At 44.2% G+C, this 72,089-nt stretch overlaps 1 protein-coding gene across 1 annotated transcript; it reads left to right on the forward strand.

Annotated features, from left to right (window-relative positions):
• Positions 1–44,816: 44,816 nt before the first annotated feature.
• Positions 44,817–45,906, forward strand: LOC127338729 (transcription factor LAX PANICLE 1-like). The gene has a single exon (XM_051364732.2). The coding sequence runs from the start codon at positions 44,902–44,904 to the stop codon at positions 45,550–45,552; it is 651 nt and encodes a 216-aa protein (XP_051220692.1). The 5' UTR covers positions 44,817–44,901; the 3' UTR covers positions 45,553–45,906.
• Positions 45,907–72,089: the final 26,183 nt, after the last annotated feature.

A 72,089-nucleotide genomic window follows, 5' to 3' on the forward strand; every position in this document is an offset into this window, starting at 1 on the left:
CTCTCTAAGGTCTAGATAATTTCTAGTATTGAGTTTGAACAACAAGGAAGACGGTGTAGAGTCTTATAATGTTTACAATATGTCTTTTATGTGAGTTTTGCTGCACCGGTTCATCCTTGTGTTTGTTTCAAATAGCCTTGCTAGCCTAAACCTTGTATCGAGAGGGATTACTTCTCATGCATCCAAAATCCTTGAGCCAACCACTATGCCATTTGTGTCCACCATATCTACCTACTACATGGTATTTCTCCGCCATTCCAAAGTAAATTGCTTGAGTGCTACCTTTAAAATTCCATCATTCACCTTTGCAATATATAGCTCATGGGACAAATAGCTTAAAAACTATTGTGGTATTGAATATGTACTTATGCACTTTATCTCTTATTAAGTTGCTTGTTGTGCGATAACCATGTTCACTGGGGACGCCATCAACTACTCTTTGTTGATTTCATGTGAGTTGCTATGCATGTTCGTCTTGTCTGAAGTAAGAGCGATCTACCACCTTATGGTTAAGCATGCATATTGTTAGAGAAGAACATTGGGCCGCTAACTAAAGCCATGATTCATGGTGGAAGTTTCAGTTTTGGACATATATCCTCAATCTCATATGAGAAAATTATTAATTGTTGTTACATGCTTATGCATAAAAGAGGAGTCCATTATCTGTTGTCTATGTTGTCCCGGTATGGATGTCTAAGTTGAGAATAATCAATAGCGAGAAATCCGATGCGAGCTTTCTCCTTAGACCTTTGTACAGGCGGCATGGAGGTACCCCTTTGTGACACTTGGTTAAAACATGTGCATTGCGATGATCCGGTAGTCCAAGCTAATTAGGACAAGGTGCGGGCACTATTAGTATACTATGCATGAGGCTTGCAACTTGTAAGATATAATTTACATGATACATATGCTTTATTACTACCGTTGATAAAATTGTTTCATGTTTTCAAAATAAAAGCTCTAGAACAAATATAGCAATCGATGCTTTTCCTCTATGGAGGACCATTCTTTTACTTTTATTGTTGAGTCAGTTCACCTATTTCTCTCTACCTCAAGAAGCAAACACTTGTGTGAACTGTGCATTGATTCTTACGTACTTGCTTATTGCACTTGTTATATCGCTTTGCATTGACAACTATCCATAAGATATACATGTTACAAGTTGAAAGCAACCGCTGAAACTTAATCTTCCATTGTGTTGCTTCAATGTCTTTACTAAGAATTTATTGCTTTATGAGTAACTCTTATGCAAGACTCATTGATGCTTGTCTTGAAAGTACTATTCATGAAAAGTCTTTGCTATATGATTAATTGTTTACTCATTGCATTAACATTGCTTCGAATCGCTGCATTCATCTCATATGATTTACAATAGTATGATCAAGATTATGTTGGTAGCATGTCACTTCAGAAATTATCTTTTTATCGTTTACCTACTCGAGGACGAGTAGGAACTAAGCTTGGGGATGCTGATACGTCTCCAACGTATCTATAATTTCTGATGTTCCATGCTTGTTTTATGACAATACCTACATGTTTTGCTTGCACTTTATATCATATTATGGCATTTATTGGACTAACCTATTAACAAGATGCCACAGTGCCAGTTTCTGTTTATTATGTCTGTTTATTGCAGAAAAGGCCCAAAAACCAAAGTGCTCGGAAAAATCCAGAAAAATTACAGAAATTCTATTTCGCTGGAAGACTCGCGGAGCCAGAAGGGCAAGCCAGGGGGAGGCCCAGGGCCTCCTCACCATAGGCCAGCGCGGCCTGGAGGGTGGTCACCCCACCCTATGGTGTCGTCGCCTCGGGACTCTTCCGACTCCGACTCTTCGCCTATTTAAGCCGTCGTGACCTAAAACTTCGACACCGCTTGACGAAACTCCAGAAAGACTCCAGGGGCGCCGCCACATCGCGAAACTCCAATTCGGGGGACAGAAGTCTCTGTTCCGGCACCCTGCCGGGACGGGGAATTGCCCCCGGAGCCATCTCCACCGCCGTCTTCACCGCCATCTTCACCGCCATCGCTGCCTCCATGATGAGGAGGGAGTAATCCACCCCCGAGGCTGAGGGCTCCGCTGTAGCTATGTGGTTCATCTCTCTCCCATGTACCTCAATACAATAATCTCATGAGCTGCTTTACATGATTGAGATTCATATGAGTTTTGTATCACTACTATTCTATGTGCTACTTTAGTGATGTTATTAAAGTAGTTTTATTCCTCCTGCACGGTGTAATGGTGACAGTGTGTGCATCCGTGTTAGTACTTGGCGTATGCTATGATTATAATCTCTTGTAGATTATGAAGTTAACTATTGCTATGATGGTATTGATGTGATCTATTCCTCCTACATAGTGTGAAGGTGACAGTGTGCATGCTATGTTAGTACTTGGTTTAGTCGTGTTGATCTTTCATGCACTCTAAGGTTATTTAAATATGAACATTGAATTGTGGAGCTTGTTAACTCCGGCATTGAGGGTTCGTGTAATCCTACGCAATGGTGTTCATCATCCAACAAAAGAGTGTAGAGTATGCATTTATCTATTCTGTTATGTGATCAATGTTGAGAGTGTCCACTAGTGAAAGTATGATCCCTAGGCCTTGTTCCTAAATACTGCTATCACTGCTTGTTTACTGTTTTACTGCGTTACTACTGCTGCGTTACTACTGCTTGTTTACTGTCCTGGGCAAAGCACTTTTCTGGTGCCGTTGCTACTTATTCATACCACCTGTATTTCACTATCTCTTCGCCGAACTAGTGCACCTATTAGGTGTGTTGGGGACACAAGAGACTTCTTGCTTTGTGGTTGCAGGGTTGCATGAGAGGGATATCTTTGACCTCTTCCTCCCTGAGTTCGATAAACCTTGGGTGATCCACTTAAGGGAAAACTTGCTGCTGTTCTACAAACCTCTGCTCTTGGAGGCCCAACACTGTCTACAGGAAAAGGAGGGGGCGTAGACATCACGAGCTCGTTGAGCTCGTCGAGCTTGCTATTGACCAGTGCCATGGCAATGGCCGCCTCCTCACTAATGTCCGGCGGCTGGGTCTCCGGATCCCACGGCGGCCCGCTGTCATCGTGGTTGTTGTCTCCGCGCTCAGCCTCGGAGGAATATTCGTCCTCGTCATCGACGTCCTCGTCGTTGTTCTCCTCTTCTTCCATCGCGATCTCGCGGTCGAAGTAGTCGAGGTCGCCGAGGTATCCAGTTGTAGGAATTGAGCGCATACGCCAGATCTTCTCGGAGATCGGCCAACAAGATAGCTTGGCAGCGGCGCACCTCGTCACGGCACTCTCGGCCCTCACATAGCACGGGGGGACCGACACACGCCTGGAGGTTAGGTATCAACCTCCTCCAGGCAGGTTTGCGTCCGACCATGGCACCAGCCGGTTTTCCTCCGAGAGGCTGCGCGCGAACTCGATGCGGATGTACCGCCCGACCCGCGGCTTCTTGCCGGACCGCGAGCCGATAGACTCGTGGTTGTTCTCGATTTTGAGGAACGGCCAACATTTCTTCCCCATGGCATCGAACGGGTGGATACGATGGATTCTGGCAATGATGTGGTCGGGAAAATGGGCGCCAGTGAACCTTAAAAGGCTCAAACGCCATCTCGCCTTCAATGTCCTGCCACTGCGACACCTCCCACCAGCGCATGCTCGCGGAAGCTGAGACGCACCATTATTGCGGCCCTAAAAAGCTGCGGTGCGCCACCCATAAGTTAGGCTGTGCCGCCGCCAGGAGGGCCCGTGCGAGGACCATGCGGACGACCATTGCATCCACGCAGCGTCCGCATAGACGCAAACATGCCGCATTTTTGGGTCGTGTTTGCGTCACTGCGGACGGCCCGATCATTATGCGTCGACCCGCTGGAACGGGGTGCAAACGTATTTTTGGTCCGTGCGGTCGCAAACAGACACTTCCCGTCCGTTTGCGTACGCCCGGTTGGACATGCCCTTAAGGCATCTCCAACGGGGCGATGCATTTTGGACACCCAAATTGTCCGCGAGCATCTATTTGCGTTGCCTGGCAGACGCGAAAATGACCGCGAGGCGCAAATTGTCCGTTTGCGTCAGGGGTACCCCCAGCGGTCTAACGAATTTTGGACATCCTACTGCTTCTTCTTTTCCTTTTGTTGAAGAACTCTCCAATTTCTACATCGGTTGAAGTTGTACTTAACGAATCTTTGAAAGAGCAAGTTCAAACGCAAAAATATGTTGTACTGATTATAAACTAATTTTCCAATCGAATAATTTCAAACATACTTAACATACTGATACATCTCAAACGTATCTATAATTTTTGATGCTCTATGCTTATTTTACACCAATTCATATGTGTTTTATTTACACTTCCTTGTACTTTTACATGATTTCCGGCACTAACCTATTAGCAAGATGCCAAGTGCCAGGTCCCCGTTTTCTGCTGTTTTTGTATTTCAGAAAAGTTGTACAGGAAATATTCTCGGAATTGGACGAATCAAAAGCCGAAGTCAATATTTTACCGAAACTAAGACGAGGTCCGGAGGGGGGATGAAGAGGCGCACCAGGGCGCCCACACCTGACCTTGGCGCGGACTAGGGCTGGCCCGCGCCAAGGCATGGTGTGGGCCCCCTGGGCACCCCACCGACCCGAATCATCCGCCTATTTATACATCTTCTCGGGAAAACCCTGGAGACCCGAGCCAAAATCCATGAAAAGTTCCGTCGCGACTGGTCGAACCCATCTCGGGGGTTTTGAAGCTCTTCCCGGCACCCTGTCGGATGGGAAAATCATCATCAGAGGCATCTACATCGCCATGTCCGCCTCCGAAGTGATGCGTGAGTAGTTCATCCCTGAACTATGGGTCCATAGCAGTAGCTAGAGGTTGTCTTCTCCACTTTGTGCTTCATGTATCGATATTTTGAGCTGCCCTATATGATCAAGATCATCTTTACGTAATCCTCTACGTTTGGTTTGCTGGGATCCGATGAATATTGTGTACTATGTTAAGATTGATTATATATTCATGTCATATATTATTTGTGATCTTGCATGCTCGATAGTAGGTTCATGTCTCTAGTTTACTGGAGAGTGGCTTTATAACTTCTAAGGTTGTAGATGTGTTGTTGCTACTAGGGATAACCCAACAATATTTTATCTGAGGGTAACTCTATTGTTTACTTTATACACATTGCTTAATGTGATAGTCTATTGCTTGCAACTTTATACTTGAAGGGGTGCGGACGTTAACCTGAAGGTGGATTATTAGTCATAGATGTAGTTGGATTACAGTCTATGTATTATGTTGTAATGCCCAATACCAAATTATCATAGTAATCAATTTTCATGTATCGATCGATATTCTCTCAATCGTCCAGCTGTAATTTGTTCACCCAACATGCTATTTTCTTTATGGAGAGACACCTCTAACGAATTGTGGACCCCTGTCCTATTTCCTTTATTGATAAATTCAAATGCAATCCTGTTCTGTTTACTTTCTGCAAACATCTCCTTCCATTCGATACGTCTAATCCTTTGTGTTCAGCAAACCGGTGAGATTGACAATCTCAATGTAAGTTGGGGCAAATTACTTTGGTTGTGTTGTGTGAAGGTTCCACGTTATTGCTGACGTCGGTAGTGTGTCTTGCCACTAGTCAGCCAGCAACACCTTTAGAGGTCACATCTTTCTCCTACCGGTCGATTAAACCTTGGTTAAGTACAGAGGGAAAACTTGCTGTTGTGCTCATCACACCTTCCTTTTAGGATTCCCCAATAGCGTGTCCGCATACGTCGAGTACACGCCATCAAGTTTATTTTCTGGCACCGTTGCCAGGGACCTGAAGGAAAGTTACACCACAGAGATTTCTAACTCCCACGTCAACTGCACGCCAGCAAAATATGTTCTGGCGCCGTTGCCGGTGAGAAAGAGGATTTCTGCAAGGGGAGTCTCTCATCTCCAATCTATCTCTTTACTTTGTTATATTTTCCTTAGTTTACTTTATTTTGTTTTGTTTTCTTTATTATATCAAAAACACAAAAAATTAGTTTCCTTTTATAGTTGTCTTTATATAAAAAAAACACAAAAAAATTAATTTCTATTATAGTTGTTATTTCGGTTGCTTAGTTTATTCCATGCTTACTTTTCATTATGATGTTTCTTGTTTTTTGTTTTCACTAGTTAGGCTTAATGGAAAACAACAACAAAATTAGAGAGCTTTATAGTATTTATCTTGAATTAGGACATGCAGTGTTCGAAGAGAAAATTAAAAAACCAATAGAATTTTATTTGCATGCTAATGGCAATGTTATTAATACGAATTCTTTGAACACCATTATTGTTGATGCTATGGAAAAGTCTAAGCTTGGGAAAGCTAGTTTTCATGATCTTTTTTACTTCCCCCGCTTTAGAGGAGAAAATTTGCTATGATGATTACAATGATGAAACTGATATTTTCAGTCCACATACTATTGAGGAGAAAATTAATTATGATTACAATATATCTCCTATATCTGATGATTATGGTGATGAGAATAATAATGATAGATATTTTGTTGAATTTGCTCCCACTACAATTAATAAGAATGACTATGCTTATGTGGGGAGTAATAATTATTTTATGCATGTGACTCATGATAAGAATGTTTTATGTGATAGTTATATTGTTGAGTTTATTCATGATGCTACTGAAAGTTTTTATGAGAGAGGAAAATATGGTTGTAGAAGTTTTCATGGTACTAAAACACCTCTCTATATGCTGATGTTTTGTTGCTCTTGTTTTATCTTCCTATTCTTGTCACTTTGTTCTTTGTGAATTTATTTGTGTACAAGATTTCTATGCATATGAAGTGGGTTAGACTTAAATGTGTTTTGAATTTGATTTTTTATGCTCTCTTTTATTCCAATGCATATTTCTTATGTGAACATCTTCTCAAACTACTGAGCCTAGTTGAAAGGCGTTAAAGAAAAACACTTATGGGAGACAACCCATATTTTATTTACAGGAATTTTTCTTTTTTTTGAGTCTTGGAAGTTATTACTACTGTAATGACTGCTCATTATCACTTTTATTTCATGTTTGTGCCAAGAATAGTATCTAATAGGAAGAAAGTAATGTTTGGGGAAGTTGCTGTCCTGAAAATAGATTCTGTGCTGTTACCATAAAAATTCGTAAAAATAGCCAGAGCGTAATTTTGAGCTGTCGTTTTTTTATAAATATGCCCCAGGTTATTATATAACTTTTTTTAGTTTACCACTTTTCTAAATAAGCAATATAGCATTTTCCAAAATTTCGATCTTTACCTGCGGTCCTTTTTTGACAGATTTCTACACTATTTGCATTTGCCTATTAAATCTCTTTTTTTAGTTCTTTTGATCAAAGAGATTTTTGAAAGGTTTTTACAGTATATTATGCTTTAATAGATGTTTGATATATGTTAGTACTGAACACAAGTTGATTTGTTTATTTTGATTGTACTAATGCTGCTAATGAAGAATTGTGTGAAGTTTTTGTATGAAGGAAGTTTTCACATGTTGGGAGAGAAGAATGATGTGATGGGATGAAGAATGGACAAAGCTTAAGCTTGGAGATGCCCCTGCACCCCAAGACATATTCAAGAGGTACAAGCGTCAAAGCTTGGGGATGCCCAAGGCACCTCCTCTTCATCAACAAAGCAACATGTCATCTCTCTATACGCTATATTTTTATTACTTCATACGCTATGTGTTGTTCTTGGAGCGTCTTTACTTTTGTTTTGTTTATTTTTGCAGAAAGACCCGCTCCTTTTTAATTGCATAGAACGCTCTACTTTTCACTATTATTGCTCTGCTAGTGTTCTAGTTTTCTAGTACTGCATTTAGCTCTTGTTCTTTCACTTGAATTTTGTTCAGAGCATGTTAATATTCTGTGGTGACCCTGCATACCACTGCATGTTGTAGTATGCCAGTCGTTGATATAACATTCACGAAGTACAAATCCGCAAATATTACATCCCTCAGAGTAGTACAACAGAACATAGTAGGTCCATAACTCATTCATTTATTATTACAAGCAACATGTACATATCATCACGGAGCTCCTCTTGGGTCCTAAGAGGGATACTCCTGGGTTCGAGGCGAACCCAACTTAACTTACAATATAAGAGTCTTACTAGGTTATACATTTATTCTCCTCGAGCAGTTAAGTACTAAGAGTTCGTACTGCTCGGATACTACTACTACTCGGTAGGTCTAAACTTGCTCTCCTCCGGAACCCTCCCCGGTTCCGTAGACTATGAGGTAGTCTACACCTTCAAAACCTCCAGAGAGGTATGGTTCTTCATAGCCGATGACTTCGGCTCCTTCAGGGTCGTCGTTGTTCTCCTCCAGTCGATTCAGACAATCTAAGCAGAGGATTTAAGAGTGGTATGAGTACGAGCGTACTCAACAAGTTCATTATAGAAAAGAGGTGTTTAATGCACTATCTATGATACCAGACCAGAAAGTCTAATACCAATGCAGGTTTTGATAAACATTTCTTCAAGAGGTTGCTTTTATTCAGAAGAACTATGTCCGTCAGCCTTCACCGGTTTACTAGAACTTCATGGAATTCCTTTCTGGCAGCATTCGCAGTTCCATATCCCCGAACAGGGAGTGACATGTCACGATTCATTACACTCTGCAGAGGTGTGTTGCTTTACCCATAAGAGATCTTAACCTTGGTACCCGCCGGGCAGCTTTCCCGTCCACACTTCCTTCGGTGTGAGGCCCGGTATAAGGTCATAGCCAATCATATTCCTCCGCTACCTCGCACACCCACCCTTTGTTGCATACCCCGACCCTGGGTCCTCGCCGGTCCTCTTATACCAATTAAGGATGGACCCTGACCGCGACAACAGTTCTGGGCTCTACCATAAACTCCTTTGCCGGTAGCTGCAACCCATCATAGACCGCATTACCGTGGGGAATTAGAATGGGATCCCCACCCTCCGGTTGTTCTCGTAAGATACAACTGCTACGGCAAGCGCATCCATTGATGTACAAGAGGTGGAAATACGATTGACTATTCCGTCTCACTCCAGATCTTATGGTTAACACAGGTATTACGGCACAAGAATCACTGGACGACATTTGTTGTTTAATCCTAGATGGATATAAACCCTTGCAATGGAACCTCCACCATATCAACACAATCCATGGTTCCATTGCCCACCACTTAGTCATATTCATAGTTATGAAAGTAGTGGTTTTGCTTTTTATGCAATAGTGATAAACATAGTACTTTGCAAGTAATTTGGTAAAAATACTCAAATGACATGAGCAAGTGATGAACTTGCCTGAACACTGCAAAGTGTTCTAGTTGGATGGTGTGGACAGACCATTATCCTCTGTTGCTGAAAAATAGCATCATTGTCCGATAAGGGCAATGGTTAAAGAAGCAATTATGCATGATTCAGCTTTTAGGGTTGTTTCCCCCTTCCGGTGTTTTTATCATTTCATGTAAGAGGTTAATAATAAGAATGATTTAGGGATACTCTGTTTAGGGTAAAATACAACCTTGAAATGTTGTCAAGGTGTTTTTAAAGTCCAAAGGCATTTATGGACTTATTTTCATTATTGAAAATATAAGGTGTGATTTAAATGATTATTTTAATCATCAAATTTGGACTTAATCTTGTTTGTCTTCAAAAATTCCTTTCATATTTTATTATGATAGAGAATTTTATTCTGAGTAGTTTTCATATTTTTAATTATTTTTTAGAGCTATTTATCATTTTCTATGCATTTTCAAAGTTTCAGGGTTAAATGAAATTGTGAAATGTCTAAAATGCCCCTGGGCCCACTTGTCAGGGTGGCCCAACGGGTTGAGTCTAACCCGAGCCACCCCAACCGGCTCGGTCGGACTCAGTCGCTCTCTTCCTCTCCCCTCTCGCGAAACCCTAGCCCTTCGGGCTCTGGCGACTCCCGCGTTGCCGCCGCCTTCGCCGGTTTTCTCCGGCCAACTCCGGCCATCGCCGGCGGTGAGATGTGGCGCATTTGAACCGCCGTTCGACGGCGCTTCAGATCCACCGCGTCGATCTGTTCTTCTTCGCCTCCTCGTTTCGCCCCCAACTCCTCTGCTCGCCTGGCCGTGGTGATCCGCGGCGATTCGTCGCCGCCGACGTTCCTGGCGCCGTGGCGCGGCCGTGTGCCTCGCCGTGGTGGTGCTGGCGTTCCGACGAGGTGGTGCCTGGCTCGGCTTGGACTGGCGCCGCCGTTCGCCCGGCGTGTTCCGCCGTGCCGCCATGTCCGAGCTTCTCTCCGCTTCACCTGTAAGTTCTCTCCTCCTCCTTCCTCCTCTGCTACCTGTTCTACCTCTTCTCCTTCCTCTGGATGCCCTGGCATCCGTCTGATTGTGCTGTTGCTGCTCCTGCGCCTATGTGCTCTGCGCTGTGCTTGCTGTGGATGCGCGTATGCTGCTGTGCTCTATGCTGTGGCCATGGATTTTAGCTGATGTGTTGTGCTGTTGCTATGCTTATGCTGCTGATGTGCATCTACTGCTTCTGTGTGTGCTGCTCTTCTCTATATCTTGTTGTTGTAACTCATGAGCTCTTGCTCATGAGCATACTGTGATGCTTATGTTCACTTAAATTGTTCCTGCTGTTGCTATGTGTATCCTACCTGTCCTGTGAGTGCATTTCCTTGCCCCTGGCTTGATGACTGTGTGTCATCCTTGCAATTAGCAAGAGCCAGTGCTCCTGAGGTGCTATTCCTTGTGCTATAATTCCTGGAAATGCCCATTGGGCATTGTTGTTGGCTAGGCAGCACCACCAAGTGATGGTGTGCTTCTGGATACAATTATATTTAGCTCATTTGCTTATTTGTGATACATTTGTTCATGTCATGTGGCTAATTTAATTATCTGGTCCTTGTGTTGATGCTAGAATTGATTCTAGCAGGCTTTAGCATGCTTTAGCAAGCTCTGGTGATCAAGTGATCATCAACTGCTTGTTTATTGCTTGCTTAACTTACTGCCTGTGACTGTCTGGTGCTTGTCCTGGTGATTGTGTATCACCATGCCTTGTGCTGGTGCAGGCTTTGCCTGATCAAGTGTCTGATGTTGCTTGCAGTGATCCTCTAGGTCATTTGCAAGTGTCTAAACCAGTGGTTGCTTGTGTATTTCAATTATCTATCTAGTTTGGCTTGATCACATGGATAATTGATGTGAACTGCCCTGCAGTAATGATCATTTTAATTGAATTTGGCAGGGCTAGATGGATGCCAACACTTGGTTGTGTACCCTAGCCCTCCTTTTGAACCCATCTGGGTGATGATAACTGTGCATGGCTTATTGTTTGGGCTGGTTCAGTGGTTTGAGGTGACCTTGACAGCATTACTTTGCTGTTTAGGTAGCTCTCACCCTTGTTGGCTTGCTGTGGCTCACTAGATGCTCTCTAGGTGATCCTTTTGTTGGATTGCCAGTAGCTTTTGATGTTGACAAACAAAAATAGACACAATTTGTCTATCTGTCTGATGGTGTAGTGGTCATAGGTGCTAAGTAATTCTGGCTAGCTATATAGGATCATTTCCTTGCTAGATATCTTTGATTATGCCACTGGTTTGGCATAACCAATGTTCCCAGGGTGACTTCCTATTGGTTTCTCTCTTTTTTACTTGCACCAATTGGCTGTTAGCCATATGATGACTCTCACAGGCTACTCAACCCTATTGCTTGTGTGTGTTTGATGCACATGCTTATTTATGAGCAAAACAGATGTTTGCCCATGATTTCTTGTGTATACCTCACTCCAGCTCCTAGAATTATTTGTTGGTGTAGAGGATTGCTTCTGTGATGTGCTTGTGCTTGCCCTGCTCCTCCTTGCAAGCTGATGCTACTTGATTTGTTTCAGTGGTTTGCTGGAATAGGTGGAGCAGCTCTAGCTGTTCACCTGTTCTTGTTGTTCTAGCTGTGTTCTTACCAGTTGAGTTGCTGCCGATGAAATGGCTAGGGTTTGGGCTGTGAAAAGTTTATGTATGCCCTCCCCTTGCCTCTCTGGTCGACAACAAGGCCTGGCATCCTTTGGTGACTCCCCTGGCCGTGTGTATGTGATGTTGTGCATGCACAATCCATGGCTTGCTGTTGCACATGCACTCAAGCTGTGTGAGCAGCTTGTGTGTGTGTGTGTGTGTGGCTTGTGCAGCTGAGTGGATCAGCTCGGCTGGTTCCTGTCATATCCACTCAATTCTACTTTCTTTTGCTAACCTGCCAAGTGGCTTTGCCACTTGGCATAACTTGTGTTTGATCTTTGTGTGTGTGCAGGTATCAATGTGATTGATCCAAATGAAGATCAAGATCATCTTGATCAAGAATTACATGATGGTGAACAATGTAGTTTAGGACATTTAGTTGACTTGTAATTTTCCTTTTTCTTTTTTCTTTTTATTCAATTCATGTAATGTGTTGTAATATTTCATAATTCAATTCAGAATATTGTAAATGACAATGTATCATGTGTGATTATCAATAAAGCCCCCATTTTCCTTAATGAACTTTGTATAATAGTTGTACTATTTATATTCTTGATTATTTATAATTTGTTTAATGAATTACCTCAAATTTGAATTATGAGATATTCATATGATGTTTGAATTTGAAATTCAAACACAAGTTTGTTTGAATTCAATCATGCAACTTAAAGTTGTAATGCACTACTCTCCTCTCTTCTCAAAACCCTAAATTAGTTAAGTGAGATGCAAGTTTGTCGCACTCTCGAAACCCTAACCCTGTAAGGTGTCAAGAGAGAAACTTGTCCTCCTTCGATGCAGTTTTCTTTTAAAAGCGCGAAATTTCCCTAGAATTTACGATGCAATGCACATCCCTTTCTAAAATCTACCCCTCGATCATCTCTAAACCTGGGACATTACAACCTTTCCCCCTTAAAGAAAACTTCGTCCCGATGTTGTGGTTGTAATACCTGAACAGTTCTGGGTACAATTTCCTTAGGTCTTCTTCCTTTTCCCAGGTGGCTTCCCTCTCGGGGTGATGCTTCCATTGAATCTTGCAGTACTTAATGGCTCTATTCCTGAGTTGTTTCCAATTCTCCTCGAGAATCTTAGCTGGCTTCTCGATGTAGGTCAAGTATGGTTGTAACTCGAGCTCATCATGTGATACTAGCTCGTCTGGGGTCTTCAAACACTTACTGAGTTGAGACACATGGAATACATTGTGAACTTGAGCTAACCTTCCCGGTAGATCCAATTCAAAGGCTAACCCTCGGTTCTGACTTAGTATCTTGAAAGGTCCGATGTATCTAGGGCTAAGCTTCCCCTTTATTCCGAATCTCTGAAGAACTTTCATCGGACTTACCTTAAGGTATACCATGTCTCCAACCTTTGGCTCCCATGTCCTTCTCTTTTGATCGGCATAACTCTTTTGTCAACTTTGAGCTATTTTGAGCCTATCTCTTATAATGTCGATGATCTGCTGCTTTTCTTTGACATAATCAGGATTGAACTCCTTGCTTGATCCTGCCTCATACCAACATATCGGTGATCTACACTTCCTTCCATATAGAGCTTCAAATGGTGCCATCTTGATGCTGCTTTGATAGCTATTATTGTATGAAAACTCTGCTAGTGGTAAGTGCTCCTCCCATGATCCTCCGAAGTCTAGGGCACAAGCCCTAAGCATATCTTCCAATATCTGGTTTGTTCTCTCTGTTTGTCCACCTGTCTGGGGATGATAGGCGGTGCTATAGTCTAACTTGGATCCTAAAGCTTCATGTAGTTGTTTCCAAAATGCTGATGTGAATATGAATCCTTGATCTGACACTATCTTCTTGGGTACTCCGTGTTTACTCACAATCTCTTTGATGTAAAGATCGATGAGTTTCTCTCCTTTATCCTGCTGGTTTACTACTAAGAAGTGTGCACTCTTCGTCAACCGGTCCACGATTACCCATATCATATCCTTCTTTTTATTAGTCATGGGTAGTCCGGTGATGAAATCCATTCCTGTCTCCTCCCATTTCCATTCTGGGATTGGTAAAGGTTGTAACTTTCATGCCGGGCTTTGATGTTCAGCCTTCACCCTTTGACATGTGTGGCATTCCGCCACATATTGTGCTATCTCTCTTTTCATGTTATTCCACCAGAACAGTTCCTTGAGATCCATGTACATCTTTGTACTTCCCGGATGTATAGAGTATGGTGTTTGATGTGCTTCCCGGAGTATAACTTCCTTGATCTCATCAATATCCGGAACGCAAATCCTTTTCTGGAACCATAATGATCCCGACTCTCCTCGGTGAAATTCTGATGGTCTTCCCTCATCAATCCTTCTCATCTCCTCCACGATGAATGGATCGTACAATTGACCCATGATTACCTCATTCTTCAGATTAACACTTAGTTCATCGGCTACTTGTAAAGCCGATAGTCCTTCATGAGCTTCTTTCTCCCAAAGTTGTATCTGGGCTTGACTTATTTCCTTCTTCAACTCCGGTGATATTTCTTGTTCCACTCCTCCTGTGCTCTTCCTACTCAAGGTAGCTGCTACAACATTAGCCTTTCCTGGAGTATAATTGATGGCCAAGTCATAATCCTTGATTAGCTCCAGCCATCTTTTCTGCCTCATATTGAGTTCCTTCTGAGTGAAGAAGTACTTGAGACTCTTATGATCAGTATAGAGCTCACACTTGGCTCCATAGAGAAAATGTCTCCAAGTTTTAAGTGCAAATACTACTGCTGCTAACTCTAAATCATGTGTTGGATAGTTCACTTCATGAGGTCTGAGTTGCCTCGATCCATAGGATATTACTTTCCAATCTTGCATGAGTACGCAACCCAATCCATGTTTGGATGCGTCACAGTACACGGTGTAATCCTTGCCAACTTCCGGGACTGCTAACACCGGTGTTGTGGTGAGTTTCTCTTTCAGAGTCTGAAAACTCTTCTCACACTCATCAGACCACACGAACGGTGTGTTCTTCCTTAACAGCTTAGTCATTGGTCCTGCTATCTTAGAGAATCCTTCAATGAATCTCCGATAGTATCCTGCCATTCCTAGGAATCCTCGGATTTCCTTGACAGTCTTTGGTGCTTCCCAGTCTAAAACTGCTGCTACCTTGCTCGGGTTAACAGCTATCCCATCCTTGCTAATAACATGACCAAGAAATTCTACTTGATCTAGCCAAAACTCACACTTGCTGAATTTGGCATAGAGTTGATGTTCTCTTAGTGTTTGCAACACTATCCTCAGATGTTCAGCATGTTCAGCTTTATCTTTGGAATATATCAAGATATCATCGATGAATACGATGACAAACTTGTCTAGACATGGCATGAAGATCTTGTTCATAAGATTCATGAAGATTGCTGGGGCATTGGTTAATCCAAAAGGTACTACTAGGTATTCATGATGTCCGTACCTTGAGACAACGGCTGTTTTCGGAACGTCTTCCTTCTTGATCTTTATCTGATGATAACCGGATCTTAGATCAATCTTGGAAAAGACTCCCGCGCCTCTAACTTGATCAAATAGATCTTGTATTCTAGGAAGTGGGTACTTGTTCTTGATAGTAACATTATTCAGATTTCTGTAGTCTCCGCACATCCTTCGGCCTCCATCTCTTTTATCCACGAATATCACAGGTGATCCCCATGGTGAGATACTCTCCTGAATAAATCCTTTCTGTTCCAAGTCATTCAATTGCTCCTTGAGTTCTTTCAACTCCTTAGGCCCCATCTTGTAAGGTGCTTTAGCAATCGGAGCTATTCCTGGAATTAGGTCGATAGTAAACTCTATCTCCCTATCTGGTGGCATTCTAGGTAATTCCTTAGGAAAAACATCTTGGAATTCATTCACTACAAGTATATCCTCCAACTTTACTTCCTTCATGCTATTCAACTATAGCTCTACTTCAATCTGTGTATGCTTATCTCCTTGGTAGATCATTCTACTTCCACCGGGGCTTTTCAAAGACACTATCACTGCCTGATCGGAGTTCACCACCTCCTCCAAGCTGGTGCAGTTCAACTTGCCGAAGGGCTTCTTGTTCTTCCAGTTCCCTCCGGTGTTCCCACCTCGGTTTCCACCTCCTCCTGACTGACCTCCTCCATTCTTCTTCTTAGGGCAATCCCTAAGCATGTGTCCTTCCTCGCGACAACCAAAACATATCACTCTTGGCTTCTTGCAATCCTTCGAGTAATGCCCTGAGTACCCGCAGCTTCGGCAAACTATTTGCGCCATATTAGGATTGCTTGGAGCCTTCCTGTTATTGTTGTTGTTGTAGTAGTAGTAGTAGTTGTTGTTGTACCTTGGTTTGAAACTCAAGCCAGTGTTAGGCTTGTTGCTGACATATCTCTTAGGCTCAAATTTAGCCTTCTTCCTTTTCTCTTCTTGCAGCTGCTTGAAATCATCTTCAAGAGTGATGGTTGCATCCACCAACTCCTGGAATTCAGTAGCTCTCATCATCCTAAGCTGTACCTTGAACTGGGGACTTAATCCCCGCAAGAACCTCTTCTTCTTGTCCTCGGTGTTGACCTCCTCAACGGCATACCGAGACAACTTGGAAAACTCCCTGACATAGGTCAGGATGGCCTTATCTTTCTGCTCGAGACTTTCAAATTCTCGACGCTTCAATTCCACTATACTTCCAGGGACATTAGATTCCCTGAACTTCCTCTTGAACTCTTCCCAGGTAAACACTTTCTCACCCGGATAAATGGCTACTATATTATCCCACCAAGATGCGGCGGGTCCACACAGCAAGTGTGTTGCGTACCTGACCTTCTCCAGGTCGTTGCATCCAACAGTATTGAGCTTACGCTCAGTGTCCATCAACCAATCCTCCGCGTCCATAGGTTCGGGCGCGTATGCGAAGGATATTGGCTTGGTATTCTGGAAGGCCGACAAAGTGACTCCCTGATTGTCTGGCCTCTCCACCCTGTTCTGCTGAAGCAGCTCCTGAAAGAACTTGTTTTGCTGCTCCATAGTCATATGTTGCCTTGCTCCAACATTTGCATGTATTGGAGGAAGTTCTGCTGCGTCATGGGTGGTGGTGGTGGTGGAAACTGGTTTCTGGCTGCTTCATAATCCTCTTCCTTCTGCTTGGCCTCACGCTTGAGGCGCTGTGCTTCACTCTCCTCACCCGTCGCTCCCGACATATCCCCCTAGTTCTGCAACACAAAGTGGTACTCATAGTTACTCCATGCGCAAGTTTTCTGAGCTCAACTTTGTGCACAGAACTAGTCACGCAATGGAAATCAAGAAGCAAATCCAAATCATACAAAACATATACCATGTATATACATACTTAAGTGGTTTATTACAATACCCAGTGACGATGTGAGTATGCAAACTCACTTATTGAAGTATATGTACAAATTTCTACAAAATATTACATACTACAATACATGTGGTACAACTGTATTGTAGTCTCGCCTCCCATGGTGGTCTCTAGTCATGCTTTACTCCCGGTACATCCCAGGCTTCCATCCGGTCGAACGTGTAGTCCTCCTGACAGAATCTGGAACATGGGGTCTTCCTGTCGGCTGGTAGTCGGAATCAAAGGATGATCCCAGGGAGAAATCTGTGTTCATGAACTGATTATTCAATACATCATAATCCACCCATCGGGTCTACTCCCCTGTGACTCCGCCATAGGTATTTCCACCATCAGTATCTGACTCAATCAGTATAGGATACTCCTCATAGTCTCCCCTATTATACTGATATTTCTGGAACTGGGTTGTGGCGTCCTCCTCCATCTCAGAATTACCTCTGACTGGATCGCCATAGGTTCTCGTGTCTGACCCCCAACGCCAACCTGTTGAGTTCTCTATAGGAGTCTCGGAACGCTGATGGTTTCCGGATTCCTCTCCGCCCTCATATCCTCCGTGGGAACTACTAGGAAAGTACCTAGGTGTAATGGGTGTGGTTTGTTGTTCGGGATGGTCAATACTAATGAAATCACCAGCTGAATAAACTGGTGTGTGAACCTCACCCTCCATTGGTTCTTTTCCCTTCGCCTCCTCCTTGGGCTCAGTGAACTCTTCTAACATTGTATCAATTGCCCCCGACAGATGTCGGTTCAACTGAAAGAACAATGACAGTAGGTTGCGGCTGTTATCCATGTACTTAGCGGCTTCTACTGGTTTGCGTTTTGCAAGCTTGAAGTGGTTAAGCATAGGATCATCTTCCTCCTCCATATGAGGAATGTGTGCGAGTTCGGAAAAGATCCTTCGTCTTATGTTCCCGAATATCAGTGATGGCTCTCATTATGGCTATGTGGTAGGCTGTTCGGATAGTTCTAGCCTCACCTGCTGGCATCACTATACTCATTCCTAGTGATTCTGGAAGTCTTAGTCCTACCCTACACTTCGCCAATACTGTACCGTCGTAGTACATGTATTTCATTACTTGGATCTGGGGATCACACCCAAATTCAAGTAACAAGGCTCGAAGAATATCCGCGAGTCCTCCGTCATAGTCACTCAATGTGGATTCCATCACTTTCACGTTACGTCCCGAACGTGAACTTGCCATAGTTGGCTGTAGAATAGAAAGAATATAATATTAGTAATGATGCATCATAATAGAGATAATAAAGAATTATCGCACTAAAAGATATGATTGTTTTATTCTCAAGTGAATATACACCATATTTTTAGAGAATTCTTTACTAATCCTATTTGACTCCTAACGTTCTGTCCCATTTACTAGGTTCCAACGTAAGGTCAAAGCTTTTGCTCTGATACCAACTGTGGTGACCCTGCATACCACTGCATGTTGTAGTATGCCAGTCGTTGATATAACATTCACGAAGTACCAATCCGCAATATTACATCCCTCAAAGTAGTACAACAGAACATAGCAGGTCCATAACTCATTCATTTATTATTACAAGCAACATGTACATATCATCACGGAGCTCCTCTTGGGTCCTAAGAGGGATACTCCTGGGTTCGAGGCGAACCCAACTTAACTTACAATATAAGAGTCTTACTAGGTTATACATTTATTCTCCTCGAGCAGTTAAGTACTAAGAGTTCGTACTACTCGGATACTACTACTACTACTCGGTAGGTCTAAACTTGCTCTCCTCCGGAACCCTCCCCGGTTCCGTAGACTATGAGGTAGTCTACACCTTCAACACCTCCAGAGAGGTCTAGTTCTTCATAGCCGATGACTTCGGCTCCTTCAGGGTCGTCATTGTTCTCCTCCAGTCGATTCAGACAATCTAAGCAGGGGATTTAAGAGTGGTATGAGTACGAGCGTACTCAACAAGTTCATTATAGACAAGAGGTGTTTAATGCACTATCTACGATACCAGACCAGAAAGTCTAATACCAATGCAGGTTTTGATAAACATTTCTTCAAGAGGTTGCTTTTATTCAGAAGAACTATGTCCGTCAGCCTTCACCGGTTTACTAGAACTTCATGGAATTCCTTTCCGGCAGCGTGTCAGCGATTCCATATCCCGGAACAGGGAGTGACAGGTCACGATTCATTACACTCTGCAGAGGTGTGTTGCTTTACCCATAAGAGATCTTAACCTTGGTGCCAACCGGGCAGCTTTCCCGTCCACACTTCCTTCGGTGTGAGGCCCGGTATAAGGTCATAGCCAATCATATTCCTCCGCTACCTCGCACACCCACCCTTTGTTGCATACCCCGACCCTGGGTCCTCGCCGGTCCTCTTATACCAATTAAGGATGGACCCCGACCGCGACAACAGTTCTGGGCTCTACCATAAACTCGTTCGCCGGTAGCTGCAACCCATCATAGACCGCATTACCGTGGGGAATTAGAATGGGATCCCCACCCTCCGGTTGTTCTCGCAAGATACAACTGCTACGGTAAGCGCATCCGTTGATGTACAAGAGGTGCAAATACGATTGACTATTCCGTCCCACTCCAGATCTTATGGTTAACACGGGTATTACGACACAAGAATTACTGGACAACATTTGTTGTTTAATCCTAGATGGATATAAACCCTTGCAATGGAACCTCCACCATATCAACACAATCCATGGTTCCATTGCCCACCACTTAGTCATATTCATAGTTATGAAAGTAGTGGTTTTGCTTTTTATGCAATAGTGATAAACATAGTACTTTGCAAGTAATTTGGTAAAAATACTCAAATGACATGAGTAAGTGATGAACTTGCCTGAACACTGCAAAGTGTTGCAGTTGGATGGTGTGGACTGACCCTTGTCCTCTGTTGCTGAAAATAGCATCATTGTCCAATAAGGGCAATGGTTAAAGAAGCAAGTATGCATGATTCAGCTTTTAGGGTTGTTTCCCCCCTTCCGGTGTTTTTATCATTTCATGTAAGAGGTTAATACTAAGAATGATTTAGGGATACTCTGTTTAGGGTAAAAAACAACCTTGAAATGTTGTCAAGGTGTTTTTAAAGTCCAAAGGCATTTATGGACTTATTTTCATTATTGAAAATATAAGGTGTGATTTAAATGATTATTTTAATCATCAAATTTGGACTTAATCTTGTTTGTCTTCAAAAATTCCTTTTCATATTTTATTATGATAGAGAATTTTATTCTGAGTAGTTTTCATATTTTTAATTATTTTTTAGAGCTATTTATCATTTTCTATGCATTTTCAAAGTTTCAGGGTTAAATGAAATTGTGAAATGTCTAAAATGCCCCTGGGCCCACTTGTCAGGGTGGCCCAGCGGGTTGAGTCTAACCCGAGCCGCCCCAACCGGCTCGGTCGGACTCAGTCGCTCTCTTCCTCTCCCCTCTCGCGAAACCCTAGCCCTTCGGGCTCTGGCGACTCTCGCATCGCCGCCGCCTTCGCCGGTTTTCTCCGGCCAACTCCGGCCATCGCCGGCGGTGAGATGTGGCGCATCTGAACCACCGTTCGACGGCGCTTCAGATCCACCGCGTCGATTTGTTCTTCTTCGCCTCCTCGTTTCACCCCCAACTCCTCTGCTCGCCTGGCCGTGGTGATCTGCGGCGATTCGTCGCCGCCGATGTTCCTGGCGCCGTGGTGTGGCCGTGTGCCTCGCCGTGGTGGTGCTGGCGTTGCGGCGAGGTGGTGCCTGGCTCGGTTTGGCCTGGCGCCGCCGTTCGCCCGGCGTGTGCCGCCGTGCCGCCATGGCCGAGCTTCTCTCCGCTTCACTTGTAAGTTCTCTCCTCCTCATTCCTCCTCTGCTACCTGTTCTACCTCTTCTCCTTTCTCTGGATGCCCTGGCATCCATCTGATTGTGCTGTTGCTGCTCCTGTGCTTATGTGCTCTGCGCTGTGCTTGCTGTGCTTGCTGTGGATGCGCGTATGCTGCTGTGCTCTTTGCTGTGGCCATGGATTTTAGCTGCTGTGATGTGCTGTTGCTATGCATATGTTGCTGATGTGCATCTACTGCTTCTGTGTGTGCTGCTCTTCTCTATATCTTGCTGTTGTAACTCATGAGCTCTTGCTCATGAGCATACTGTGATGCTTATGCTCACATAAATTTTTCCTGCTGTTGCTATGTGTATCCTACCTCTCCTGTGAGTGCATTTCCTTGCCCCTGGCTTGATGACTGAGTGTCATCCTTGCAATTAGCAAGAGCCAGTGCTCCTGAGGTGCTATTCCTTGTGCTATAATTCCTGGAAATGCCCATTGGGCATTGTTGTTGGCTAGGCAGCACCATCCAGTTTAGGTAGCTTCCACCCTTGTTGGCTTGCTGTGGCTCACTAGATGCTCTCTAGGTGATCCTTTTGTTGGATTGCCAGTAGCTTTTGATGTTGACAAACAAAAATAGACACAATTTGTCTATCTGTCTGATGGTGTAGTGGTCATAGGTGCTAAGTAATTCTGGCTAGCTATATAGGATCATTTCCTTGCTGGATATCTTTGATTATGCCACTGGTTTGGCATAACCAATGTTCCCAGGGTGACTTCCTATTGGTTTCTTGATACGTCCATTTTGCATCACTATTTTATATCATAATTTACTGTTATTCACAAATTATGATTTCTTATGCACCTTTACTTGTGATTACCTTCTACTTGTTTCAAGTTGAATTATATGAGGAAGTTGTTCACTAGAATGTCTTGTGTGAATTAATATGATGATTCTTGTCCATATTTTGTTTATCGACTCTTCACTCCATAAACATGTGGTCCTGTTTACCGAGTTCAGTTTTGCTTGGGGACAAGCGAAGTCTAAGCTTGGGGGAGTTGATACGTCCATTTTGCATCACTATTTTATATCATAATTTACTGTTATTCATCGATATATTTCGTATTTAGAGGTGATACTTATGTTATTTCATCTATTTTGCATGTTTCATGATTATTGGAGAATCGCACACCGGAGTCAGGATTCCGCTGGAAAAAGCGCCGTCAGAATGCAATATTTCGGAAGATCAACAATTGACAGAAATTATATGAAAAATCCTATTTTTCCAGAAGACGAAGGGAGCCAAAAGGAGGAGCCAAGGAGGGCTGCCATGGGCCCCCCTCACAGGCCGGCGCAGGCCCTGCCCTGGCCGCGCCGCCATGTGGGGAGGGGGCCCACAACCCCCTCTGGCCTCCTCTCCTTCGCGTACTTCTTCGTCCCGAAAACCTAAGCTCCAGAGGATAGTCACGAAGAGTCACAGCCGCCTCTGCGGGGCGGAAAAACACCAGAGAGAAAAGAGCTCTCCGGCAGGCTGAGATCTGCCGGGGAAATTCCCTCTCGGAGGGGGAAATCGACGCCATCGTCACCGTCATCGAGCTGGACATCATCTCCATCATCATCACCATCATCTCCATCATCATCACCGCCATCTCCACCGCTGCACATCGTCACCGCTGTAACAATTTGGGTTGGATCTTGATTGTTTGATAGGGGAAACTCTCCCGGTATTGATTTCTACTTGTTATTGATGCTATTGAGTGAAACCATTGAACCAAGGTTTATGTTCAGATTGTTATTCATCATCATATCACCTCTGATCATGTTCCATATGATGTCTCGTGAGTAGTTCGTTTAGTTCTTGAGGACATGGGTGAAGTCTAAATGTTAGTAGTGAATTATGGTTGAGTAATATTCAATGTTATGATATTTAAGTTGTGGTGTTATTCTTCTAGTGGTGTCATGTGAACGTCGACTACATGATACTTCACCTTTATGGGCCTAGGGGAATACATCTTGTACTCGTTTGCTAATTGCGGGGTTGCCGGAGTGACAGAAACCTGAACCCCCGTTGGTATATCGATGCAGGAGGGATAGCAGGATCTCAGAGTTTAAGGCTGTGGTTAGATTTATCTTAATTACTTTCTTGTAGTTGCGGATGCTTGCAAGGGGTATAATCACAAGTATGTATTAGTCCTAGGAAGGGCGGTACATTAGCATAGGTTCACCCACACAACACTTATCAAAACAATGAAGATTAATCAGCTATATGAAGCGAAAGCACTAGACTAAATTCCCGTGTGTCCTCAAGAACGTTTGGTCATTATAAGTAAACAAACCGGCTTGTCCTTTGTGCTAAAAAGGATTGGGCCACTCGCTGCAATTATTACTCTCGCACTTTACTTACTTGTACTTTACTCATCTGCTACATCAAAACCCCCTGAATACTTGTCTGTGAGCATTTACAGTGAATCCTTCATCGAAACTGCTTGTCAACACCTTCTGCTCCTCGTTGGGATCGACATTCTTACTTATCGAAAATACTACGATACACCCCCTATACTTGTGGGTCATCAAGACTATTTTCTGGCGCCGTTGCCGGGGAGTGAAGCGCTATTGGTAAGTGGAATTGGTAAGGGAAACTTTTACTGTTCGTGCTGATTTTATTTCTGCCTGCTGCTATAATTCATTATGGAGAGATCTTCTCTTGAATTTTTATTTGGAAAATCTACTACTACTGCAAAGGTAGTGGATGAGGCGCCAGGTGAGAAAGAGGTTCCATACAAAATACCTATGAAAATTATTGAACGTGTTGTGGATAACCGCTATGAAGGGGATGGAACTGTCCATCCTGGTGATCATTTACTGTTCTTACATGAATTATGCGGTTTATTCAAGTGTGCAGGTATTGCTATGGATGAAGTTAGGAAGAAACTATTCTCTATATCTTTGTCTGGGAAAGCGGCGCATTGGTATAAATTACTGAATAATGGGGATTCTCTTGAATGGAATGACATTGTGCCCCTATTTTATTCTAAGTTCTATCCTCCAAGTGAAATTCACAAAGACCGGAACCGCATATATAATTTCTGGCCTCATGATGGAGAGAGTATTGCCCAAGCGTGGGGGAGATTGAAGTCTTTAATGCTCAAATGGCCCATTCATGAGCTTCCTGGTAATATTATCATTGATAATTTCTACGCAAGACTTTCTTTTCAAGATAAGACCTTGCTGGATACTTCTTGCTCTGGATCATTTACACGCAACAAAGAAGAGCTTAAAAGGGACCTTCTTGATCGGATCCAGGAGAATACTGAAGGATGGGAGAACGACAAAGATAGAGAGTCAGGTATAAATTATGATTATAAATGCATTGAAGCTTTTATGGATACTGATAATTTCGTAACATGAGTGCTACTTATGGTCTTGATTCTCAAGTCGTTGCAAATCTTTATAAAGCTTTTGCCTCTCATTATGAATTGCCTAATAAGAACTTTGATAAGTATCATGAACCGTATAAAGATAAAATTGATTCATCTATAAATAAATGTGTTGTAATTGAAACTGTTGATCATGTTATTCCTGAAGCTTATATTGAGAAAACTCCTTTCACTGCTAAAATGAAGGAGTACTCTGTTATAAATAGTGCGGTTAATAAAAGTGAAAAGAAACCTATAGAACCTGAAGAGCAAATAAAAGTTGAACCTGCTATTGCAATAGTTAAAGATCTTGTGACTTAAAATGTTGAAGATGGTCATATTATTTTCTGTGAAGATGCCTCTAATATTGTTTCACATCCTAATAAGTCTAGGAAAACTAGTGTTCCTATGCTATCTGTTAGAATTGGTGATCATTGCTATTATGGTTTATGCGATATTGGTGCAAGTATTAGTGCTATTCCTTATGAGCTTTACACGGAGATTATGCACGAAATTGGTTCTTGTGAACTTGAAGATATTGATGTGGTTATTCGGCTAGATAATAGAGAAACTATCTCTCCAATTGGTATTGTTCGAGATGTGGAAGTTCTATGTGGTAAGATTAAATATCCTGCTGACTTTTTAGTACTTGGTTCTGCTGCTAGTAAGTATTGTCCTATCATTTTTGGTAGACCCTTCCTAAATACTTGTGGAGCTGTTATAGATTGCAAGAAAGAGAAAATTGTGAATAAATTTGCTGGTGAATCTTATGAGTTTAATTTCTCTAAATTTGCTAAAACTCCTTATAAAGCTGATTTGCCTAATAATGATTTTAGAGTTGAACAATGTGCATCTATTGCTCTTGCTCCTAATAATCCTTTGCAGCAACATTTGGAGAATAGTGAGAGTGAAGTCTTTAGGGAAGAAATAAATGATCTTGATGAAATTTTCCTTCGTCAACCTATTCTTAAGCATGATTTACCGGTAGAAGATCTAGGTACAACACTACCACCAAAGGAAGATCCTGTTTTTGATTTAAAACCATTGCCTGATAATCTTAAATATGCTCATATTGATGATAAGAAAATATATCCTGTTATTATTAGTTCTAAGCTTTCAGAGATTGAGGAAGAAAGGTTATTGGAAATATTGAAGAAACACCGAGGAGCTATTGGCTACACTCTTGATGACTTGAAGGGGATTTCTCCCTCTATTTGCCAACATGCCATTAATATGGAAGATGATGCAAAGCATGTTGTTGAACATCAGCGTCGTCTAATTCCTAAGATGAAGGATGTGGTAAGAAATGAGGTATTAAAACTTCTTGAAGCTGGTATTATATATCCTATTGCTGATAGTAGATGGGTTAGTTCTGTGCATTGTGTTCCTAAGAAAGGAGGAATGACTGTTGTGCCTAATGATAATGATGAGCTCATCCCTCGAAGAGTAGTTGTAGGATATAGAATGTGCATTGATTATCGAAAAGTTAATAAGGTTACTAAGAAAGATCATTACCCTTTACCTTTTATGGATCAAATGTTAGAAAGGTTATCTAAAAATACTCAATTTTGCTTTCTTGATGGTTATTCTGGGTTTTCACAAATTGCAGTTAAAACTAAGGATCAAGAGAAAACCACTTTCACTTGTCCCTATCGAACTTATGCTTATAGACGCATGCCTTTTGGTTTATGTAATGCTCCTGCTACTTTTCAAAGATGCATGTCTGCTATTTTTCATGGCTTTTGCGAGAATATTGTAGAGGTATTCATGGATGATTTTTCTGTCTATGGGAATTCTTTTGATAATTGCTTGCGAAACCTCGATAAAGTTTTGCAGAGATGTGAAGAAACTAACCTTGTTCTTAATTGGGAGAAATGCCACTTTATGGTTAATGAAGGAATTGTATTGGGACATAAAATTTCCGAGAGAGGTATTGAAGTTGATAGAGCTAAAGTTGAAGCAATTGAGAAGATGCCTTATCCTAGGGATGTTAAAGTACTTGCCTCCAACCTTTTCAGCCCAGCAAAGGAGGAAATTCTTTTATGACTTGAGGCATTATTTCTGGGATGACCCACACTTATATAAAGAAGGAGTGGATGGTATTCTGCGAAGATGTGTTCCCGAATATGAACAACAAGAGATATTGAGTAAGTGTCATGGTAGTGCTTATGGAGGACATCACGCCGGAGATAGAACCGCGCAAAAGGTTCTACAATCAGGTTTTTATTGGCCAACTCTCTTCAAAGATGCAAGGAAGTTTATTTTATCTTGTGATGAATGTCAAAGGGTTGGTAATATCTCCAGACGAAATGAAATGCCTATGAATTATACTCTTGTTATTGAACCATTTGATTGTTGGGGATTTGATTTCATGGGACCTTTCCCTTCTTCAGAAGGTAACACTCATATACTTGTTGCTGTTGATTATGTTACTAAATGGGTGGAAGCCATACCCACAAAAAGTGCTGATGGTGAGACCTCTTTAAGAATGCTTTTAGATATTATTTTTCCTAGATTTGGAGTTCCTAGGTATATTATGACTGATGGAGGTTCTCATTTTATTCATGGTGGTTTTAGAAAAACTCTTGCTAAATATGGTATTAATCATAGAATTGCTTCTTCTTATCATCCTCAAACTAGTGGGCAAGTAGAACTATCAAATAGAGAGATTAAATCTATCTTGCAAAAGACTGTTAATAAATCTAGAAAGAATTGGGCTAGTAAATTGAAGGAAGCACTATGGGCTTATAGAACTGCTTATAAAAATCCCATGGGTATGTCACCTTATAAAATGGTTTATGGAAAAGCATGTCATTTACCTTTAGAACTAGAGCACAAAGCTTATTGGGCCGTAAGAGAACTAAATAAAGATCCCAAACTTGCCGGTAAGAAGAGATTGCTACAATTGAGTTCTCTAGATGAATGGAGAAGTGAAGCTTATGAAAATGCTAAACTCTTTAAAAGGAAAGTTAAGAAATGGCACGATAGAAGAATTATCAAAAGAGAATTTAATGTTGGGGATAAAGTCCTATTGTATCGGTCTCATCTTAGATTCTTTGCAGGGAAGTTACTCTCAAAATGGGAAGGACCATATGTCATTGAGGAGGTGTATCGTTCAGGAGCGATTAAAATTAGTTCTCTCCAAGGCGATGCCTCACAAGTGGTGAATGGACAAAGATTCAAGCATTATATCTCTGGAGATTCTTATAATGAAGATGTTGATGTTATTCGAGTGGTGACTCCGGAAGCTTTCATCAAAGGTCAAATTGACAGTCCGGCAGAATTCGACTTTGAATAGGTAACAGTACTGGTAATAAAAACTTCGCGTTTTACTTTCCGAACAATGTTTTTGCTGTTTTTGGAAAACATGAAAAATTACGAGATCGAAACGGAGTGGAGGAGACGCACGAGGGCGTGCCCTCATAGGCCGGCGTGGGCCCCAGCCTGGCCGTGCCGCCCTATGAGGAGAGCCCCTCGCTGCCCCTCTCCGACTCTGGTTCGACCTGGTACTTTCCTTTTGACGTAAAAATTCCTGCTATATAATCCCTCGGACCCCTGGAGGTCCGTATATCGTTTTCTCGACGTGTTTTGTTTCTAGCTGTTTCTGCCAGGATCTGCTTCGGATCTAGAGCCATCATGTCTTCGTCAGGAACTCCCAAGGACAGCTTCTTTGAGGACATCGTCAACCCGTACATGAACGAGCTGAAGATGCACCCCAAGGAATTGCTGCTCGTTGATGGAGAGTTGCAGATCAAAGATGTCCAAGGTCCTAAAGGAGAAGGAAGCTTGGAAGACAGGATGGAGAAGATAGAACAAGAGGTCTTCAACTACAAGAAGATGGCTGAGCGTGAAGTGGACATCTTCCACAAGATTGTGTCTGAACTCATTGATGGACACAAGAAGGAGACTGCAAAGCTGTGGGACGACATCCTCTCGCTTCACGACACCACCAACAAACTCCAAGCTCAACTCTATGATGTTCAGAATCAAAACTGTGAGTATGAAAACAGGTTTAAACACATAAGCTATGCTGCTAGTTTCAGGATTCCCGAAACCAAGATGTCGTTTGTTGATGGAGAGCCTCTTCCTTGGAAGTCTGATGATGTCAAGAATTCATCACCACCACCGCCGAAGGAGTAATTCATCATCGGTATTGGCATCCCCTTGGTTTGTTCCAAGCTTGGGGGAGTGCCGCGGTATCACATCATCACTATCTTTTACTTTTTACTATCAAGTAGTGTCATATCATGAGTAGGTAAGTTATCATATAAGATGGGTTGCAGTGTGGAAGTATCTCTCTTTAGTTGGTTGTCTATGTATCCCTTGGTGTGAGTTATCGTTATGGAATATTAATGAGAAGTCTTATCATTTACATATTGCACATCTTATTTTAGTTTGCAATTTCTATTATATGATTGATCTTGTTATTAGTATTGGTATCACTTTGGGAGCATTGAATAAATCTATTTGGTTTTGGCAAACTTAGCATTGGTCAATAGCAACAACACTTTGAGGTTTAAGTAAAAAAGAGAAATACATGTAGTTGTTTCATTGTCCTTCTTTCTTGTTAGCTCTTAGCTTATTATTCTGAAGTTAAAATTGTTTGTGCTTACAAGGAAGATGCATGATTGTTTCTATCACATGTATACTTATTTGTTTCTCTCAACTCTTATGCTTGCTGACCAACCTTGCTAGCCAAAAACCTGTACTGAGAGGGAATGCTTCTCGTGCATCCAAACTTTAACCCAAACCTATGCCATTTGTGTCCACCATAACTACCTACTACATGGTATTTTCTGTCATTCCAAGTAAATACTTCGTGTGCTACCTTTAAACAGTTCAAAATTTACTATCTCTTATTTGTGTCAATGTTTTATAGCTCATGAGGAAGTATGTGGTGTTTTATCTTTCAATCTTGTTGGGCAACTTTCACCAATGGACTAGTGGCTTTATCCACTTATCCAATAATTTTGCATAAAGAGCTGGCAATGGGGTTCCCAGCCCCGATTAATTAACCTTCATAATTTTACAAATAGACACTCCTCCATGGTATGTGATTGTTGGACGGCACCCGAGGATTCGGTTAGCCATGGCTTGAGAAAGCAAAGGTGGGGAGGAGTGTCATCTAAATAAAACTAAAATAAAAAGACACTCCTTCATGGTATGAGAATGATTGGAAGGCACCCGAGGATTCGGTTAGCCATGGTTTGTGAAAGCAAAGGTTGGAAGGAGTGTCAACCAAAAATAAAACTTTATGGGAGCCGCTCTTCGAGAGTTTGTCTGGCAAGGGGGTTAGAGTACCCGCTACCAGTCGTTGACAACAACAAACACCTCTCAAAATTTTACTTTTATTCTCTTTATATGATTTCAAAACTGAAAAAGCTCTAGCACATGATTTAATCCCTGCTTCCCTCTGCGAAGGGCCTGTCTTTTACTTTATGTTGAGTCAGTAAACCTATTTCCCTCCATCTTAAGCAAGCATTTGAGTTGTTGTGATCAAACCATTTATATTGTGATCTATTTCATCATGCCTTTTACTCTTCCTTGTTTAGTACAAGTTTTATCTGAATGAATATAGCTTTGAAAGTTATTAATGATTATGAGAGATTATTATGATTGAGTATGCAAGTTGTGCCATATAAACTTTAACATAAGAGCGCTGCTCGATAGATAAGTACAATCTGTTAATTGTTCTCTGACCAAGAACGAAGTTTGCCATCACCAATTATGATTTCTTATGCACCTTTACTTGTGATTACCTTCTACTTGTTTCAAGTTGAATTATATGAGGAAGTTGTTCACTAGAATGTCTTGTGTGAATTAATATGATGCTTCTTGTCCGTATTTTGTTTATCGACTCTTCACTCCATAAACATGTGGTCCTGTTTACCGAGTTCAGTTTCGCTTGGGGACAAGCGAAGTCTAAGCTTGGGGGGAGTTGATACGTCCATTTTGCATCACTATTTTATATCATAATTTACTGTTATTCATCGATATATTTCGTATTTAGAGGTGATAATTATGTTATTTCATCTATTTTGCATGTTTCATGATTATTGGAGAATCGCACACCGGAGTCAGGATTCTGCTGGAAAAAGCGCCGTCAGAATGCAATATTTCAGAAGATCAACAATTGACAGAAATTATATGAAAAATCCTATTTTTCCAGAAGACGAAGGGAGCCAAAAGGAGGAGCCGAGGAGGGCCGCCATGGCCCCCCTCACAGGCCGGCGTGGGCCCTGCCCTGGCCGCGCCGCCATGTGGGGAGGGGGCCCACAACCCCCTCTGGCCTCCTCTCCTTCGCGTACTTCTTCGTCCCGAAAACCTAAGCTCCAGAGGATAGTCGCGAAGAGTCACAGCCGCCTCTGCGGGGCGGAAAAACACCAGAGAGAAAAGAGCTCTCCGGCAGGCTGAGATCTGCCGGGGAAATTCCCTCCCGGAGGGGGAAATCGACGCCATCGTCACCGTCATCGAGCTGGACATCATCTCCATCGTCATCACCATCATCATCACCGCCATCTCCACCGCTGCACATCGTCACCGCTGTAACAATTTGGGTTGGATCTTGATTGTTTGATAGGGGAAACTCTCCCGGTATTGATTTCTACTTGTTATTGATGCTATTGAGTGAAACCATTGAACCAAGGTTTATGTTCAGATTGTTATTCATCATCATATCACCTCTGATCATGTTCCATATGATGTCTCGTGAGTAGTTCGTTTAGTTCTTGAGGACATGGGTGAAGTCTAAATGTTAGTAGTGAATTATGGTTTTTTTTTTGGAGAAACTTAGTGAATTATGGTTGAGTAATATTCAATGTTATGATATTTAAGTTGTGGTGTTATTCTTCTAGTGGTGTCATGTGAACGTCGACTACATGATACTTCACCTTTATGGGCCTAGGGGAATACATCTTGTACTCGTTTGCTAATTGCGGGGTTGCCGGAGTGACAGAAACCTGAACCCCCGTTGGTATATCGATGCAGGAGGGATAGCAGGATCTCAGAGTTTAAAGCTGTGGTTAGATTTATCTTAATTACTTTCTTGTAGTTGCGGATGCTTGCAAGGGGTATAATCACAAGTATGTATTAGTCCTAGGAAGGGCGGTACATTAGCATAGGTTCACCCACACAACACTTATCAAAACAATGAAGATTAATCAGCTATATAAAGCGAAAGCACTAGACTAAATTCCCGTGTGTCCTCAAGAACGTTTGGTCATTATAAGTAAACAAACCGGCTTGTCCTTTGTGCTAAAAAGGATTGGGCCACTCGCTGCAATTATTACTCTCGCACTTTACTTACTTGTACTTTATTCATCTGCTACATCAAAACCCCCTGAATACTTGTCTGTGAGCATTTACAGTGAATCCTTCATCGAAACGGCTTATCAACACCTTCTGCTCCTCGTTGGGATCGACATTCTTACTTATCAAAAATACTACGATACACCCCCTATACTTTTGGGTCATCATTTCTCTCTTTTTTACTTGCACCAATTGGCTGTTAGCCATATGATGACTCACACAGGGTACTCAACCCTATTGCTTGTGTGTGTTTGATGCACATGCTTATTTATGAGCAAAACAGATGTTTGCCCATGATTTCTTGTGTATACCTCACTCCAGCTCCTAGAATTATTTGTTAGTGTAGAGGATTGCTTCTGTGATGTGCTTGTGCTTGCCCTGCTCCTCCTTGCAAGCTGATGCTACTTGATTTGTTTCAGTGGTTTGCTGGAATAGGTGGAGCAGCTCTAGCTGTTCACCTGTTCTTGTTGTTCTAGCTGTGTTCTTACCAGTTGAGTTGCTGCCGATGAAATGGCTAGGGTTTGGGCTGTGAAAAGTTTATGTATGCCCTCCCCTTGCCTCTCTGGTCGACAACAAGGCCTGGCATCCTTTGGTGACTCCCCTGGCCGTGTGTATGTGCTGTTGTGCATGCACAATCCATGGCTTGCTGTTGCACATGCACTCAAGCTGTGTGAGAAGCTTGTGTGTGTGTGTGTGTGGCTTGTGCAGCTGAGTGGATCAGCTCGGCTGGTTCCTGTCATATCCACTCAATTCTACTTTCTTTTGCTAACCTGCCACTTGGCATAACTTGTGTTTAATCTTTGTATGTGTGCAGGTATCAATGTGATTGATCCAAATGAAGATCAAGATCATCTTGATCAAGAATTACAAGATGGTCAACCATGTAGTTTAGGACATTTAGTTGACTTGTAATTTTCCTTTTTCTTTTTTCCTTTTATTCAATTCATGTAATATATTGTAATATTTCATAATTCAATTTAGAATATTGTAAATGACAATGTATCATGTGTGATTATCAATAAAGCTCCAATTTTCCTTAATGAGCTTTGTATAATAGTTGTACTATTTATATTCTTGATTATTTATAATTTTTTTAATGAATTACCTCAAATTTGAATTATGAGATATTCATATGATGTTTGAATTTGAAATTCAAACACAAGTTTGTTTGAATTCAATCATGCAACTTAAAGTTGTAATGCACTACTCTCCTCTCTTCTCAAAACCCTAAATTAGTTATGTGAGATGCAAGTTTGTCGCACTCTCGAAACCCTAACCCTGTAAGGTGTCGAGAGAGAAACTTGTCCTCCTTCGATGCGGTTTTCTTTTAAAAGCGTGAAATTTCCCCAGAATTTACGATGCAATGCACATCCCTTTCTAAAATCTACCCCTCGATCGTCTCTAAACCTGGGACATTACATATTCTTTATTTGTGTATTATTAGCTCTCTGGTCCATATTTTATTTCATCTCTGAGAGTTATTTCAAATAAGTTGATTGGTGTTGGATACGAGTAAAATATTTCATGACTATAGTGATGCAAATGGAAGCTTGTCTAGACCGTGGCATAGACTTTGGCATGTCATGTTGGATGTTATTCTTGTCATATTCTTAGTATTTATTGTTTTAGCATGACTTGTTTCAATTAGCTGAGAATGCATAATGTGTCATTTAAGGAATCATGTGTTGTTTCTATCATAAAAAGCATCGTATTGTGGTATTCTCCTTTGATGCTTTATTGGATTGACTTGGCGCACGCTTATAACATATTATGACTATAACCAGTCAACTAAAGCCTCCATGATCATTTAGTTTTTGATCTGTAATATCACTTTATGCTTTGATTGATAATGTTTTGTCGCTATGCATGATTATGGCCATTATTGCTCTCTTAGTTGGTCGCTTCCAGTCTTTTTGCTAGCCTTCATCTGTACCGAGTATTAGCTCTACTCGTGCATCCAACCACCAAAAACCAAAGTTGCCAATTCAGTCCACCATATATACCTATATGTGGTATTTCATCGGCACTCCAAAGTAAATTGCTTGTGTGCTACCTTTAAACCTTCAAAAATTATCACATGTTTTGTGTAAATTATAGCTCATGGGAAATCAGTCTAAAAACTATTGTGGCAAGTACTATGTTTTATGCATTTTTAGTTCTTATAAGTTGCTTGTTGTGTGATAACCATGCTGTCATGGGAACACCATCAATATGCTTTTATTGAATATCATGTGAATTAATATGCATGCTCATCTTGTTTGAAGTAAGGCAGATTTACCATGAGTTGCAAAGATTTGAGTATGCATATTGTTAGAGAGGAACATTGGGCCGCCAACTAAAACCATGTTCGCATGGTGGAAGTTTCAGCTGGGCAAAATTCCAAATATCTATTATCCTTGCTTTCCCGCTATGAATGTTCAAAAAAGTTGAGATTCATCAAGATTGAGAAAATCAAATGAGATCCATCTCCTAAGGACCTTTGTACAGGAGGCAAGGAGGTACCCCTTTGTGACACTTGGTTAAAACATATGTATGCGATGAAAATCCATGGAAGTCCAAACTAATTAGGACAAGGTGTGAGCACTATTGGTATATTATGCATGAGGCAAGCAAACTTATAGGAAGTAATTATGCATAAGTCATACTATTTATAACTAGCGTTGACATAAGTAGCACCTTACAAAATAAATATTTTCAACACTCATATTGCTTTCAAAATAAAAAGCTCTAGCACATGGGTAATCCATGCATCCCTATGCGAAGGGCCTTTCTTTTAGTTTTATGTTGAGTCTTCATCTTCTACCTTATGCACCGATTAAGAGAGCATAGTTGTCATTCTTAGTGCAATGTGCATAGTCCCAAAATTATTATTAATTGATTCATGATTGTGCTATTGCTTGCTCTTAAATTACTTGTATCTAGGTACCCTTTAAACTTTGAAGGTGTCCTTGTATTTATGTTTTGCTATTCCATAAGAACATGTTGAGAGCTGGGATCTAAGTACTCTAACATAGGCATGATAGATATAATTCAATTGAACTTAGCAACTATGTTATAACATGAAGATTAACTCAAACAAATGATCATGAATAATAGTGAATTAAAAACAACTGTGTGTTTATGATCATAGAGTAAACATAATAAAGTGGTACTCAACATGTTTGAATAGCAAAACATAAATGCAAGGACACCTTAAAAGTTTAAAGGGTACCTAGATACAAGTAATTTGAGAGCAAGCAATAGCACAATCATGAATCAATCAATAATAATTTTGGGACTATGCACATTGCACTAAGAATGACAACTATGCTCTCTTAATCGGTGCATAAGGTAGAAGATGAAGACTCAACATAAAACTAAAAGAAAGGCCCTTCGCTATCATGCCTATGTTAGAGTACTTAGATCCCATCTCACAATGCTTTACGTGGGCCCTTTGGGCACCTCACCGACCTAAATCCTCCGCTTATTCATACATATTCTCGGGAAAACCCTGGAGACCCGAGCCAAAATCCACGAAAAGTTCCATCGCGGCCGCCATCGCCGAACCCATCTCGGTGGGGAAGCTCTTCCCGGCACCCTGTCGGAGGGGGAAATCATCGCCACATGCATTTACATCGCCATGCCCGGCTCCGAAGTGATGCGTGAGTAGTTCATCCCTGGACTATGGGTCCATAACAGTAGCTAGATGGTTGTCTTCTCCACTTTGTGCTTCATGTATCGATATTGTGAGCTGCCCTATATGATCAAGATCATGTTCATGTAATCCTCTATGGTTGGTTTCCTGGGATCCGATGAATACTATGTACTATGTTAAGATTGATTATATATTCATGTCATATGTTATTTGTGACCTTGCATGCTCTCCGTTGCTAGTAGAAACTCTGGCCAAGTGGATACTTATGACTCCAAGAGGGGGTATTTATGCTCGATATTAGGTTCATGCCTCTAGTTTCCTGGGAGAGTGACTTTATAACTTCTAAGGTTGTAGATGTGATGTTTCTACTAGGGATAACCCAACAATGTTTTATCCGAGCGTAACTCTATTGTTTACTTTAAACAAATTGCTTAATGCGATAGTCTATTGCTTGCAACTTTATACTTGAAAGGATGCGGACGCTAACCTGAAGGTGGATTATTAGTCATAGACACAGTTTGATTACGGTCTATGTATTATGTTGTAATGCTCAATACCAAATTATCATAGTAATCATCTTGTCATGTATTGATCGATATTCTGTCAATTGCCCAGCTGTAATTTGTTCACCCAACATGCTATTTTATTTATGGAGAGACACCTCTAGTGAACTGTGGATCCCGGTTCTATTTCCTTTACTCATAAATTCAACTGCAATCATGTTCTGTTTACTTTCTTCAAACATCTCATTCCATTCGATACGTCTTATCATTTGTGTTCAGCAAACCGGTGAGATTGACAACCTCACTGTAAGTTGGGGCAAAATACTTTTGTTGTGTTGTGTGAAGGTTCCACGGTATTGCTGACGCTCGTAGTGCGCCCTGCCACTAGTCATCCAGCAACACCTTCAGAAGTCACGTCTTTCTCCTATTGGTCGATTAAACCTTGATTTCGTACTGAGGGAAAATTTGCTGCTGTGCTCATGACACCTTCCTCTTGGGGTTCCCCAACAACGTATCCGCATACGTCGAGTACACGCCATCACATACAAATTAGAGAACAAATTTGAAAACAAAGAAATTATACACTAATTCTTGGCCTTCTTGTTAGAAGGTCCTGCCTCGTTGTCCTCATGGACGCGCCTCTTGCTTGTCACCTCCTCCTCGGAAGAGGAACTGCCGGACGACGAGTCCGTGGAGCTTGAGTTCCAGTCAGACGACTGGTCAGTGGGGTCTTCATCGTCATCGTCGTCGGTGAACGGACGACGACGCTCCGCCTGCGCCCGCGCCTGCACCCTCGCCCGGGCCCTTGCCTCCTTCCTTGTCGCCGCCGCCTCGTCCGCCGCCTCCCGCGCCTCCAGCCTTGCGAACTTGGCGTCGGAGTCCTCCTTCTCCTCCTCCTGACCATCGCTGCCAACGGCGCCTCCGTCCTCCTCGACCTCCCTCGGCGGGGAGCCAGGGTCGCTGGGCGTCTTAGGCGTATCCCACCAATGCCACCATCCCGACGGCTTGCCCTCGCTGTCCTTGTTCGACGGTAAGGACAAGTTGCTCATGGTGGCTGGCTAGCCGGTGTTGGAGAAGAAGAAGAAAATTGACAGGCGGTTTGATGTGAACTACAGCAGGCCCAGGGGTTATATCAGCGGGAATTAATGGCGGCGTGTATAACGAAGAGATCTGCGGTTGCTCTTCCGCGGCGGGTCGACGCTCCATTCCAACGGTTGGCGGGTTAATCGGTACGGTTGCAGCTCCGGCGGTTGACATCGGCGCGCTTAATGTGCTTTACTTCGCGCCGATCGAGCCATGATCGCTGCCAGACGAGCCCGTGGGTGAAGCGAACTGGGGCTCGGAGCGATCACACAGCATCCACGAAGACGGAAACATGCCGTATATTTGAGTCACGTTCGCATCGCTGTGGACGACCGGACACGATATCCCCGCTGGAGCAGTTGCAGACGCATTTACCCTTAGAATCAGTTTTGTCCAGCCACCCCAGCTTGTGTCGCAGGGGCATCCCGCCGTATGCTACTCGCGCATGTACAGTACAAAAACACTCGTTCCGTGAATCGCGCGGGTTCAGTCGGTGACGCCGGCCGGGGCTGTACCTGTACGTGGGTCACACACGATCGATGAACACATCTCGCGGCCAGCCGTGTACGCGACCGCGCGCACGCCCGAGCGAGGTCGCGACCGAAGCGACGTACTGGCCAGCAGCCGCACGCACGAACGCACTGGCGCTCTGCGCGCCCTGCACAGTCGGCACGGCACTATGCGCAGCCGAGGAAGACGAAACGAGGCTCACACTTCACTACTTCAGCCTGGCGTGGTGACGCGACGGGCACATACGCTGGCGGGGGCCACCCGCGAGCTCACCGTCTCTTCTCTTTCGAGCAACCTTCCAATCACGAGCTCGATCATGAGCTAGCGTCGCGCCAGCCAGCCCCAGATTTCTGAAACGGGCAGGTAGGGGGCCAGATCGCTGTTCCCGTGGCAGCGCCACTGCAGATTCGTCAGCCGGCCACATCCCATCGACGCGCACGCACGCACGCAACCCTAGCTAGCACCACCCAAGATCATCTCACATGGCGCCCGCCCTGACATCCACGGCGCGGCGTACGTACTCCCGGGTTTCGCGGTGCCGCGACGTACTGGCCGTTCACCAACTATTCATTGCCAAAGTACAATGGCCATCAGCAGTTCGGTACGCAGTTGGTAATTTGGTATACGGCACGCCGGGCGTTCCTAACTGGGAAATCCAATATTTCCCAAATCGAAATCGAGATCACCAGCCGATCGGGTAGTAGTGCTCTTGAATCTATGGTCATTGGCTAAGGAATTCAGCTGTATACTACTAATAGATTACTAGCTAGTAGCTAGCTACACCATTGTACCTCTAGTCCAGCGTACACCACGGTACGTCACCAGTCTCGTAATTTAAAATCTACACTCAAAACGAGCGAAACTATAGAATGTTCTTTAAGGAGTGACTTTCATCCTTTTACCCTAAGTTATGTATCTGTGACACTAGTTATCCCGTTGATTGAAAGTTCATCTAGATCAACTCTTTAGAAGCGTTCCACCCACCGTTTGCTTGATGAGTGTTCATTGGGCAAGAGGTGAACGACCGAGGTTCGAAAATGTTAGGACGGCGGGGAGGAATTGAACAAATGGATAAAACAAGTCTATACAAGGGTAGTCGATGACACCATCTATGTTTATGCAATTTGTTGCCCCACATCAAAGTAACATGCCGATCCTATCAAGCAAAAACAAGCAAAATGCTAAACTAGGGTCAACCCACGGATGAAAATTGAGCGAAAGCTTTCGACTTTTCCATGAAAAAATGAAAATGAAATGGAAATATGGAGAGAAATTTTGCCGAAGGGAAATGTAAACAGTTTTTTTTTTGCGGAGCCAGAAACGGTAATTCAAACAATGTATTCTGGCGGAAACATAACTTTCTTTTCCGACTAATCCGGAATTTCCATTTCACACTTGTTCTGCATGGCCAATCCAGCAAGACCAATATGTGAACTTGTAAAACTGAACTGCCTAAGCAACCCAAGGGATCTGCATTAGTAATGTGCAAGGTTGGAGAACAACTTCGTCGGTTTGGGTTAACTTTTCCTGCATTAGTCAAGGGATCTTTTGGTTTCGATAATCATCTGCTTGTCGTCCGTGCCCGCACCTATTTGGTCCATATCTATTTATAACATTATTTTTCATATTTGTTTCCGGTATTTTATTTGTGGCACTAGTCACTTTCGACTATTTCTGCTCTGTTTTCATCCCCTAGACTAGATAAAATCTTATTCCAAATCTCCTAGGTGGAATGTTTTGGTAAAAGTAGGAGTACCACTAATGGGGAACTATGTGCCACAAATATATGTTCAGAAGTTTCGACAGGAACACCGAGGGAAATTCTATATATAGGATATGTGTCCTAACGCCATTCGATGAAGATCACTCATGCATTGAATCTGTCCATGGCTCTACGGCTCGTGTCACTCTGCCTATAGCTGTGCTTTTGTTTAAGCTGCGGTGGTGGTGGGTACACGGAACACGGGCCAGGCACGAGAGAACCTAGCTACGAGTTGTAGCTGGCCATGCTAGATCTCGAGAACCCGGAGAGCGGCAGAGCAAAAGATATGCATGAGGAATATATATTCATTCATAGAGAGCGGCTCGCTACTGTTCCCTTCCTGCAGGCTAGCTGCAGAAATAGAATAGAACTACAGACGCACGTACGGGCCGTGCGTAGCACCTGCATGTCACTCGGGGCTCCAGTTTCCAAGAAACTGTACTCGCGCACGATTAGAAGCTGGCATGAAACTTTATCCATCTTTGATTCAACCATGGCTCAAAATTACCCCCAAGATCATGGCACTGATCAAAACGCATAATGCAGGGAAGATGTTTTCCCACGTCATGTCACACTGTGCCATAGTGCCGTGTATAGATTGCCAACAAATTTTTAATTCAAATCTGGCACTAAACCAACTGAACATCTATTCAACAAAATAATAAGGTGAACTTAACAAAAAAAAATGCAGAAACGACTATAAACAAAGGTTAGATTACCACAAACTACACATGTCTCAAAATTCTTGGTCATGCCACAAATGAACTCGTGATAATTGTGCTGCAATTGCTCCCGCCGACATTGACAATGGACAACATCGATAACTTCAGAAATGGAAGTACCTGCAAAGGTCATTAGACCAAGGACCAAAACTCGTTCGATTACCACAAGGTCCACAATAGCAGACTGTCATGTAAGAAGAAGATTGGCAACCAGACCAACAATTCGGCGAGGGCACCCACAACGATTGTGCCAAGCATACAAGCATGTAGCCATACCCATGTGTGAGACTGGGGGAGGCCAAGGATATTATCACCGACGATACTCAAAGAATCACGTCAACGGATAACATAACAGCCCAATCATTGTCCATGAAGAACTACGAGGACCAAAAAAAACATACTCTACTGGGCAATGTCGAAACAAGCGCCACCAAGACGGAATTGGAGCCGTTATACCTAGATAAGACCACCATCACTGCCGAACATGCATTGCCAAAAAAAAGGATCACCTACCCTCCATCCACATTGTTGGAGTGACGGCCAAAGGCAAAGGAAGAGGCGATTAGTTTAGAGGAAGCGAACATTGTAGGGTGCAAACGTCGGCTTAGGGTCACATCCTGTAATTTGCACACGAAGAAGGAAGAGTAATGAGAAAAATCTATTGGCATACATCACATCAAAACTAGTTCACCTTTGGTGACTTGGTTTTAAGATAAAGCAGCCAATAATGGTAAACATATCTATATAAAAAACATGAGAGCATGGTAAAGTATTTAAACACTCCTTTTCTTATGAGACCTATATTGTGCAAAACTGAGTTGCACCCGTCTTAAAGAAGAGAATTGCATAGGTGTCAAAATCCCAAACATATATTTTTCGACAAACGAAATATATTAATATCGTGAAGATATCAAGATGTCTCAGTTTGTCTAAATTTGCATATAAATTTAGACAAAGTTTAGAACATCTTTCATGAAACAGAGTGTGTAGATAAATACATTATAGACAAGAAAGTTGTTCTAGAAACTTACAGCGATGTTGGGAGATAATAATCTAAAATGAGCGTATCTACAGAACATGATTGATGTAACTCGTAAGCATAACAATCTTCATTGGTTGCAGGTATTCAAGTTTCGGGAAAGACAGGTACGGCAAGCACAGGTGAAGCTACACGAATAAATGATTCTTATTATTCTATGCTGTCTCTTTGCCTCCATCTCCGGGGATGTGTTACCTCCCGGGTGGTCATGTGTACAATGCGGATGTGACACAGGTACCAATCATGTGATCATGTATTTCACAAAGACACTCACTCAAGAAGATGTACGGTAGAGAACCCTAGCTAGGCCGTCTCTTCTCAATCAAGGCATAGACGGCTTTTGATCGCTCACTGTGTCCGTGGCCATAAAGTAGCTTACGAGATCTATCTTTCTTGTACGGCATACGTACCTTCTCCATGCATGAAATATTTTTAAACCTATGTTTTGTGATCTGTGTACATCGTGTGATTGCCTACATCATCATATATTTAGCCGTATAAATGAATAGACAGCCATGCTACGCATGGAATCAATTTTCTACCGAATATTCACCGGAAAGTAATGGAGTACTATTCATGATTAAACTTGAAGAAAGTTAAGAGTGATATATTTTGTTATTCTATGTGGCCTATCAGGTATTGACCTTTGGCCTAATTTTTTTCCAGGGGTTGATATTGCTCGTGCCTTTTAGTGTAAACAGTTTCTTTTTTCAATCTAGTAGTAGCATACTAGGGATTCTTCTATGCTCTTGGCTCAACTGAAACCTATGACTAGAAGGAAAACATTAGAGAATTATCCCGTTTACTAAAAGGAAAATGCCATATGATATCAGGAAAATCAGAGAACCACACATGTCTTTTCGCAGTCATGCATGTTAGAAACATTGATAAAATACAATATTTTTTTGTCACCCCTATGCACAACATTTAACCTACCTTTATTCCATGCATGCAGCATATGTAGTCCAAAAATAATATTATCAGAAGAAAGAGACTACCGTGACACTTCCAATCAATTCTTCACGCGCCTTCATTTTTTGATCATCGTGTACATTTATGTTTTATGGTTGCCGGCCATGTCGTGTTATAGATTTCTTCTTTTCATCTAACTTTTCTAACCCTACACATCAAAGAGAAAGAAGTCCTAGCTCGCACTAAAGTAATTATGTGACTCCAGAACAAAGCCTATTCTCATTTAGAGAATGGATTTTGTACTTACACGCATGCGTGTGTGTTTCCGTCACCGTTGATTTATTTCTCGAGGTTGCCGCTCGCCACGGTAGATGAAAAAGTAGATCTCTCTCTCTCTCTCTCATCGTTTTATCCGATCTCAAAGAAAAAATGGACGGTGATGGAAACAACGACACCCACTTACATGCAGGGGTGTGAGTGTTGCCGTCACCATCCATTTTGCTTTGACATTCGGATAAAAAGAGGGGAGAGAGGGAGAGAGCTACTTTCCATTTGTGCCAATCTCGAGTAATAAATTGACTGTGACATAAACACTCACACCCATGCGTGTAAGTAAAATATCCATTCGTATCCTTATTTTGATGCCAATTTGATATTTTACTAGCTCTAGAAGGCGCCAAATGACCATGGCGTGTTCGAGGATGTCTGATCGATTCATGTTTATGTAGAAGAAGTGGGACACAATAAGTAGAAGTATGCTGATTAACCGAGAAGTCCCAATAAAGCCATGCCCAGCATGCAACTGCGTACAATTCGATGATGAAAAAAGCTTTTCTTCTGTGCACACAGAAGGTCCGATGCATGATTTCATTTTATTTTATTGCATTTCAATCTTGCATATTTCTTGAAACACGATGAAACTCAACAAAATTCGACGAAATAGTGTGAAACAAATCGAAAGGTGGACAACATAAACATGCACGGGACGGGCCGTGCATGTAAGAATCGCTGCTCTCATTGGATGATATTATATTGCTAACTTGGGTGAGTGGGAATGAAAAGGTGTATGCATCTTTATAGCGAAGACCTTTTCTCCATTGTAATAGTAGATCGGAAATTCATATTAGATGTCTTTTTGATCGTCATATGCTTTTGATGGAATGCAGAAAAATATGGTTAGAGACATTAGTTGGAGACTATACATGGGGTAACATGTTCTGCATTGATCAACACGTATGGTCCATGACTAAAAGCTTAAGAAATCATAACCATTATACATGCCCTAAGCGCCCACTTGTGCAATTATGTGAGTCCGTTTTGTCCTGTAACAAAGATGTCATATTCTTGCTTGTCCGATCCTAGGCACCTGATTTTTTCCGATAAAGGGAATATATTAATATCAAGAAGATACCAATTACACCCAGCCTCTGCAACAACGCACCACCCTAATGGCACTACGGATGCACACAGCCAAAAATAAGAAAAGAAAACTAAGAAATAAAAGTCCCGATACAGTATCTCGGGCCTAACAACAGCAATACATCCACCGCCAAGACAACACCTGAATTACAGACTAGTCTCCGCTCTAAAAACAAATGCCTCCACCAAGGACATTGCCAGGCACAACCAATTAAGGCCAGACCTTGGGTTTTCACCCTGAAAGGTAGGACTCTGCACTTCACCTGTGTTGTCGCCCCCACTTTCATACCGCTGCTGTGAAGCCCGAAACACCAAGCAAGTCCCTCAACATCGCAAAGACTTGAACCTCCCTTAGCTAGTCCTCCCCTCTGGCCTTCATGAAATTCTCTTCTTCCGACTTTCATCATGGATCCATAGTCACTTGATGTCAATCAAAGAAAAAGAGCTTCGCGCCGCTCCCTCCGGAACCAATCGGTCAGAATAAAAACATGGGTGCGCACTACCGAATACCTCCGATCCAACAAACTCCAGGCAAAAGCACTGTTACATTCATCGGCGGAGCCTTCCGGAACTCAACACTCCGGCCAGATCACGAGTCCAGGCCTCCGGTAGGTCCTCCTCTTCACGCAAGAGAGGCCCTAGGACCGCCGCCTTTATTCAGGTCGGACCCCCACGTCGGCGACCATCCCGGGCTGGCCACTCCAACCCGCCACCGGCGACACCGACGCCGGCTTCCAAGCTCCTCCATCACGCCGCCGAAATGCGGTGATAGATCGATAGATCCACCACCACCAACCGCAGGCCGACCCTCTCCGACGAAGAAGATGGCCACCTCCACCGTCGTACCCAAGGCTGCTGCCCCGGGCGACCTCGTGACGCGAGAGAAACCCGAGATCGCCTCCACACACGGCCGAGAGGCGGGGGGGGAAAGTGGCGCAGATCATGGCCTGGCCGCTGCCCGCCACCAGCCTCTCCGGCGTGCTGCGGTTGAGATCCGGCGGAATGCAAGGGGCTGCCGCTTCTGGCCGTCGCGCAGAGGTCTGGCCGCCGCCGCCGCCCATCACCATTTCCGACCGGCCGCAGCGAGCGTCGAGGGATCCCGGTCGCCGTCCCAGCGCGGCAACAAGGGGAGGCCGCCGCCGCCGCCACGCCCCGCGGCCTTTGCCCGGTGGCGCTACCGGCGATGGTGGCGGGGTGCGTTTAGGGTTTGGGAGGGGTGCGGGAGGAGAGGTGCGTTTAGGGGTGCGGGAGGTGGTACCTTGAAATATGCAAACAAATTTTTTAATCTCATACGCTGCAGGAATCAGACAACTATCAGCCAAACTGAAGCAGTGCCTTTCATCATGTGCTCATACGCTCCCATTGGCCATCCGACCCTAGCTGGCTAGCTGCACGCAGTATAAATACCGCATCACCTTCACGGCTCCACCCCAACAGATAGCTACCTCGATCTAGGGTTGAAACCAGCAAGGAGCACACAGTGTTTCCCTTTCCACACCTAGCCGCGCATCCTTCCTAGCCAGCCGCCATGGATCCATATCAGTACGAAAGCATGTATGACCCACGCGGTTGTGGCTTTCCCATCCACCCGCAGCCGCCCTACCTCATCCACCACCCGGTCGCCGCGCTCTCGGAGAGCAGGATGAGGGGCAGTGCCGGGCGGCGCCGCCCAGGCGCTAAGCTCTCCACGGACCCCCAGAGCGTGGCGGCGCGGGAGCGCCGTCACCGGATCAGCGACCGCTTCCGCGTGCTCCGCAGCCTCGTGCCCGGCGGCAGCAAGATGGACACCGTGTCCATGCTGGAGCAGGCCATCCACTACGTCAAGTTCCTCAAGACGCAGGTCAGCCTGCACCAGGCCGCGCTCGTGCAGCACGAGGAGGGATGCGGTGATGGCCATGAGTTCGCTGGCGTCGCCGTCGGTCGTGGCGCGGATGGTGAGGTGACGGCGATGCAGCTTCCAGGAATGCAAGCTCTGCAGGAGGTGATGAGCATCTACCACTCCGGAGCTCTTCAGCAGGTGGAAGAGCTTGATCTTGATCTCGGCCCAGGACAGATGAGCAGTGCTCACGATCTGCCTCCTTTGCCTCCCTGCGTCTTTGATGAAGAGTCTGCAGGAGCGTGCTACTCCGTGGGCACTCTCCAAGGCGATGAGATCACTCACGGCCACGGACCTTATTAGCTCGCTAATTAGTTAGCTACTAGTATGGCATGCAGTACTAGTTTCTGTAGGTTGTCTCTCTAAGGATTTGGTGAGTCGGGTGGTACCTCCGTAGCAACTATACTTGCTACCCAGTTAGCCTAATTAGCTCTTTCCTCTTGGCATGCATGCTTCTGTCGCTGATTGATCCAAGTGATCACAGAAGGCAGACTTATTTTCCTGCCTCCAGTCTCTCCATGTTTAGTAGTAGTACATCCTTAAAAGTTAAGGTCCATAGCGAGGCAGCTTAAGGTGTCATATGCATTATGATTCTGCTCCAGCTTGTATGTTTGCTTGATATTCCGTTGTCTTGTAGTACTCCGTACTATTTTATCATTCGCAGCTTACTATAGTAGTACAAATAGACATATTCGTGATTTTCCACTTGTACAGACGTGCTGTATATATTACTATAGCTTATTTCGTTTCAACTCCATGATGCAGTGCAAACAAAGGTATCTGATGTAACTACCCTCCCCGTGAACCCGTAGAAAGTAGAAACCACATGCGCAGGTTTAAGTTACGGAAGAGAACTAAAATATGAGTACACTTACATGTTGAAACTCTCAACTGCATTTGGACGCTAGGAAAAGAGCGAGGTTATATCGGTGCTTGCTGCTATTCATATAACCCCAGTTCAATTTTACTGGACGTGGTGAATTACCTCTCAGACTTAATACAGTTAAAGCGAACGTCTTGGTCCATCGGTTCAAATTCTTGAACTCAGGGGCGGTACCATGATTTAAATACGGAGATGAGGTAACTGAAGCGGTTTTGAAAATTCTTAAGAGTCTCCTGAATCTGTAAAATCAACTTGTCTTGTGCTTATTCTAAAAGTAAAGCGCAAAAGATCTGAAACAATTTAGACCAATAAACATTTGCAATGTGATACTAAAAGTTGTGTCAAAGGTTCAGGCAAACCGTTTGAATTCCTACCTGATATTATTTCCGTTGAGCAGTTAACATTGAGAATTTAACTGGATCTAAATGACTTTCTAGTAACCCAGAGAACCCCAACCCTAACCTCTCCCGCACCCCACCCTCAGCCGCCGCCGCCGCCGGTAGCGCCGCCGGGGCAAAGTCCCTCGAGCGTGGCGGCGGCGGGGGCTTCCTTGTCGCTGCGTGGAGAACGGCGGCCGGATCCCAACTCCTCGATGCATGGCGGAGAAGACGCGCGTGGGATGGGCGACGACGGCGGCGGCCCTCCTCCCATCGGCTGTCCCCTGGCGGACCGGCCGGCGCGGTTGGGATGGGCGGAGCTGCGGTCTCCCTCCTCTCGTCGGCTTCCCGCAGCACTCCGGTAGGGGCTGGTGGTGGGCGGCGGCCAGGCCCTCGGTCTGCGCCATGCCATCCACCCCCGCCTCTCGTCGGTGCGTGGAGGCGATCTCGGACATCTTCCGCGACACGAGGGCGCCCGGGGCAGCAGCCTTGGGTTCGACGGAGGAGTTGGCCTCTTCTTCGCCGGAGAGGGTCGGCCTGCGGTTGGTAGTGGTGGATTTTTGATCTATCACCGCCATCCGGCGGTGAGATGGAGGTGCATGGAAGCCGGCGATGGTGTCGCTGGTGGAGGGTTGGGTTGGCCAGCCTGGGATGGTCGCCGACGTGGGGGTCCGACCTGAATAAAGGCGGCGGTCCTAGGGCCTCTCTTGCGTGAAGAGGAGGACCTACTGAAGGCCTGGACTCGTGATCTGGCCGGAGTTGAGTTCCGGAAGGCTCCGCCGGCGAATGTAACAGTGTTTTGCCTGGATTTTGCTAGATCGGAGGTATTCGGTCGTGCGCACCCATGCGTTTGTTTCGACCGTTTGGTTCTGGAGGGAGCGGCGCGAAGCTCTTTTTCTGTGTTGACATCAAGTGACTATGGATCCATGATGAAAGTTGGAAGAAGAGAATTTCATGAAGGCCGGAGGGGAGGACTAGCTAAGGGAGGTTCAAGTCTCCGCGCTGTTGAGGGGCTTGCTTGGTGTCCGGGCTTCACAGCAGCGGTATGAAAATGGGGGCGACAACACATGTGAAGCGCAGAGTCCTATGTTTCAGGGTGAAAACCCAAGGCCTGGCCTTAACTAGTTGTGTCTGGCAGTGACCTTGGTGGAGGCATTGTTTTGAGAGTGGGGACTATCTTCAGGGTGAAAACCTAAGATCTTTGATCGAGCGACGACGGTGTTTGAGCACTGTTCCCTTCTTGGAGGCGTCGTTTTTTGGAGAGTCTGTAATTCAGGTGTTGTCATGGCGGTGGATGTATTGTTGTTGTTAAGCCCGAGATACTGTAGCAGGACTTTTGTTTCTTAGTTTTCTTTTCCTTTTTTTGGCTGTGTGCATCCGTAGTGACATTAGAGTGGTGCGTTGTTGCAGAGGCTGGGTGTAATTGGTATCTCTTGATATTAATATATTCCCTTTATCGAAAAAAATGCTTGCATTTTATGAAGAAGAACAGAGGCCACAATGATCAGTATTGTGATATAAATCTTGATATGGTGAAAGCTTACGATAGAGTGTAGTGGGACTATTTAGAAGCTATTATGCTGAAGCTTGGTTTACATCATTCCTTTGTCTCTTCAATTATGAGGGTGGTTACCTCAGTTTCTTTTTTCGATTTTGTTTAATGGAGAAAGAAATGAAGTCTTTAAGCCAACTAGAGGTATTCGCCAGGATGACCCTATCTTGCCATATTTGTTTTTATTAGCAGTTGAAGGTCTGTCTTGCCTGTTATGGAGTAGGGGGAACGAAAACTTATCGGGCATCATTGTGGCCCCAAGCACCACTGGTGAATCACCTTCCCTTTGCAGATGACAACTTGCTAATTATAAAAGCAAATAAATCGGGAGCTCGAGAAATCATGGAGGTGTTGGAATTATATTGCCTTGCATCACGACAACGAATTAATAAAGAAAAATCTTTGATAAATTTTAGCAAGGGATGTCCGAATATAGTGAGAGAAGATAAAAGTTATTTTGCAAGTGCAAAATGAATCCTTGATAGAGAAATATCTGGGGATGCCAACGGAAGTGGGGAGTTCCAAGAATGGTTCTTTTAAATATTTGAAAGATCCCATATGGAAATAATACAAGGATGGATGGAGCAGATTTTATCATCTGAAGGGAAAGATATATTAATTAAATATGTGGCTCAAGCAATGCCAACCTTCTCCATGTCATGCTTCAAGTTGCCTCGGGGACTTTGCAAATATATTGATTCGGTTTAGCGTGGCTTTTGGTGGGCAGTAAAAATGGAAAACGGAAACCAGCTTGGATATCTTGGGACATGCTTACCATGCTGAAGTACCTCGGTGCTCTTTGATTCAAACATAGGAATTGTTCAATACATCTTTTCTTGAGAAACAGGCCTTGCGGATTATCTAAACACCAGACTCGCTGAGTGCAAAAATTCTTTGAGTTGTCTACTTCCTAAACTGAATAATGGTGAGAATCATGCACATATTTCACAAATGTTGCATTGCCTCCAAAACTGGCAACCGCCACGAAGACATATAGATGATGCAAATGTAGCGACCTCCGGTATCCACCAACAAGCATTCGCAACCACCTACCCAAAATAAAGGGGTGACCCGATCCCTTCTATGCAAAACAACAACACACTCAAAATATCAGGTGAGGACCTCCTTCCAAACTAGTCAACCCCTTGCCTAGCACGCAAGCAATAGATCCACATCTGTAGCCACCGACCGGTGTTTGGCCATCAACACAACACATAGGCGTGGCAAACACACACGTCCATCGTCAAGCCACATGGCGACACAAACTCATAGTTATCGTGAATCAAATGGAGGAAGGGGGAATTAGACAAATCTGAATTTAACAAACACAATATTGTGAATGCTCTATGGATTCTTTCTCGGTACATGCATTGGAATAATTGTATGTTTGTCACGAGGAAACAAATTACATTGGATGTTTGTACTACCAAAGGCACTGTAGAGGTTTATTGAGATCTATAAATTTTAATCAAATATTGAAATACTAAATGCTCAACGAATATGACTGCGTAGGTACCATAGTTTTTTTGAGATGTCATATGTACCATATTTGAAAGGAAATTAAATACTAAATCTTGTAATACGTGCACTCTTCATTTTCTTTGAATATTTGAATATTATATTTACATGTTGTCGATCATAAAGCCATCCGAACAAATAGCAGTGAATTCATTTATATGGCAAATAGAAAGACCAAAATGGGAGGTTAATGTTTCTACATAATTAGTCAAACTTTACATTGTTTCACTTTTGAGAAAACTCATTTGCACTACATGTTAGCAGGGAGGGAGTATATTTTTTATATTATTTCTCGTCACCAAATGTCGTTCTACCAAATATTTAATTATTTGTCCTACCAGAAGAACATCTTTAATTTCTAGGAAGCTATAGGTAGTCTACAGTCCACAGAAGGTAGTCTATAGACCACGACACTGCATTGGAAATGACACTGGACCATACTCCCTCCATTTCAATGAATAAGGCTTATAAATTTAGTTAAAAGTCCACATCTTCTAAGTTTGACCAATTTTAGAAACTAAAATATGAATGTTTATGATATCAAATCAATATTATTAGATTCACCGTAAATTATATATTCATAATCTATTTGTTTCATGTTGTAGATGTTTATATTTTCTTCTTTACGTTTAAGCAAACTTAGGAAGCTTTGACTTTTGGCTAAATTTATAAGTCTTATTCATCGGAATGAAGGTTGTAGCACTTAGGCACTAGCACATTTTCCTCTGGAATGCTTAACGGATGGCAAACGGTGGCCTCCCTTATAATGAAAAGTGTATCTTCTATAATTCTGCGGACGAAAATGCGTAACACCTTTCCGCTGAATGTGCGGTTGTTAACATTCTTTGAAGCTTGCTTCTGTAATGGGAAACTTGCAACAGGTTACCCTACCCCTACAACCGATGTCTCCCTACACAATGGTGGCAACATGCGAGAGATGCACTCATGGGAAAGGCAAGGAAGAAACTATACACAGTAGTCATGTTGTTTACATGGTCATTTTAGAGAGAGAGAGAGAGAGAGCGAGAGAGAGAGAGAGAGAGAGAGAGAGAGAGAGAGAGAGCAGGTTTTGAAAAGGAGTTCAAGCCGACAAAAACATTCTTCTGGTAAATATTAAGGCAAAAGCAAAACAATGGGTAATGACAAGTGCTGGTAGATTCACCCTTGAGACATTGTTTACTCCTCTCGTATTTTTCTTCCTAATGGGTATGGGGATGGAAGGAGATTTGGTGTTCACCCAATCCCCTCAAATACTCTTCCCCAAAATACACTAGTATGATGGATAGTTTTTAGTTTAGGCAAAAAAATGTGAAGATTGGAGGGAATATCTCAGGATTATTTCGTTTAAAATCGGAGAAGTAAACGAATAAGTGGGGATTTTCCGGGATATAAAATAATCCCCTCTGATTCCTATAAATACACTAGAAGTAAACAAGGCTTGAAGGAGCTTAAACCCTGTGCACACAAGCTTTTTCTCTTCCCAGCTAGGAGTAGTCATGGTCCTGCTTGTATTCTATTTTTTTCCTTCTTCCGTTTTCAGTTAGGCAGTGTTTGGTTGTACGGAATTGAGGCTCGGAATTGGAATTGAGGTCCAAAAAGGCCAATTCGGCTGTTTGGTTGCGTTTGGAATTGGGCCGTGGAATTCGGAGGCCAATTCCGAGGTCCAGCCCCGCTAGTGCAATTTTCTGCCCCGCCAATTCAGAGGTCCAGACCTCTGAATTGGCTCGGAATTGGCTCGGGCCACCCACTGCCGCCTGCCGCCACCCGCCACCGCCCGCCGCTGCTAGGCCACCCACCGCCGCCCACCGCCGTCGCCCGCCGCCACCCACCACCGCTCGCCGCCGCCGCCCACCGTCGTCGCCCGCCGCCACCCATCACTGCCCGTCGCCGCTGGGCCACCCGCCGCCACCCACCGCCACCCGCCGCCGCCGCCGCCACCTGCCGCCGCCCACCGTCGTCGCCCGCCGCCACCCACCACCGCTCGCCGCCGCCCGCCCGCGCCCACTGCCGTCACCCACCGCCACCCACCACTGCCCGCCGCCGCCCACCGCCCGCCGCCACCCACCGCCACCCGCCGGCGTCGGGCCACCCACCGCTGCCTGCCAGAAGAGCGCCGCCACCGGCCAGACGAGCGCCGCCGCCGGAGAGCCTCTTCTTCCTCTGCCACCGGCGCGGTCCCGACTACCTCCGCCTCCCCGTCATCCTGCTCGGCTCCGCCGCCTTCCCCTGCGGCCGGCAGGAGGCGGCACATCTCCGGCTCCCCGCGCGCGGCCGGCCGGGGCCCTCGCATCTCCGGCCTCCCCTGCACCAGCTCGCCGGCCGGTGGTCTGCTCCCTTTGCCCCCTTTGGTGGAGAAGAAGAAGTGCTGATTCAAGAAATTTTGCAATTCCACACAATGTGCATCCAAACAAGATTTAGAATTCCATTGATCTTTTGATTCTATAGCTGAATACCACGCGCATCCAAACAACATTTGTGGTATTGAATTGAATTGGTTGATTTGGTTTTCCATTGCCAATTCAATTCAGAGCCCAATTCATTGCAACCAAACACAGCATTAGGGGTTTTGGTCGTGTTCTTTTTGTTTGCCCCTTTCATTGGCTTGAAGCCAATTATTCTGTAAGACTCGCCGTTCTTTGTCTTTCTTTCTCATCTAATATAACACATGCAATGCTCCTGCATGGTTTGAAAAAAAAAAAGGAATGCAAAGCTCACCAACCAGAGTCGGAGCTTGCTCTTGCGTACCAACGGTTACTTGCAGTCTTGCACTAGTGGAAATAAAAAGAGCAAAGACGCCTGCAGTACAAGAAACAAGACGTTGAGGTTATGTATCGATTAGAGTAGAAAGTACTCACCGTTTTCTGAATGTAAATTAAATGAGGGTTAGAACTTTGTCACAGGTTTCCTCTAGTCCAGCATATCCTGCCACGGCGGCAAAGTGGCAAACACATGATCAGTGTTTCTGGACAAGATCAAACTAGGAAGCTGATGATGGAAGCTTGGGCGGCACTGTGCAGATCGTCGGGGCGCATGGGCCGCACGTACGCTTCAGGAACTGCACTGTGCGGGAATAAAGGGCTCTTTTAATGAGGACGCCGACGTTACACCTTCACCCGTGTGATCGGAAGCAAAGATTTTGGCCGGACTATTGGCGCTACGTTATGTAGCCGGCCGATTTGATGTTTTAGGCCTTTGAATTACTCCTAGGGTGGCATGTCTCCATCAGCGGGACCTGCGCAGCTTCTTTTTAGTCTGCGGTGAAGCCAGAGCTTTGCCACGTAGGACTTTTGGGGCTGCGGGCAAGCTAAATATCATGCCGAGACAGAAACAACGCGGTAGTTCTTGCAATCCATTATTTTGATAGATGCCTACCACTACCGCACTACAGGAATGGCACACTATGCCGACAGCCAAATGTCGGGGCGTCGGCGTACGGCCTCGCCGGGAAACCTCTGAACGACGACCGTCGGCGTACGTATGCCGTCGGCATAGAGGAGGCTACGCCGAGGGCTGCCGTCGGCGTCTACCTGGCCCTCGGCGTAGCACCGGCATTGCCTGCCCTCGCACCCGCGTCGTCACCGCCCGCTCACGACGTCAGACAGACGCCGAGGGCTACCCTCGACATAGGGCATGGCCCCCCTATGCCGACGGCCACCCTCGCCATATAGGTTTTTTTCTCTCTCATATTACTTTATATTATGTTTCTATTATTTATTTACTAGTATAAATTATATAAAAAAGGTTCTATTTTTAAGAATTCGTAGATGGCATATGTAGGTCCCATGGGTGACGCTCTTCGCAGACGGGTCAACCGGAGCCACTAGGCCCAACTTCTGCTATCGATGTACATATGTCCTAAAACATTTAGGAAAAATTCCATTGCTAACCCTAACTCCAACCCTAACCGAAGCCATTCCCGCCCTAGGGTTTCCCGCTTCTGCGGGCCAACTTTCTATTTTGCGAACATTTTGGTAACCCTAAACCTCACCCGGATCCTAACCCTAACCCTAACCCTAGGGGTAGATCTGCGGGGTCGCCGCCCTAGGGTTTCTCAAGATACAGACCATCGGAGTGTCGGAATCGCTGGAAAACTTGCATATGCCCCTAACATATGTGTACAAGTGTGATGTAAGGTTTGGCTAACCTTGCATGTACCCAACATTGACGATTTCCGCATACATGGGCTAGCACTTGGTAAAATCCAGGATCTGGATGTATAGGGGGGAACTCCCTCGGAGGTGAACCGGAGAGAAACTTGGGATCATATGGGATGATCCTTGTGTGTGTCCACATGGCATGCAAAAAAGTGATACATTTAAGAACTTAAGACCTAGACACGATATAAAACACTTAAATAACTAGACCCACACACATACCAAAGCGCTTAAAGAACTAGACCCACACCGAACCGAAACACTTAAAGAACTACACCCACACAGGAACCAAAACACTTAAAGAACTACACCCACACATGGACCAAAACACTTAAAGAACTAGACCCACACACGAACCAAAACATTTCAAAAACTACACCCCACACACGAACAAAGCACTTAACACTGGGTCGACGCATGACCCGCTAGACACACGGACTCGACACACACACATATATTAATCAGAAGTCAAAATCTTCGTCCTCGCTGGGGGTGTCCTCTGAAGCGGTACTTGAGAGGTTCCACAACCACCGTTCATCATCCTCCCCCCATGTCGACGCCTCTCCTTTGGCGTACTCTGCTTCATATTCGGCCCTCCTCTGCCGCTTTCCCGCCCTCCTCTCTCTCCTGTACGTCTGCTTCTCCTTCCAGAATGCGTGCTCTGCCTCAACGGCTCCGGGATGGTCTCTGCGCCACTGTGCCATGAACTGCTCGTCCGCCTCGGTGGTATCAATCCGCCGCTGGCTAGACCTGTACTGTCGTGCTTCACCCTGTGAGCGAAGTAGCGGCTCAGTAGAGAGACTCTGAGCTTCCGTCAGGGACCTGACCTCCGAGAAGTTCATTTCGTGGCGCGACCAGCCAAACCTCCAAGCCGCAACGTCGTATGCTCGAGCAACAACCTCCTTCGTGTAGAAGGTGCCGAGCCACACACGCGTACCACCGGCGGTGATTTTAGCCGCGAAATGTCCAGCAGGCCGCAGGCGAACGCCGATGAAGCCCGTGTTGCTACGGCGACGAGGAGCCATCTCAGCGGTAGCTCAGCTCAGAGGATTTTTTTCTGGTGCTGTTGGATGAGAGAAGTGATGAGGGGAGAAATGTTGCTCGTGCTGTTAGTGGAGAAGACATGGCTATATATAGGCCGACGAGGGGCTGAAACGGCGGGAAAACTTGGCAGGAGAGAATGGGCGGGAAAGGGTGGGCGGGAAAACTTGGCGGGAAATCATGGCGGGGAAAAAGGACGGGAGAGAAGCAGCGGGAAAGGGTGGGCGGGAAAAAAGGGCGAGAGAGAAGTAGCAGGGCAGGAGTGAACCAGAGAGAACCTTGGGATCATATGGGATGATCCTTGTTACCACATGTACCTATGACCTAACCAAGCTCAAATGGAGGCATGTGCCCACCGGGGGACCCCCGATGGGATGCAGTCAAAGGGGTAGACCGCGCGGTCAACAGAACTAGGGTTTCGTCAGAAATCGAGCATCGGATCTAGGGAATGGCCCCAAAACTTGTGTGTGTCCACATGGCATGAAAAAAGTGATTTGAGATGGTTTTATATCCAAGTCTACCCCCCAGGTGTGTCCGGCTTCTCGGACAGGGGGTTCCTACACTTAGGCAGATTCTGCATGTATAGGGGGGAACTCCCTCGGAGGTGAACCGGAGAGAACCTTGGGATCATATGGGATGATCCTTGTTTCCACATGTACCTATGACCTAACCAAGCTCAAATGGAGGCATATGCCCACCGGGGGACCCCCGATGGGATGCAGTCAAAGGGGTAGACCGCGCGGTCAACAGAACTAGGGTTTCGTCAGAAATCGAGCCTCAGATCTAGGGAATGGCCCCAAAACTTGTGTGTGTCCACACGGAATGCGCAAAAGTGATTTGAAATGGTTTTATATCCAAGGCTACCCCCCCAGGTGTGTCCGGCTTCTCGGACAGGGGGCTCCTACACTTAGGCAGATTCTGCATGTATAGGGGGGAACTCCCTCGGAGGTGAACCGGAGAGAACCTTGAGATCATATGGGATGATCCTTGTTTACACATGTACCTATGACCTAACCAAGCTCAAATGGAGGCATATGCCCACCGGGGGACCCCCGATGGGATGCAGTCAAAGGGGTAGACCGCGCGGTCAACAGAACTAGGGTTTCGTCAAAAATCGAGCCTCAGATCTAGGGAATGGCCCCAAAACTTGTGTGTGTCCACATGGCATGCACAAAAGTGATTTTAAATGGTTTTACATCCAAGGCTAGCCCCCAGGTGTGGCCGGCTTCTCGGACAGGGGGCTCCTACACTTAGGCAGATTCTGCATGTATAGGGGGGAACTCCCTCGGAGGTGAACCGGAGAGAACCTTGAGATCAAATGGAATGATCCTTGTTTACACAGGTACCTATGACCTAACCAAGCTCAAATGGAGGCATATGCCCACCGGGGGACCCCCGATGGCATGCAGTCAAAGGAGTAGACCGTGCGTTCAACAGAACTAGGGTTTCGTCAAAAATCGAGCCTCAGATCTAGGGAATGGCCCCAAAACTTGTGTGTGTCCACATGGCATGCACAAAAGTGATTTTAAATGGTTTTACATCCAAGGCTACCCCCCAGGTGTGTCCGGCTTCTCGGACAGGGGGTTCCTACACTTAGGCAGATTCTGCATGTATAGGGGGGAACTCCCTCGGAGGTGAACCGGAGAGAAACTTGAGATCATATGGGATGATCCTTGTTTCCACATGTACCTATGACCTAACCAAGCTCAAATGGAGGCATATGCCCACTGGGGGACCCCCGATGGGATGCATTCAAAGGGTTAGACCGCGCGGTCAACAGAACTAGGGTTTTGTCAGAAATCGACCCTCGGATCTAGGGAATGGCCCCAAAACTTGTGTGTTTCCACATGGAATGCACAAAAGTAATTTGAAATGGTTTTATATCCAAGGCTACCCCCCAGGTGTGGCCGGCTTCTCGGACAGGGGGTTCCTACACTTAGGCAGATTCTGCATGTATAGGGGGGAACTCTCTCGGAGGTGAACCGGAGAGAAGCTTGAGATCATATGGGATGATCCTTGTTTACACATGTACCTATGACCTAACCAAGCTCAAATGGAGGCATATTCCCACCGGGGGACCCCCGATGGGATGCAGTCAAAGGGGTAGACCGCGCGGTCAACGGAACTAGGGTTTCGTCCGAAATCGAGCATCAGATCTAGGGAATGGCCCCAAAACTTGTGTGTGTCCACATGGAATGCACAAAAGTGATTTGAAATGGTTTTATATCCAAGGCTACCCACCAGGTGTGGCCGGCTTCCGGTTTTCCTTCCTACATGGCTAAGTGTTGATGAGATTCATTGTTTCTGAAATTGTAGCCTGAGTTCGAGGTGGTCTTCGAAGCCTATAATGAAGCGTATCAGCAGGCTGCTGCGCAGTGGAATAAGCATAATAAGGCCTACATGGCGTATATAGGAGTAAGTTTGAATCTTTTTTTCTCGCAAATAGATGACAAGTCTCAGTTTGATGCTTTATTTCTGCAAAGCCTGACTTGTAACCTATCTTGCAGGCACTGATGACTTCTTTGTCTACTGGTGCACCGCCACCGGACCCCGTTCCCATGGCGGGGGACATTCCTAACATGCCATCGAGGGCAACTTTCGACTTACTACGGATCCACACCGGTAAGTTCTTTGCCAAACCGGTAGTTACCACTTTCCTTTGCCTCGCAAGTTGCTAACTTGTAGGGAACATGTAGGGAACGAGATGCTCCGGGAACCAAGCCTCGCGGGGTGTGCGCGAGATCACACCGGTTCATGGAGGTGCCTCTCCGTCTCCTGGGCGTACTCCGTCGACTTCTCCTGGGCGTACTCCGTCGACTTCTCCTGGGCGTACTCCCAGTGCCTGTCCGTCGACTTCTCCTGGGCATACTCCCGGTGCCTCTCCGTCGACTTCTCCTGGGCGTACTCCCGGTGACTCTCCAGCTGGTTCTTCTGCAGCTTCTACTGGAGTGCAACTTCAGCACCGGGCTTCTCGTTTCGCCAACGATGAGGGCAGATACACCCCGCCCGGGTCCTTCTTGCGCTAGTGAGCTCACACTATCTATGCGCTTGCTTGCTACTACTATGTATTTGGATGACATGGCACTCTCCTCTTGTATGCTATAATGTGCACCATGTATGCTACTATGTGGATTTTATGCTATTTTGGTGAATTTGGATGAATTTCGATGTATGAACTGTTGTACTGTGCAAAGTGAACTGCTGGAACGGTGCAAAGTGAACTGCTGGAATTTAAAAAAAAATTGGGCAGGTCTACGCCGAGGGCTATGCCGTCGGCATAGACACCTACTGCGACCATATGGTCAGGTCTATGCCGAGGGCTATGCCGTCGGCGTAGACCTCCACCTGGCAGCCGCGCGCAGCGTGCCGCGTGTCCCCTGCATGGCCCATGCAGACGTCGAGGGTCTGGCCGTCGGCGTAGACGCCGCAGATGGCAGCCTCGCGATGCGCCACGTCGCTCCACGGCGCGCAGTTGGCGTGGCTACGCCGAGGGCTATGCCGTCGGCGTCTGATGTACCTCCGTTAACGGCGACGGCGCGCCGTGGCTAGACGCCGAGGGCAGAGACGCCGAGGGTGAGGTTGCACCGTTGGCGTAGGCGTCGTACGCCGACGGAACGGAAGCCTACGCCGAGGGACCCAGACGTCGAGGGACCCATACGCCGAGGGCTGCCGTCGGCGTAGCCTACGCCGAGGGCCAGGCGTGGCTACGCCGAGGGCAGCCGGCCGTCGGCGTCTACGTCGATTCCTGTAGCGCCGGATGTTTAGATGTAATTTCCCATATAAATATATACATATTATGATCTTCTTATATAATGGACCGACATGGATATATATCTTGCCCAACCCCTACAGTTCCCGTTTTATGTCAGTGACCTGTGGTCGTGTTGGATGAGCATCATATGTCAGGGACTTAAAAGTAAGGTTTAGGGATTCACTTTCCTTATATGCATACTTAATGGGATCTGGGCATCGACCAGATGGCTAGCAGCGTGAGGCTACGCTATGTTGTGTGCGCTGCCTGTAACCCGCCTTCGAGCCCTAACTCCACAGGTGTTGCGCTCAACAGTTTCCTCTTAATAAAATGCGGCAGGGTCCCTCCCCTGCTGGTCTCATTTTTTTTTTAATATGCATACTTAATTAATCTCTCTTGTTCAAAGATATTATCACTCATCTTTTGGAAGGTAACCGGCTAAGGGCATCTCCAGCGGCACGATGCAAACGGACGCTGAGCGACCGTTTGTGTCCGCCGTGACCGAAAATGCGTCGTGCACCACCTCCAGCGGCGCGACGCAAAGTGACCGGGTCGTCCGCGGAGACGCAAACCTGGCCCAAATATGCGCCAGGTTTGCGTCTTGGCGGACGCTGCGCGGACGCGCAAAGTGTCCGCTCGCCTCTCCACCGGGCCCGCCTGGCAGCGAGTCTGCACCGAGGGCACCGCTTCGGCGGTCAGCGCTCCCGCGTCTGCGCCGCAGGCTTCGCCATCAATGGCGCGGCTGCCTAATCTGCGCGCGCACTGGCGGGCGGCGGCTGGGCTTCTGCGCCGCCTTCAATGGTATCGTATCCCGCGCGCGGCCGCCCTTAAAAGTCCATCGGCCGCGTCCCTCACCACACCTCCACTCGCACCACCACCGCCGCAGCGCCATGGGGAAGAAAAACGACTTCGAGGCCTCCGACAACGGCAACAAGAAGATCCCGCTCCCCGTCACGGTCGGGAGGCTCATGCACGGCAAATGGATGCCGTGCGACGATGCCTGGTCCGGCGTGCAGCTGCCTGGCGGCTGGCGGCTCAGCTGCCGCCGGGTGCCCATCCCTTCAGTACCTGCGCGTGAGCCTGATCGGACGGCGGAGATCCGGCGTAGGAGGCGGCATCTGCCGGCGGACCTCCGTGCCGATCCGGTGTACGCCATCGACTCGGAGCTTTGGCGTACGTACCTGTTCACGGAGACGGACATGAGACGAAGGGCAGGCTTCATGGGCGACAGGGATTATCCCTTCGGCCCTGCAGCTCCGGCTCATCGTCAACAGGCGCCGATGCGTCGTCAGTAGGCGCCGACGCGACGTCAGCAGACGCAGCACAACGACGCCGACGACCGCGAGGACGACGACGACGACGAAGCCTACGCCGTGTACGATGACGACGAATACATCGAGGCGCTCGCCTACCATAGCGAGAAGGTGAAGGACGACAGCGACGACTACGTCGCTGTCGTCTTCCACGAATGGCAGCAGGCCTTGGCGGAGGGCCGGAACTTCGACTTCCCGGACAACATGATGGACGACGAGATGGCGAAGGTCGCCGTCCTCGTCTCCGAGTACGACGCGCCTGTGCAGCCGCCGCTGCCCCGCTACGCCACCGCCATCATGCCGCCGGGCCTGTTGGCGGATGAAGCACTTCGACAGGCGCTCCTGGAGTCGGCGGCGCCTCCGCCACCGCCGGCACAGCCGCAACACTGGGCGCCTCCACCGCCGCCACAGCCGCAGCACTGGGCGCCTCAACCGCCGCCACTGCCGCAGGCCTGGGCGCTTCCACCGCCGCCACAGCCGCAGCACTGGGCGCCTCCACTGCCGCCACAGCCGCAGTACTGGGCGCCTCAACCGCCGCCACAGCCACATCACTGGGCGCCTCAACCACTGCCACAGCCACAGCACTGGGCACTGACCTAAGGAAAAGAGAGGATACATGCGACTAAGGTCAATGCGAATGCGTCTAGTTTTGGCTGAATGGTGGACCGACTTAGACGAAGAAGAGCAAAGAAGAATCTAAAAGCTACGTCAAGTAATAAAACCAAATATGGGTGGGCTCATGTCTATAAGCCAATGAAACAAGCAAGATCAAGCAAAGACAAGGTGAAATTGACTTCAACACGGAAGTAAGACAACACTTAGAAAGGAAGTCGTACGGATAATTAAAGTCCCTGTCCAGTATGTAGCCGGAATAATTTATCTTTCTTTTAGATGTACATACGGTTTAGTTACTGTCTTTGTAACATGTACATGAGACTCAAACTTGCCCGACTCGGCAGTGAGGGGTTCGTAGGCATCTCTCATGAGGAAACCTGGGGCAGCAGCCCCGGGCATGGCGGTGGTGGTCATCTTCTTCGTCGGAGGTGGTCGATCAGACTTGTAGTTCAGTGTGGGGGATCATGGGATCTCACACAGGTCTCTGGCAATGGTCCGGGGTGTCATGGCGGCCGGTGAAAACAGAGCCTCGATCTCGGTCTTGGCGGATGAAGGTGGCGTAGGTCGATGTTGTTACCTTGTTGAAGGCGTCATCTTTGCCCGTCTTGGCACTACACTTGGCGAGGCACAGACTTCGGTCATGACGCATGATGGCGGCGCGTTTCATCGTTACCTTGTTGAAGGCATTGTCTCTGCAGTCTGCGTTCTTCACCGGGGCTGCTCCAAGGGAAACCCTAGACCCGGGTCTCCCGGATCGGACGATGGCGGCGCGCAACGCCGTTCTCCCTGTTGGGGGTATCGTTTTTGGAGAAGACAGCGGATGGCGGTGGTGCTGAGGTGGAGCGTGTGTGCTTTTGTTGTGTCAGCGTAGTTGAGTCGCCACGGCATGGTGCAGTGGTGTCTCGGGACGGATGCAGTGTGATGGACACGCGCGGGATGGTGTAGTCGTCTGGCGTCGTGGCGGCATCGATGGCAGGCCTGACATGGTCAATGCGATGATCTCTCTTGAAGATGGAGTCGAGGAAGACGGCGGTAGCAACTTCTATGGCGTGTGCGTTGGCGTATGCTGAGAGTCTGCTTGACTGGATGTGCTTCTCATCTGCTATTGGGCGGCCTGGGAAGGCATTTGGTTTTTGGATGATATGAGTTGGTGAATCGTCACCCCCTTCATCCCTCTGTAGGTTTAGCGAGGTGGCTTCGAGTTTGATCTTTTGTATTGCTCTTGTAAGGTGTTGTGAATAATCTAATAAAAAAAGCCGTGTGCATCCTTTGGATGCAGAAGCTGGGGCGATATTTTCCCCATTTCTAAAAAAAATCGCCTTATATATGTGAGAAATGATGAACGATTGAAGTTAAGCAAACAATTGATAAACATATACTAGTGGAGAAGAGGCCTTTGGTCCCAAGCCCCTGGGAGCAAATGTCCCCGTTCTAAACCAAACCGGGACTAAAGGAGAGCATTGGTCCCGGTTCGTTTCGCGCTGGGCGACCCCACTCGCTGGCGCCAGTCCTTTAGCAGCCTATGGTCCCGGTTTATGCTACAAACCGGGACTAAAGGGGCGGTGGCAGGGCGCGGCAGGCCTCGGGACCATTTAGTCTCGGTTTGTAGCACAAACCGGGACCATAGGCCCACCCTTTGGACCCGGTTTGTATTACAAACCGGGACAAAGTCCCCAATCTGCCTATTTAACCTTGCCCCTGTCCAAGTGTGAGCCACACTTAGCCATTTTTTCACTTTCTTCTCACAAGAGGTGTAATATCCCAGGTAATGGGGTTACAAAAATAGAGGAAACAGATGTGTGCATTGCATTCATGCATAGAAAATCCGGAGAATTTTCGCGCTTTAAAGTAAAACAGTCACAGTAACTGAAGTTTCACTTGACCTTGGTGGAATTGAAGTAGCTCATCAAGTCAAGCGCTATAAACCTCAATGTGACTTTGGATAAAACATTGTTTTGGGTAGAGATGATTTGATCTAAGGGGTTAGATCAAATGGAACTAATAATCAACACAACAATACTTTACTCAATGATCAATTGCTTGATCTTATAAAAGATTATAATAAGGTAAGTCTTGCCATAGCATATGAACATCTATTCAATTACAAACCAAGTAACAATAAAATGGAGAAACCATTCTTGACTATCTTCTCCATGTCTTAAAACTAATCCATGATCCTACCATGAAACCTCATGGTATTCATTCCACATTAACATTGGAAGGTATAACAAGGAGATCCACTCCAGAAGTATATATTCTTTTCTATTCCAAATTATTAAGCATCAAACCTAGAGAGGTGAGAGTTCTATTATAATTATTAGAGAAGCATTAACAAATCTTGAGTTAAAACCTTGGATATACATCCAAGTATTCAAATCATCATCTTTAAGAGGAACCCTAGGATCTTATTCAAGATATTTCCTAGAGAGAGAATCCATTTATGTTAACCATAGATATTGGTGACCACATCATTCTCTATGGAGCCTAACCTTAGGTTAGTATTAAAGTCCTTCCCCAAATAAGAGAGAGACCACTCATATCAATCTTAGTTTTACTTATTTAAGAATCATGGACAACCTTTGAACTAAAGTATTAGGAGGTAAACCATTTCATCTTGGAATGGTGAGATAACCTAATATCACATGGAATAACACCATATCCAGGAATTGATAAAGAAAGGAGAAGATTAATTCAATCAAGATAGCCAAGTGGAGTTTTAGACTAGATACCTATTGAGATATTGTGAATACACCATAAACTCTAGAATAAACCATTCCTTTATAAGAGAGCCCCAAGCTATGGTGTTACACTCAAGTAGTTGAGGCAACAATGGAATATGACGGAGAGAACTATCCATATACCAGATGATTATATCATCATTGATTAAGTAAAACCCTAATAGAATATCTCAGGCATTCTTCTGGGATATAAACTGTAGAGGCAACCATGGTAGTCCCATTCAATAAGGTAAATTAGAAGTACTATACTTTAGTTGATCAAGACAATACTTGATCTTGGAAGTGAGAAACTAGTTCATAAGAAATACTTAAGGAAGCCAAACCTTTGATCATTACAAATTGGGTAATGATCATAAACCCTAAAAACTTGAGGTAAAGATATTAAGAACAAGTTGATCATGCCTAATCCATGATCATGCTCTTGAGGTATGAGAGGATAAGTTAAACCCTACTAGGATAAGTAGATCTCATCCCCACATGAAATGATAGGGAAATCACTAGTAATCAAATCCAGGCTTATATCCCAACCTTAACTTGTGAACCACTTGGTGATCATAAGTAGTATTCTACCACCTCTGCATTCCACTTATTCTTCACCTAAGAAACATAAGAAAACCTTAGAGTAAAACTCCATACTTAATGTGGTGAGAAATCATCCATTCATATGACCAAAGTTAACTATAAAAAGAACTATAACAATTTTAGTTACTTTAACAATAGATTAAAGATATAATAGAAAACTATTGGTATAAGATAAAACCAATTCTCAAGTCCTTAGTAAATAAAGGAGAACATAAACAATTAAACAACTAACCATATTACCTTGGTTATGGGAGATTAAAACCTAGCAAATGCAATATGGTGTCATCTCAACTCTATAAACTAGAATCATATCTCAACTCTAGTTTATGTATCACTATGGTGATCATGATATAAACCTATGCCATAATTGAAATTCAAACCAAATGCCATTAGGTAAATATCATTAGAACCCTAATGGTTCATTAATTAAATACAATGTTTCAATTATAAAACATAAGAGCTACCTAATGCTAAGTCCTATAAGTAAACCATATGTGTAGTGATCAACTATTTATCTTGGTAACCAAGAACAACAATGAGGGAACAATACCTACCCTAGATCCTTTCAATGATAATTATAGTGTTAACTTTGCAAGGGGGATTGTAATGGAAATCATAAAATCCTAATAGCATTAATGCTCACATAAAACCATATGTGAACAACCAACTTCTCAAATAGAAACCAACCCCTAATAACTAACTCTGAAATACTTGGAGTTGAGATTAACAACTCTATTAATTCCAAATAGATTTGATTCATATAAAAAAGAAATTAAAATGAGAATATAAATTCATGTCTATTTGTTATCTTGGATAAAACATAAGTATGTGATATAACTCAATATAAAAACACTTGTTTCAAATGGAAATTGGGTGTAATAGTCATTACACAACATCCCAAATTGAATTAGCATATAAGATACCTGCAAAATAGAAAGGTGTTAAAAATATGAATTTAAATTAGCAAATATAAAACAGAATTGAAAACAGAAAAATAAAAACAGAAAAGAAAAGAGATGGACCTTACCTGGCCGACGCATCCCAACAGATCTCAAAGCAGCAGCCTTCAAAGAATCCTCGAGCCCAAAGACCCCATCACAGCCCAGATAACCTTTCGCGTGGATAAACACCAGGAGCCGTCGTCGTCTTCGTCTTCGTCACTGGACGCGCAGAAGCTCGCCACCGCGACGCCCGCGCCACGTCCCGCGGTCGCCGCCGACGTTGTTGACCGCCAGCACATGCCTGGAGACGTATAAGTAGCGCGGGAGCTCTCCATTTTCCTTCGTTTTGCCCCAGTTCCTCCCCATCCCGAAACCCTAGCTCTCCGGCCATCTCGACTCGCCGCCGATTGAGTCCGTCTCAAGCCCAACGGTGAGGTCCTGGAGGTGCGCCTCGTCTTCTACTCCCTCTGGGAGGAAGATAGCTTCCAGGGATGACCGGAGTCGGGCGAATTTGGTGATTTTCTTCCGCAGCTCATAGCCGGTATCGGCGAGGTTGAGCTCGTTTCCGCCCACGATCGACGCCGTCGACCATCTAGGAAGAATCAGGGTGAGTTTCCGCGTCTCTAGCATCTCCTATTGCATCAAATGGCCACCCGTAGCACTATTTCTACACTTGGCCGGAACTGCGCCGCCGCAGACATAGCCTCCGGCGATGCTCCGGTGAGCTACTCAAGAAACCATACCCACCATCGAACTCAGCGTGACGAGGGGAGTCTGTAGAGGTTCGATTCGCGTCCGGGGGTGTCAGGAATCGGCGGCGCCGCCACGGTTGAGACACGCCGGCGTTTAACCGCCGGTGGGTCAAACGCCCTGGTCAATTTTGACCGGTCGCTGCTTGCGTGGCAGTCCACGTAGCATAGGTCCCACTAGTCGGTGGGTGCGATTAAGTTTGGCTCAGTACAGTTAGCATTTCCCATTTATTTAAAATACCAGAAAATATCTGAAACTTTACAATTATCTAGAAAATTCATATTTACTCAGAAAAATACAAATGCGGTATTAAAATGTTCATAAAAATAAACTCTATCCAATAAAAATATAAAATGAAATTTTTATTTTTAATAAAAATTAAATTGTTTAATACTTGTTATTTAAACATTTTCTTGTATTCTAAATTCAATTAAAATTCAATAATTAGTAAAAAATTCATAAAATAAATAAAAACCAGTAAGTAAATAAGGAAAACAATAAAATTAATTTTCCTTTACTATTAACTTATTAAATCCTTATTAGGAGGATTTAAAACCCTAATTAATAATTACCTTAATTATTAATTGTTTAAAAATAATAAAATGCCAAATTCAATATTATTTTTATTTCCAAGTTACTAATAACTTCAACTTTAAAATGAAGTTATTAATCATAGAACTATATGGTAGATAGCAAACCCTAATTCCATATGGAATGATATTACAACCCTATCATTTCATGTGAAACCCAAAACCCTAATTCAATTAGAAACCCTAGTTCCATTATTACATGTGAACCCTAATTTGTTTCTAACCTAAAACCAAGATTAGAACAGGTGATCATGGTAATTTATTTCAAATCATAGAGCCATCATTAGCAACTAAAAGACATACCTTGATCACATAAAATGTAGTAACCATCATTACTAAATTAGTACCCCATGTATTCATCTTCATCAGACCTAGATAATCAAGTAGAGTTAACCAAGTGATGAACCCTAATAGCAACCATAACTACTATTTTACATTACATAACCCTGTTTCACTAAACCCTACTAGTGTGAGATACTTATGAATCATCCTATTTAGGAAACCACCATTCCTTACTTAGTAGATCCAATAGCCAACCCTAGACAACCTCAACCCTAGTTGCTATACTTCTTATTATTTAAGAAGTATGTTCTTCAAAAGTTATCCATTTGAAGAAAATAAGGAATCATCATCAACCCTGCTTATAAGGACCTATAAACCCTAGCCAGCTATCACTAGCAAGATAAACCAATCTTGATAGCACCCATGTGTAATTAATTGCTTAGGATGCCTAGGCTTAACTCCACCTTACAAGCCCTCGGTGCTGATGAATCCAACTAGGTTGTGATCCATCTACCACTCACTCCAGAAACCAATTAGAACCATAATAAACCATGGAACTCCACAACCCTGAATATTATACTTGTTCTTTATTAAATAACATGTTCTTCAAAAGTTATTCTTTTTAAGTATATAATAATCAATCATTAACCATAACATGTAGTGCTAAAACCAACCACTACTCATTACATTTTAGGATTACATCAAATCTTATTGTTGTGTGCTATTAATGCTATTCTTATGATATATTGCAGCACATGTTTATGATACCAAGTATTCAACCCTAATAAGAACCTTGTTTGTGAATCACTCTAAAAGTGCAACACACCCTGAACTAATCATTACAACTCACTAATCCTAAATCATCGGGGTTAGGTCACGTTTAGAATGATTGCATCTCATACTTATGCATTATTGCATCCTTGCCAATCTTTTAAACATCGTCCTTACCGGACGATGATGCTATTTCAGAATTTGGAGTTATTGCATATCGAAGACCTTGCCTGCATAATCTTGTAGTCAAGAAAGGCAAGCTCATCACTTGCTCATGTCATTTGTGTATTTCTATCAAAATACTTGCAAAGTACTATGGTTATCACTATCGCATAAAAACCAAAACCACTATTTTCATAACTATGAATATGACTATGTGGTTGGCAATGGAACCATGGATTGTGTTGATATGGTGGAGGTTCCATTGCAAGGGTTATATCCATCTAGGATTAAACAACAAATATCGCCAGTGATTCTTGTGCCGTAATACCCGTGTTAACCATAAGATCCGGAGTGGGACGAAGTAGTCAAAAGTGTTTCCACCTCTCGTTCATCAATGGACGCGCTTTACCGTAGTACACTTGTAATCCAAGGGGGCAAGCTGGTGAGGCTGGGGAGTCCTAAGTCCCCACGGCATTGTCCATAGTACACTTGTCGCCCGAAGGAGCAAGATGGTGAGGCTGGGGAGTCCTAAGTCCCCACGGTATTGCGGTCTATGATGGGTTGCAGCTACCGGCGAAGGAGTTTGGTTCGATCCCAGACTGTCGTCGTGGTCGGGGTCCACCCTGAAATATATGGGAATAATGGGACCGGCGAGGACCCAGGGTCGGGGCATGCAACAAAGGGTGGGTGTTCGAGGTAGCGGAGGAACATGATTGGCTAGACCTTATACCGGGCCTCACACCAAAGGAAGTGTGGACGGGTAACGTGCTCGGTTGGCAACAAGGTTAAGATCTCTTATGGGTAAAGCAACACACCTCTGCAGAGTGTAAAGAACCGTGACCTGTCACTCCCTGTTCTGGGATATGGAACTGCGAACGCGGCCGGAAAGGAGCTCCATGAAGTTCTAGTAAACCGGTGAAGGCTGACGGACATAGTTCTTCTGAATAAAAGCAACCTTTTGAAGAAATGATTATGAAATCTTGCATTGGTATTAGACTTTCTGGTCTAATGATGTAGCTAGTGTATTAAACACCTCTTTCCTATAATGAACTTGTTGAGTACGCTCGTACTCATCCCACTCTTAAATCCCCTGCTTAGATATGGAGGCATCGAAGGAGGAGCTACAGTGCAATTCGAAGGCCGAGGAGTCAACAACTACTTCAAGAGACAGGACCCTGTCAGAGGAGTCAGATACCACATCCAACAAGGAGAAAACCTAGTTTAGCCATAGAATGGAACTAGCTTCCTAAACCTAGCTCCTACTTAGCTAGAATCTATTCATAGCCTCTATAGCTAGTCAAATACTCTACAAATAGAGTTCGTGATAGGATTAGACTACGAGTCGTTCTTCTGGAGTTTATTTGCAGATTTACCTCATTGTAAAGTAGGAGGCTGTGATGATCTTATGTAACAGATTCAATGTTGTAATTCTATAGACATGCCTTGGACCCGCATATGTTTCTGTTGTACCACTCTGAGCGATATAATACTAGTGGAACGGTGTTTCATTGGTGTTATATCAGACTTGCATACTACACCATGTAGTGGTATGCCGGGTCACCACAGTTGGTATCAGAGCAAATGCTTTGACCTAGGATTAAAACCCTTTAAATGAGACCTATAGGATTGGTAGTGTCTATAGGAAGTTGTCCTAGGTAAACCAAATACTTCTTATGACTTGAGATGGATATTCACTTGAGAATAATCCTGACACACTTGAGTCACACCTTCTAACCTATATTTCCTAAGGGAAATGAGTTTGTTAATTCCAAACATGTAGCATACCATTAATTCCTTAAAACAATAGATGAGTAGATCACAGTTGGTATACAATCCATGGTAGTCCAAAGAGAGGATACAACCATAAGGAAGCTATCCTATTGGAAGATGTGTACCAACATATGTTATGATTAAGTAAGAGTTATCTAGACCTGTAATAGGAGTAATATCAAGTGATGAAGACAATTAAGATATCCTATTAGAAGGTGTAAACCAATACAAGTAATGGGAAAGTAAAATCTATCCAAAATTGTGAAACAATGGATAGTAAGTGATAACTATGAGTCATATGAAGTAGTATAGACCATGATGAGTCAATCATGGGAGGTAAGGAAGAGAGATAGGAATAAAATATGTCTACATACATGGTAGGGATAGTAATCATATAAGATTCACCTGAGAATCAATATGTGATGGAATAGAACATCCTAAACAGATAGGAGGAGAATAATAAGAAGCCAGTTGTTCAACAATAGTGCAAGATTTGTGTTCCCAAAACCATGGGAAGTGTGCCAAGCACATTATGACCATAGTCTTAGGGTAGAAACACTTGGAAGTATAGGAGCTATATTTCCATAGTTATGTGTTTAGAGTAGCAATGTTAGAACCTAAACATATCATGTGAGATAGTCCTCAATAAAATGGAAGTTAAGTAGTACTTCCAAAGAAGTTAAGTTAATCTTAACTAACCTAGACCACTTTGTTTCAAGTTTATCTCATTGCAAATGTGCAATTAAGGTAAATGTTGAGACAAATAGTAGAGCCCCCTATAGTCGTGCTATGTATCACGATATAAACCTATATTATGTGGTGTATATACTACACATCTCAGCCTGATGTTTAGAGACGTCTTACTCAACTATTATATTCAGGCTTAAGATGGTGTGTACTATAAACACAAAGCTGAATCTTCTTGGATTTTATTGGATTTTCATTGTTTGACTAGATCTATACATAAAGTTTGACTATGATATGCAAATGCATGTTGCAATATCAAGTTTTTACTTCATGCTATAGATCTAGAGGGTAATAGTATTCGTGTGAGGAAGCGACGAGTTCTGGAAGATTCCGAAGACAAGATGAAGGTTCATCGGAGAAATGAAGTAAAGTTGTGGGAAGTAACCACAATACTCTGAAAGAAGTACAATCAGAAACTCATGCTTACCCAACAGAGGAGTACTTTAGTACATAAGAAGCATGAAGGTGAGAAATATGATGATTATGGTGAAGCTCAAGCAGATTCCTAGTCATCAGGGAAGAGGGAATGCATGGGAAATCACTTCGGATACTATATTCATAGTGTCAGTTAGTGGTTCTCTTGCAAAATTAAACCCTGACAGAAGGAAGATGACCTATGAAACCATAGCAGAGATAAGAAGACCATAGTTGATATCAGAAGATCACAATTGATATAGGATCAATACTGCGAGATAAAGTAGAAGATATCTCGTCCAATTGATCAGAACCTATAATAGAATCCATTTTTAGATAACAAATAGCCACAATTGGTATCAAGTAGTTCACCATTGGATTATTTGTACCAAGAAGTTGTGAACAAATAAAATTTTGTTAGTCAAATAACAATGACCTATAATCATTTAGACGAAGGATTTACATTGGATGTCCACAATTGAGTGGATATACCACATATATTCTTCGCAAGACCTTAGAAAAGTACAAACCCATAAGCCAGACCTAGGCCAATAATCTAACCATAAGTCCAATGGTTGGAAGAAAGGGAGTTGAAGACCATAATAAAACTCTAAGGGGTAGAGTAAAGATTGAGTTGGATGTACAATGACTTAATACTTTAAACTTGATAGAAGCAGAAGGTCTGAACTGAAAGGAAGTTTGATCTTATTTTCATAAGATTGTTGAACACCACTTTCAGAAGGCTGTCAGACCAGAAGCCGAGGTTCATACCTCGAGGAAGTAAGAAGTGGACTATAACTTGAGAAAGTGAGTAAGATTTACTCGGAAGTACGGGAGCTCAAGTAAGCTAAGTTTAATGAAGTTGGACGAAGGAAATACCGTAGACCAATAACACCCAAGATGGCCAAAGAATGAAGACGATTGAACATACCAATATCAAAGACTAATAGAATGATTCCTTTCATGGAACCTAAATAACCAAAATAGTTATAGGTATCAACTATAAACCATGATTGGATGGACTAAATGATCTAATCCATTCTTAGGAAAATAAACCATCACGACCATTCCATGTTAAGTATCTTACTGAGTACCATTATTGCACTTTTGGTAGTAAGTGAAAACAAGGACCTATTTATCAATTAGGAGTTTATTATCAAATTAGTCTTCAAATAAGACTAGCAGCACCAGAATAAGTCTCAATCATTGAATCTTCAATGAGAAAGGAAACAAGCTTATAGAGTTGGAAGAAATCAATGAATCGAAGCAAGAACCATGGTTCAGAGACAAACCCTAATGGATTCCAGGAAGAATTAGGACAAGGGGTATATTCAATTATATCTAGTGAGATCAATACGGAGTTCGAGAAAAGTCGTAGTCTGCACAAGTCAGATCCATACTCCGGAAACGTGAGAGAGTTCAAACTTCGAGGACGAAGTTTAGTTTAAGGGGTAGAGACTGTAATATCCCAGGTAATGGGGTTACAAAAATAGAGGAAACAGATGTGTGCATTGCATTCATGCATAGAAAATCCGAGGAATTTTCGCGCTTTAAAGTAAAACAGTCACAGTAACTGAAGTTTCACTTGACCTTGGTGGAATTGAAGTAGCTCATCAAGTCAAGCGCTATAAACCTCAATGTGACTTTGGATAAAACATTGTTTTGGGTAGAGATGATTTGATCTAAGGGGTTAGATCAAATGGAACTAATAATCAACACAACAACACTTTACTCAATGCTCAATTGCTTGATCTTATAAAAGATTATAATAAGGTAAGTCTTGCCATAGCATATGAACATCTATTCAATTACAAACCAAGTAACAATAAAATGGAGAAACCATTCTTGACTATCTTCTCCATGTCTTAAAACTAATCCATGATCCTACC

This window comes from Lolium perenne, chromosome 3 (genome assembly GCF_019359855.2).
Source record: "Lolium perenne isolate Kyuss_39 chromosome 3, Kyuss_2.0, whole genome shotgun sequence".
NCBI classification, from domain to species: domain Eukaryota; kingdom Viridiplantae; phylum Streptophyta; class Magnoliopsida; order Poales; family Poaceae; genus Lolium; species Lolium perenne.

Excerpts from the sequence above, each read along its gene's own strand:
- LOC127338729 (XM_051364732.2), top strand. The coding sequence starts at position 44,902 with ATGGATCCATATCAGTACGAAAGCATGTATGACCCACGCGGTTGTGGC.